General features: G+C 36.7%; 7 protein-coding genes and 1 long non-coding RNA gene across 11 annotated transcripts; 4 read left to right on the top strand and 4 right to left on the bottom strand.

The window, feature by feature from the left end:
- Positions 1–9,700: 9,700 nt before the first annotated feature.
- LOC147475073 (DEK domain-containing chromatin-associated protein 1-like) lies at positions 9,701–20,222 on the top strand. 3 transcript variants are annotated; one of them, XM_086581664.1, is made up of 12 exons: positions 9,701–9,920; positions 10,093–10,602; positions 10,686–10,719; positions 12,642–12,721; positions 15,274–15,333; positions 15,548–15,658; positions 16,555–16,635; positions 16,745–16,828; positions 17,922–18,351; positions 18,530–18,639; positions 19,289–19,319; positions 19,819–20,222. In XM_086581664.1, exons 2-12 carry the CDS (start codon positions 10,099–10,101, stop codon positions 19,962–19,964), a joined length of 1,671 nt encoding a protein of 556 aa, XP_086437790.1. In that variant the 5' UTR covers positions 9,701–9,920; positions 10,093–10,098; the 3' UTR covers positions 19,965–20,222. The 3 variants fall into 3 exon arrangements, with proteins under 3 accessions (XP_086437790.1, XP_086437789.1, XP_086437791.1); XM_086581663.1 differs by having other exon boundaries at positions 9,791–9,926; XM_086581665.1 differs by lacking the exon at positions 15,274–15,333 and having other exon boundaries at positions 9,791–9,926.
- Positions 20,223–34,214: 13,992 nt separating this feature from the next.
- LOC147475072 (FBD-associated F-box protein At1g66310-like) lies at positions 34,215–37,676 on the top strand. Its single transcript, XM_086582002.1, has 3 exons — positions 34,215–35,498; positions 36,584–36,736; positions 37,181–37,676. Exons 1-3 carry the CDS (start codon positions 35,091–35,093, stop codon positions 37,388–37,390), a joined length of 771 nt encoding a protein of 256 aa, XP_086438128.1. The 5' UTR covers positions 34,215–35,090; the 3' UTR covers positions 37,391–37,676.
- Positions 37,677–38,180: 504 nt separating this feature from the next.
- Positions 38,181–42,264, top strand: ADG1 (ADP glucose pyrophosphorylase 1). The gene is made up of 9 exons (XM_086582001.1): positions 38,181–38,668; positions 38,750–39,046; positions 39,298–39,567; positions 39,714–39,893; positions 40,565–40,668; positions 40,747–40,858; positions 40,998–41,096; positions 41,243–41,362; positions 41,726–42,264. The coding sequence occupies exons 1-9, from the start codon at positions 38,456–38,458 to the stop codon at positions 41,840–41,842; spliced, it is 1,512 nt and encodes a 503-aa protein (XP_086438127.1). The 5' UTR covers positions 38,181–38,455; the 3' UTR covers positions 41,843–42,264.
- A 455-nt stretch (positions 42,265–42,719) lies between these two features.
- LOC147475069 (DUF2996 family protein) lies at positions 42,720–45,711 on the top strand. Its single transcript, XM_086582003.1, has 4 exons — positions 42,720–43,108; positions 43,268–43,455; positions 45,106–45,178; positions 45,457–45,711. Exons 1-4 carry the CDS (start codon positions 42,946–42,948, stop codon positions 45,609–45,611), a joined length of 579 nt encoding a protein of 192 aa, XP_086438129.1. The 5' UTR covers positions 42,720–42,945; the 3' UTR covers positions 45,612–45,711.
- LOC147475070 (uncharacterized) lies at positions 44,073–45,099 on the bottom strand. The gene is made up of 2 exons (XR_015207399.1): positions 44,513–45,099; positions 44,073–44,446 (listed from the first exon to the last, which is right to left on the bottom strand). It is a non-coding gene; the product is annotated as an uncharacterized LOC147475070 (long non-coding RNA).
- A 436-nt stretch (positions 45,712–46,147) lies between the features above and the next one.
- Positions 46,148–51,133, bottom strand: INT4 (inositol transporter 4). Of its 2 annotated transcripts, none has more exons than XM_086582000.1 (7): positions 51,054–51,133; positions 49,716–49,912; positions 49,278–49,348; positions 48,828–49,163; positions 48,607–48,714; positions 47,779–48,387; positions 46,148–46,740 (listed from the first exon to the last, which is right to left on the bottom strand). In XM_086582000.1, exons 2-7 carry the CDS (start codon positions 49,852–49,854, stop codon positions 46,282–46,284), a joined length of 1,722 nt encoding a protein of 573 aa, XP_086438126.1. In that variant the 5' UTR covers positions 49,855–49,912; positions 51,054–51,133; the 3' UTR covers positions 46,148–46,281. The 2 variants fall into 2 exon arrangements, with proteins under 2 accessions (XP_086438126.1, XP_086438125.1); XM_086581999.1 differs by lacking the exon at positions 51,054–51,133 and adding an exon at positions 50,834–50,998.
- A 613-nt stretch (positions 51,134–51,746) lies between these two features.
- Positions 51,747–53,019, bottom strand: LOC147475067 (cleavage stimulating factor 64-like). Its single transcript, XM_086583666.1, has one exon. It carries the CDS (start codon positions 52,889–52,891, stop codon positions 51,968–51,970), a length of 924 nt encoding a protein of 307 aa, XP_086439792.1. The 5' UTR covers positions 52,892–53,019; the 3' UTR covers positions 51,747–51,967.
- A 6,937-nt stretch (positions 53,020–59,956) lies between these two features.
- Positions 59,957–65,141, bottom strand: GAUT4 (galacturonosyltransferase 4). Its single transcript, XM_086582077.1, has 9 exons — positions 64,740–65,141; positions 64,617–64,651; positions 64,494–64,535; positions 64,352–64,424; positions 64,042–64,280; positions 62,573–62,844; positions 62,029–62,386; positions 61,366–61,941; positions 59,957–60,598 (listed from the first exon to the last, which is right to left on the bottom strand). The coding sequence occupies exons 1-9, from the start codon at positions 64,846–64,848 to the stop codon at positions 60,323–60,325; spliced, it is 1,980 nt and encodes a 659-aa protein (XP_086438203.1). The 5' UTR covers positions 64,849–65,141; the 3' UTR covers positions 59,957–60,322.
- Between the last annotated feature and the right edge of the window lie 4,967 nt (positions 65,142–70,108).

The following is a 70,108-nucleotide window of genomic DNA, read 5'->3' as shown; positions in this document are numbered from 1 at the left end:
ATCGTGGGTGTTTTAGTAAATAAGTGTGGAAAAGTGAATGGTTGTGGAGGATATGGTGGATATGGATAAGTTTTAGAAAAACAACTGTACCAATGATGGGATGTGGTTTTAGCATCGAACTCATTCATTTGTGTGTAGGGACTGTCTCAATTCTGAAAATGAAGGTGTCAAATAGTTTGTCCTTACGAAGTATCACATTTGCTAGGAGGATTTAAAAATTATGAAGCCGGAAGAAACAACGGGATCGAGTGCAAACTCGAGATTCCTTTGAAAGGGTGGAAGGAGGAATCGAGGTGGATCTTGTGCAAGTTAGTTCTTGATAGGGTGAATTGTATCCTACTCGAAGAAACTCATCAAATTCCTCATCAAGATTGGTCATATCCACATTACTATGGTAGTCCTCTACATCTTTGAGAAAGTTATCTATCCGGGTCTCATCATCAATAATATGTGTATCGACTAGTGTAGGAATGAAAATGTTGGAGTCGACTTTCCAAAGGAAAAAAATTTTGGGCATATGATCATCATGGAGCGTGTTGTTGAAATAATCTCGAGCAAAGCTCTCGATCATGCTAACCTCTCCATCCATAGAGGCGAATCGAGATGGCGTGTCCTTGTTTTAAAACATTGACTTCAATGACAAGATGGCCAAAAGACATGGACATTGAACCATCCGCGACAATTAATGGCGCATTGGCGGTTGCCAAGAAAGGGCCCTAAAATAAAATGGGAGAGTCGTTAGCGACTACGTATCGAGGACTACAAAATCAGCCGGATAGTAGAAATCCTGCACTTTTACAAGCACATTTTCGACTACACCCTTAGGGTACTTAATAGACCCGATCGACTAATTGCAAGCGTCATTTTAGTGGGTTGCATTTTGTCTAGACCTATTTGTCTATACAAATAAAATGGGAGTAAGTTAACACTAGCCCCCGTGTCTAATAACGCGATCGTCGTATAGGAATCTCCTAAGGTGCATTCATGAGGGGACGACGGGGTCCTTGTACTTAACAATTCCATTATGTTGGATAAGGTTGGGAATTGTTATTACGTTAAAAAGCGTCTTTTGGTATATTTGTCTTACGCCTAGTAGTACACAATTCCTTAAGAAACTTAGCATGATGTGGTAGCTTTTAATAGCCGAGGAAGGGAAGGTTTATAGTTAGATTCTTAAAACATCCCTAATCTCCTCATAATTTGTATCCTTAGTTAACATGGCTAATTTTTGTGGAAGCGGTGGTTTCGTCTATATTTAGCAATGGTATCACTGGATGTTTTACCGTGGCTTTTCTGTTTCTTTGGTTGTGTTTATGGCGGTACCTCTACGATTGGTAGGCTCTTGAGTTTCTATTTGATTATCTAGTAATATAGCAGGTGTAGGGAGACTCTTGGTGGGGTAACTATAGGCATAGTTACTTTGTTATCAACCACTCTGCCCGAGCGGAGAGTGGTGATGGCATTTATCTCACCTACATTTTCAAATTCATTACTAGTATTATCCGTTACCTCAAAGGCGTGTTTGTTGTTTTAGGATTAGGTATTGCGTTACACGAAAAACACACCTTTGGGTTGGGCTTTATCTTGAGCCAATTTGTTGGGTTAAATTATTTACGGATTGTAGAAGCTGTTGGTTAGATTGAGCCATGGTTTGAAAAAGTTTTTGGCTCACTTGTATAAAGGTGTCAAGACGATCCGGTTGTGTGGGTGTAGTAGTCACGGGTGGTGTTACTGGAACTATTTCCCGTGAATTATTTATTGGTGGATTTTGATAGTTATTATTTACCGGAACGATACCTCTATTAGCATTATAATTATTATAATTACCTTGACCTTGTGCTTGACCTTGTCGAGGTTGCACTTGGTTGTTATAATTATTAAAATTACCCTGATTTAGTCCTTGTCGTAGTGGGGCTTGGTTAAAGCTTTGCGTAGGCCTAACATATTGATTATTGTACCCTTGAGGTGTGACGTGTTGGTTATTCCTCCAACCGAAGTTGGGATTTTGTCTCCAAGGGGCGTTAGGTTCACTATTAATGGAACAAACGTTCATAGGCTATAGGGACAGTGGGATTCGGGATCTTTCGGGACTCAGCCGAAACTACATGGATTTGAATTTACATTCATAGCGGGGATTGGCTTTTGTTGTACAGAAATGGCATCTACCTTTTTAGTGAGGGATTCAATTAGAGTTTTAAGCTCGGGATCGATTTAACCTCAAACATCTTGGTAGCCTTAAGCGTGGAAGAAGAACTAGCGGAGCCGGGGATATCATCGCTACCCCCGATTATTATTAAAGCTTAGTTTGGTCTTCTAAAAAATTTATAAGCCTCGAGGCTCCTTTACTTAAGAAACTACCCCATTCATAATGTCAAGGACTTCTTTATGGTGATGTTGAAGTCCTTTGAAAAAGGCACGAACTAACGTGTCTTTTGCTAGGTTATGGTGTGGACACTCTATAAGCAGATCGGTGAAGCGATTCCAAGCCTCAGAAAATGATTCATGAGGGTTCTGTCGAAAGAAATGAATCTTGGAAAGCATCTCATCCGTCTTTAGGGGTGGGTAAAAATGTTCCATAAACAATTTGAACAAGTTTAGCCCACGAGTCCCTGAGAATTAAGCTTTGGGCGGAGTTAACCAAGCAGCCGCTTTATCGGCTAAGGTGAAAGGGAATACCCTTAATTTAATTTGTTCGAACCAACCGTAGGATGGTGGAATGTTGTTAGGACTTGTTCAATCCCACGCATGTCTTTGGTAAGGTTTTCATGGTCTAAACCATGAAAAGCGGGTAACAAATTAAAAATATTTGGAGGGATTCTGAAATCCCATTTGGGTTTGCTAGAACGATGCAAGATTTGGGGCTATCGCTCAAGGCTTTGTAGAAGTCCGAGAGAGGAGTCTCTCTTTCTTCCCCATTATATCGGTGGTGTGTGTGGAATAGTAGCTAGAGGTGTAGTGTGTGGTATACTAGATAGACTTGATTGTTGATGTTGTTGTGTATTTACGTTCGGTGTTTTATGCGACCGGACCTTAATCTCATGCAAGACTAAGTCGAGCTTAACTACACATGCAACACTCCAAACAATTACGATATACTAGTATAAACCTCTAACGAGGAGATCGCGAGGTGTGGAAGAAAGGAATACCGATTGCGTCCTTGCCCGGCTTATGAATAGCGTCTTGTTCTGGCGTGTTCGGTGTATATAAGAGAATAGAACGAAAAACTTGACCTTTCGAAGTTCAAATCAAAGCGTGGAAATCACGGAATTTCGGAGGAGGCGGGCGGCGAGCTCTTTATTAGGCGCAGGCTCTCGCCAAGGCAAAGTCGAGCTCGGTAAGATAAGCGGGGTCGCGCTCTCTTTGAAGCGTGGCCTTCGATGTATAAGCGAAGTCCGAGTAAGATAGGGTCGGTCAGCTCTGAAGCGTGGCTGGCTTCGATCGTTTTCTCGAAATTTTTCCAAAACTGAAAGCGGCAAACCACGGTATGAATCAAACAAGGGTGGGTGGGTGAAATGGGACTTAAAATTACTAATTCTATTATGAAAACAATGCTAAAGTGCAACTAAGATGGCGGCATGCCATTTGATAAAAGTAAAATGACTACTTTACCAAAATACTGAGATAGATGAGCGATGAATTCCTGTACTAAAGTAAAACTAAACTTAATCTAATATTTGGTTTATCAAAGATTATTCTACTCTCAATTCTATGAGATATAGGGGAGTAGATAGATTCGTTCCACTCCTAGTGCTCTAGCATGGATGTTTTCTAATCTAACTAGTCGTTTTTAAGTCTATGAGAGTTTTACGAAGGGAATTATACTACGATGCAACTACCCACAAGATGCAACTAGTGGGTTATCGAATCTTAAGGGAATGCTACGTTGATTCTATGATAAGGAGTTAGAGGGGATTGATTCCACCTTAACTCAACTTAATCCACTAACGACGAATAAATCGTAATCCAAATGAATCGCTGCCAACAATTGGTTATTCCTAATCCCTAATTATACATGGCATTTCTACCAATTCATAACTAGCATGTGAACAATTAAACCCATTCTCATGGTGAACTAATCATTTCTAGAGTGGAATAGAAAATACGGCGATTCTACGATGTCGGAATCAAGCTTTCATCAAGGCTTCACAACCCCCTCTAATGGAGGTTTAGCCTTGAATCATTCATAATCATTTCCATTTATATTAAAACTAAACATAATATAAAGCATTGAAATTTATTTAATTAAACAATAATGAAATCTAATTTAATGACTAAATTGAACTAAGGACATGAATTGAAATTAGATCTAGAATTGGAATTGACAAAATCGAAATGGATAAAGAATACTACTTTATTGATCTAATCAAATGAAGAACAAGATTCAAAGGTTTAATCTAATAAAGGGATTTGAAACTAATTCAAGAAAACAATTAAATCTAGATCTAGAAGCTATTTTAATGGCTACTTTATATTCTAAGCTATGAACCCTAATTCTCCACTAATTAATCTCCCATTAACAAAGACTTAAGCTTTTGTTCTTATACATTCAGATCCAAAAATCGTGCATGGGCTTGGAGCCATGGTTTGGGCAGAGAATCGGGCCCAAAACCCATTCTTCGATCCAAAAGGCCTCTTCAGCTGCAGTTGACTTCCACAGACTTTTCGTCCACTTTTGCTCCTCTGATTGGGTCAAGGCTTGGACCATTACAAAACTCTTTCCGAGCCGGTCGTTTTGACATAAGGTATGCCCAATTCCAGGTCCGAGTCCAAAGATACGGCTTCCGGAAGTTCTCACGACTTTTGCTCTGTATCTCGCTAAAAGTGGTACATTTCGCACATAATGGACTTTGAAGCCTGAAATGCATAAAAAGCAGCGTAAGAGTGTTAACTCTTACTTATTATTCACATAATTGGTCTAACAGTATGATTATTAAGGGGTTAAAACTACAGTTTTGGGCTCTTATCAGTTTGCTTAGCTTGCGGACATACATGGCACGTAACATTATTGGAGCTAGAAATAAAAAGAAACTGCTTAGCTAAAATCTGCAAAGAAGTGGAAGAGAGATGTCCTAAGCGATATTGTCATAAATTATTGGTGGTGGAGTTATGGGACGAGCAAATAGAAGCTAGTTGAAAATGGTAGAGTCCCCCATTAAGCCGTCCTAATCCAATCTTCTTCTTCGATAACTGGTCCTGAAAAAGGCAATAATTATTAGTGAACGCGACAAAGATAGGGTGAGACTTGACTAGTTCACTAATGGAAAGCAAGTTAAAATGAAAAGTGGGAACAAACAAAATATTATCAAGACGCAATAAATGAGAGAGAATAACACTGCCAACATGAGTGATTAAATGGTCTGTGCCATCTGGAAGTTTAAGAGTGGAATGAATGTGTTAAACAAGTATGATAATGAGAAAACATATTTAACGATGAACATACATGATTGGTAGCACCAGAGTCGATGATCCATATGGATTTTGAGAAACACGAGAGAGAAATACCTGTCAGGTTTGCTTGTGAAGTGGTGCTATTTGAATAAAGCAAACTGAGAAATTGGTTCTATTATTTTGTGGAGAAAACAAGAGGATTGGAGTCCGTAGCAACCGAATTGGCAGGCTTGGGGGGATAACCGTGCAGTTTATAACATGTACCAATATGATGTCCAACTCTGTTACACTGATTGCAAAACGGACGCGAAGAGAAGGGGCATGCGCCCTCTGTTTGCCCCCTGGATCTGACGGCGTGCGGCCTCTAAGCTGTTGTGAACCACTGTTACTCTGCTGACTTTTGAACGGGCCTGGTTTCGAAGAAGAAGCCCAATTGGGATTTTTAAAGTGGGTACTCAGGGGCAGCAGCGTCTAAAGCAGAAGGAAGAGATAGTGCATGAATCTCTTGTTGCTTCTCTTCCTGTCGGATTAAAAAATAAATCTTGGACATACGAGAAAAAAGATCCATTAAGAGAATTTGACTGCGAATGGATGTAAAACGATTATCGAGGCCTTGCATGAATTTCATAGAATAACTATCTTTAATCTCTTTGGTAAAAATAGATGCATGACCACAAATACAAGCAGTCATAGTAGACAAATAACTTAATTCATCCCATAAAATTTAAGCAAAGTGAAGTAAATAGATACAGGACAGTTGTCTTATTTGAGAAGAGTGACAAAATCCTTCAGTTGAAAGACCTTGGGTGCGTTAGTTTGTGAAAAATGGGCACCTAGATCTTTCTAGATTTAAGATGTAGATTCGACATAGAGGATGCTTCCATGGATATTTGGAGTAACAGAATTAATAATCCATGAAGTAACGAGATCATCACATCGCAACCACTTGACTTTTTCTTTGGGAGTAGTGTGTGTGTGTGTGTGTGTGTGTGTGTGGGGGGGGAGCCATTGACAAAACCAAACTTATTCTTTGCTCGAAGTGCTCTAGAGATAGACCGTAACCATGTCGGATAATTGTCACCGGATAACAAAGGAGATACGAGAACAGCCGTGGGGCTATCTGAGTGATGTACAAAGAAAGGATCATTGGAGACTGGAGGAGAGTCATTAGTGGTGTTTGAGTTGCTAGCCATTGAGAATTGAGAGGAGGCAGAAGCTTAGAGTGGCTAGGGTTAGGGTTTGGATCGAAATTAGGCTGATACCATGATGAATTAGAGAGAGAGATTTGAAAGAATAGTTACTTGATTGATTATTAGATCTCATACAATAGTTCATATAGAGATTACAAGTTCCTAAATCTAAGGGAATGATGTCAATCCTTACTATACACGTGAACGTGAAAATAGAAACAAATAACAAAGATATGTACAAACGGTGTGAGTACAGTTTAGAGTTGTCTATTAGAATGGGAGGCGCGGACGCGCTCTAGTGGTACTTGAACAAAGCGTGCCCATGCCCTCTGACTTCTATTAAATATCGGCTTTAAAGCTTGTAATAGATCTCTTGTAGACGGGAACTCCTTTTTTATTTTTCAGTATGTCACTTTATCTAGTTACAGGTATTGAGAAACATGTTTTTGTTTGGGTCACCATGTAACCTTGAGAAACAAGTTTTTGTTTGGGTCACCATGTTCAACAAAGACAAATCACTGACAACATTGTCATAGCTCATGAGATTCTCCACTCTATTCAGACCAAAAAACGTAAGCATGGCTTAATGGCTATCAAGCTTGACATGTCTAAAGCTTTTGATAGAGTGAACTGGGGTACGGTCATTTCTATGCTTGGCCTTCTTGGCTTTAATGACCATTGGTGCACCATGATATACCAGTGTATCTCGTCTGTTAACTTTTCCATCCTCCTCAATGGTTTACCTGAAGGTTTCTTCAAATCCAAACGTGGTCTAAGGCAGGGAGAACCTTTATCACCCATGTTATTTATCATTTGTATGGAGATTTTATCTCGGCTTCTGCAACATAAAGAAACAAATGGTAAAATACATGAGGCTTAAGATCTCGGGGGGCCCGTCATCGACCACCGCTTTTTGCGAATGATGTTTTCTTGTTCTGTAGAGCCACAATTTCGGATGCCCTAGAGATTGTGGACACTTTAAAGCTTTTTTCTTCCATCACTAGAAAGACTATCAATTATGATAAATTTGGAGTTCTGTTCAGTAAACATCTCCCTTACAAATTCAAAAAGATCATTCGCAACATTCTGAAGATCAAGGGCATTGGGATTAAAGACTCGTACCTAGGAGCACCCCTTTTTCTTGGCCAACCTAAAACTCAGTTGTTCGATCATCTCATTAACCGTTTGACCTCGCGGGTTAACGGTTGGAAGAATAAACTCCTTAGCCAAGCAGGGCGCACTGTCCTTATTAAATCTGTCACGTCGGCGATCCCTGTTTACCAGATGTCTTGTTTCAAATTGCCTAAAAAAATTACCAACAAGATGAATGCAATCCAACGCGATTTCTGGTGGGGGAAAAAAGATAATGGAAAGAAGATCCTTTATCTCAAATCTTGGGATTCTATCTGTTTACCTAAAAGAATTGGAGGGCTAGGCATAAGAGATTTTAGTACTGCTAATGAGGCCTGCTCGGGTAAACTAGCGTGGAGACTGTTGAGTAACCCCCCTGAGCTGTGGGGACAAGTTCTTAAAAATAAGTATTTTCCTCACTCTAAAGGCTCACAACCACCGCTCTTGAAAAAAGGCTCATCCTGGCTTTGGAAAAGTTGTCATGCTAGTATCTCTTCTATCATGAATAATGCCGTTTGGGATATCGGTGATGGGTCGAACATTAACATTTGGACGGAACCTTGGGTTCCTAAAGATGGAGGGGTAATACACATTTTTGGCCCTAGGCCTAGGATGGCGCCTGAGAGGGTCTCTGAACTCTTTCTGCCAAACACAAAGTCCTGGAACATCGTCCATATGCTTGAAACTCTTTTCCCTGCCTTTATCGTCCAGTATATCATGAATGTTTATGTCAAAGACGATGCTACTAATGCATCTTTGTTTTGGGGAGTACAAAAAATGGGTCTTTTAGTATTAAATCCTTCTACGAGCACCTCAGTCTTGCCAAGCTGAGCAAACCCATTGTGGATATGCCAAGTTTTTTTCTCCAAATATGGAAATCAAATGGGAATCCGAGGGATGAGCTTTTCGCTTGGAAAAGCATCCATGATATTGTCCCAACTAGAGAGCGTCTCAATCGCATCTTTCCGATCAAAGATCAGCGATGTGTTTTCTGTAGAACTCCGGTCGAAACTTTACACCATCTGCTCATAGAATGCCCTTTCACTAGGGCAGTCTGGTTTGCAACTATATGGCGTTTCAGGCTTGATTCTTACAAATGTTTAGCTGCTAAAGATTTTGTTGGCCTCTGGTTTAAACCACCCCCTGGTTGACCGGTGGAGGTGGAGGAGTGGAAATTAACATGCCTGTATACCTACTGGACCATTTGGAAAGAAAGATGTGCCCACATTTTCACGGGAAAAACTATTTATTTACCTATTGATATAGCCAAGACATCAAACCACCTCACTTCTCAACACCTAGGTAAACATCATAAAAAGCCAACACAACCAGCACAACCGTCCACCGATTTACCTATAACCAAAACTTGGCTTGCTCCACCATCATCCTTTGTCAAGATTAATATGGATATAGCTTTTTATTCGGAAATTAAACCTGTTGGTATTGGTTATGTTATGCGAGATGACAATGGAATTTTCTTAGCAGCAGGTACCAGCAGAGCATGTGGAAGAAACGCCGAGGGCTCAAATGCGCCATCCAATGGGCGTATGTCTTAGGCTACAACAAGATTATCATTGAAACGGATTACAAAACAGTAGCTGACTTTTGGAATCACCAAGCTACTAACATCGGGAGGATAGCCGCTAATATAATTATAGATGCACAGTACTACATCTCCTCTTTTGATTCCCTAAGGGTAACTCATGTAGATAGATCGTGTAATAAGGTCACCCATCTGTTAGCGACCAGTACTCATCATCTCAGAGACTGTTTTTGGGAGATGGAAGCACCCACTTGGTTACTAGGACTATTGCAGGAGGAACTTATAACATGTAATATTCAGGTGCCTGACGCACTTTAGTGCATATTTATATATATATAAAGTGGTTTTACCAAAAAAAAAATGTAACCTTGAGTATGTAAACTCTATATTTTGTTTTATCAAAAAAAAAAAAAAAAATAATAATAATAATAATAACCTCACAAATTTCGAAGCGCAGATTGTAAAATACTGCTAAATATCGGAAAAGTGGAAATTTCAGAAAAAGTGGGACACTACTCGCACAGTGTGTGATATTTTTCCCATTTGAAATCCGCAGTTGAAATCCGGTTCATAAAACCCAACTAAAGAAAGGATTCACCCTTTTTCAGCTTCGAGAGGGAAAAAAAATAGAAACACACTCTGCAGTTATTCAGCTCCAATTGTTCTCCGTATAAGTAGCCTCTCTTCTCTTTTTTTACTTAACCGTTTAACTTTCCCGTGCCGTCTTTTACTATTTCAATTCTTATTACTAGTTTTTCAATCAAGGGTTTCCAATTTTGCCCTAAATTCTATCGATTTGACGTTTTTGACCTTCAATTATGTTTGATTATTTATAAACAGGTAGGTATGGTGGAAGCTGACGTGGCAAGTGATATTCCTGGAGAAGGAAATGGAATTGTTAAAGAAAATAAAAAAATGGAAGAAGATGTTAAGGAAGTTGTGGAGGATGTAACTGAAAATGAAAAACAAGTCAAGGACGTGGGAGAAGAAGATGTTAAAGTAGTTGTGGAGGATGTAGTTGAAAAAGAAAAACAAGTCAAGGACGAGGGAGGAAATATGGAAGAAGAAAACGAGACGGAAACTAACAAGGCTGAAGAGAATAAGGAGGAGGTTGACGAGAAAATCGAGGCGGAAGCTGGGAAGAAGGATAAAAAGTCAAAGAAGCGTAGGAGGACAGAAGTGAAAGAAGAAAAGGAGGGGGAGAAGAAAAAAGAGCAGCATGTGAAGAAGGCTAAAGAACCAGTTACGCCCGTTGTTCCTCTTAATCGTCCGGTGCGCGAGCGCAAGTCTGTTGAGAGGTTGGTGGCATCTATTGAGAAAGAGCCATCCAAGGAGTTACTCATAAGAAAGGTTGGTGGAGATTCTCTATTTTATATGACTGTTGTTTGTATATATTTGTAAATGACATACTGTTGGATACATTGATATTGCAGGGTCGTGGTACTGCACTAAAGGATATTCCTAATGGTATGTTTTACCAATTGAATCTTTTCTTTCAGTATTATGCATTATTAAGGCATACAGACTGTTTGAAACTTAGTACCTTCACTATAGTTCTAATGATTCCAGAGGAGCAAAGAAAGTCGACCTTGATTGTCTCCTTTATTATAATTTATTACACTTTCTTCCCCCTTTTGTTATAGATATAAAGCTTACAGAATATGGTGCACTGTCTGGAGTTACTTGTGTATAGAGAGAGAAATTTGGAGGTTTAAATTTGCTCCCCTATGGAGTACTGTTAACATTAAGTACAATTAATATGAGATCAATATGTCTATTGACATAATCGATCCGTGCTGTTTGTGGCAAAGTGGAAATTTCTAGTATTTTCTTGGCTGTGAAGTAGTTTGTAGTGGAAATGGAATTCTTAAGGAAAATCGACATACGAAAGCGCATATGCATGCATGTAATCAAGGTGTTATAATAGGTAGATAGAAACTTATTATGGAACACAAAATAGTACAATCTCGTGCTGGTGTTCTAAGTACATTAAAACTCTCTTTAAAAGCTAAAATAGGCAGTGATTTTAAGTTAAGAGCATAAGTGGAGAACATTATTTCCTTTCTTTCATATTTGTGCATGTAAGTGTGGTGTTATGTTAGTTGATAGTAGTTGACAATGGAACAAAAATACTAATACATCCTTGCCTTGGAGGCTAATGAAGACTTTGCAACAAGTACTTCAAAACTAAAATAGATAGCGATTTAGTCAAGCATAATCGAAGACAACTAAATTCTCTTTTTCCATTTATTTATTTTTTTATTTTGCACCATTCTTTTATATGTGCGTTATATCTGTTTAAACCTAAGTCACATTGACACGGATACGCGTGTCAGTGTCGAACACTGATACATAGTGTCCAACACGGCGACCTATATGAAGTAGGAACTGGGGCACCATCTAATTAAAAAGAAAACAATTACTATATTTTAGATACACAACTAATTGTTAAGACCCTTACAAATCACCTCCTTACAAATAAATAACAATGAAAGTGGTATATAATTGAGTTGTAACTATGTTACTAGTTCTTAGTATTATAGGGTATAGAAGAAACCTTAGTTTTAAATTGTATGCCCAATGTGTCCCCGTGTCAAGCTTCCGGCCCCAGCCCTTGGTGTGGCAAGGGCCTGTAAGCAACCTTTGTTGTCTTTTCAATTTTAAACTGTAGGCATGAAGTACGGTACCTGTTTGCCTAATGTTGCATCTCATGACTGTATCAACAAATTAAGAAATTCCAAAATGCCCATAGTTTTCTGCCTGCCTGTTGGATTGGTTAAAGTTTGTTATAGTCAGAAAAGTCTTGCACTGATCAATGTATAGTGTGCATAAAATGTCTTATTTCAGCTAAAATCGTGCATGCCTATGTGCACACCCACCATTGACAGAAATGTTGTTTAGGGAAAAAATCTTACAAAACCTTGAAAGACAGAAATGTCTGACAGATGGTTGGGTTGCAGTAGTGGTATCTTGCGAAATTTTGTGAGTTTTCAGATATTGGTTACCTGAAATTACAGTAGATATCATGAAATTTCAAGGCATTTTGTTTTAAGAAGCCCACATCGTGTAGAAGCAGTGTTTCCATTTGTGCATATCCGTCCTCTTTCCAGTCACTGAAGCTCTTTCCCTTGGACATTTAAGTTGGTACCATCTTGTTTCGAGAAGCATGAACTCTTGAACTATTAATATCAAATTACGTTGTTCCAGTATTATCTTGTTTTCTTTTATGGATTCAATGTTGGCTGAGATTTCCTTTAGAAGAGTTGGTGATATTTTCAGAAAAGATTTTGGCGTTTTAGTTTCTATGTATGGTTATAACTTATATACTTGTATGCAGTATCAAAATTCAGTTTCACATTTCTAAACCATTCTTTGTGATTATATTTCAGTTGCATATAAGCTTTCGAGAAAGAGGACGGACGAGACTTTTAAACTGCTTCATGTGATTCTTTTTGGGAGGAGAGGAAAGGTAAGCTACAATAATATGGACAAAAGTTTTTCTTTGTGTTGTAGTATTGTTTACGTTATCTTTCATTCCTGTAGCGTTTTGTTATTTGAGGCTTTCTTTATCAGCTATGGTTTGTACTCGATCAGGGCGAAAAGTTGCTATAGTTTCTACTCCAGAACTGAGTTGGTCTTTTGTCTTGAGAAAATTTATTTTTCTTTTTTCTTCATTATTCTGCAATTGAGCTCCATCTGTTTGTAATGGTGTTTCCAATAGCCCTGGGGAAAATTAGGCCGTCTGACGGTCTCCCTTGATCTTTTGTATATTATATTGAATTTTTTTTTGTGCCTCCGTATTGCCTGGGTGGCTCCCAAAACATCGTTAAAACTTAATGTAGTCCAATTGATTCACTTTCCCCCTTTTTTTGAGTCGGGGGAGAGGTTGAAATGAGTGTCTTTCAATGTTGGAGGTTGGGATCTTTATTTGTTGACTGCTTGTAGTTTTGGGCTTTTTAGGTCTTGGTCCTACTAGTAGTGTGGTAATTAGGCTTTGGTCCACAATTGCTTGAATATTAGACTTTAGTCCAACTTATGTTACTTGACCGTGAGTCCACCAAGTTGACCTTGGTCAAACTGTTTACTTTTTGTATATGGCCAGAATACCCCTAAGCGTGCCAGTCACATGTTTTAAAATTGAAGTGTTTGGTTTGCCACATGTTGGTCCGTGAGTGGGTTACTCCAATCTAACATCATATGGCCATTGATTTCATTTTGCTCATCTCAAGTTTGACCCAATAACATATCAAGGCCCAATAACTGCAACTGGGTTGAAACAAACCCAATGTAATCCCCTCTCCCACCCATTTCCAATAACTCATCATCATCACTTCAACAACAACAGCAACCAATCTCTGAATCTATCGCCGATATCGATCATAATCTCAATCTCCTAAAACCCGAACCATCGAATACTAACCCAATTTAGATGCTTAATTCCCTAATCTCCATTATCGAACAAGAAAAAGATGACCCAGAAGCTTCAAATCAGTCTCAAGCAAGTCAAATCATTGCCTTCGAGAAAATCTTTCACTCTGGAAGTAATAGCTTGCTCATTCCACACTTTATTGAATGCTTCACCACTACCAAACACCCAACAACCATCAACCCCAAATGCAATTCCATCATGGTAAACTAGCTTGAAAATGATGAAAATTGATTAGTGAAAAAACTTATTTTCTAGCAAAGCTAATTCCGTGGGATAAGAAAATGGCCATGACTACAATGTTGAGTGGCATGCAACAACATGTGAAGGTTTTTTTCAAGCTCAACCTGGTGTTCTTCACTCCATGCCTTATTTGTCAAGTTTTAGACCATTAATGGGGAATAATAATGGTTAAAACTTAAAACAGTTTGAGTTTTGGGGGCATTAGAAAATCTGAATAGACAACAACTTTTACAGGTTCTAGTGAACTCTTCAGTTGCTCAGACGATAATTTCGCCTAAGAATGGTGTATGTTTTCAGCACTAGTTGAGAAAGATTGGTTGCGTTTTGATTTGAATTTGGGAGTTGATCATTCATTTGAATTTGGAGAGTTGATTTTTTTTATTTTTGAGATTGGGTCTGGTTTCTTGTTTGTTTTTAGTTGGATAAGAGTGTATTTTGGTCTTTTTTGTGTGTTTTTTTTGTGTTGATTTAGGATGTCATGAAATGGGTGGAAGAGAGTATATAATGTTAAATGGTTTATTTATTTATTTCAACTATTGGGCTTTTGTCTGTTAATGGGCCAAACTTGAGATGTGCAAAATGAAAGATAGTCAATGGCCGGATGTTGTTAGATCGCAGTGACCCAATCACGCACCAACACGTCGTGAACCAAACACTATAGTTTTCCTACGTTCTCACTTCATCCTCAAGATTCTAATTATAAAAGATCAACGGATAGAACTTGTTTAGGGGTATTTTTGCCATATATATGAAGCAAGTAGATTGACCAAGGTCAACTTGGTGGACTCACGGTCAAGTAACAGAAGTTGGACTAAAGTCTAGTATTTAAGAAATTGTGGACCAAAGCCTAAAAAACCCTCCAATTTTTTACCATCTCTGTTCATATTAATCAAATTCTAGTCCTGGTAAAGCCTTTACTTTGGAGGTGTATGTTTTAAGGACAGTATTCATCAGTGGGCACTGGTGGATGGCTGTTCCACCTTGCTGACTGCTTCTACCATCTCTTTGCATACTGGTCAACTTTGTTTAAAGACAATTTTTGGAGGTGTATGCTCCAAGAATTGTTAATCACAGTTTGCTTTTCTGTTCTTTTTGGATTTTTCTGGCCATGAGATAAGATGCGATTATAAATTTATGGGCATTGAGATGCATATGGATAGGGTTTTGAGATGTTGGCTCTTCATGATTTTTTTCGTTTGTGCTTGTTTTGATATCTTATTTCCATGGTTAGGTGTGTTGGTTGTTTCTTTCCATCTGAAATGTTTAACTTTCTATACTTCTAAACTATTCTATTGTTGTGATTTGTAAATCAATTGAATATTGCTCCTTTGTGACACGACATCTTTTTGTAGGCATTTAATATCAAGAACAATCTTTCCCAGTTTTCTGGCTTTGTGTGGCATGAGAATGAGGTACTAAAATTTGATATCTATAAATAGTTTTGATTGTTTAGTTGTTTCTCTTCTTTCTTAGTTTCTTTTGTTTTTCATATATATTTTTTATTTGAGTTAAGGAGCATGATTTTCAAATGATCTCCTGTCTAATTACGATGAAAATTTGAAACATTGGGAGTTGACTGAGATTGATGGATACAAAGCATATTCACAGTTTCAAACTTTATTTCAGGAAAAGCAAAGACTGAAAGTAAAGGAGAAATTCGATAAGTATGTTAAGGAGAAATTGTTGGAATTCTGTGATGTGCTTGACATACACGTCACCAGAGCGACATCTAGAAAGGTTTGTTGCATTATTATTCAGCACTGGAAAGTGTTCTTGCAACATACTATTTGTTTATCTTTTTGTTGTTTTAGATGTGCTACTTCTGTGAGGTCCATGTTCATCACAGGCGTCCCAATTGCTGTTTATCACGAGACATCCCAATTGCACTCGTTTTTAACAAGTTATTGCCAATTAATCTCTTATTTAGGAACTTTTAATTAGGAAGCCTATCTTCCTTGTCAAATCATGAATTGGATTGCTGGACTAGGAAGAATTTCCTTTTGGACAAGGCCATTGTCCATCATTTGGTATTGGTACTAAATCTGTTCGAATTACTGGAATGAAGATTCGCTTTAGTGTGTTCTTTTGATAGAATTATGGTAATTTAGTTGTGTATAGACACTCAGAATTTTTACGTTATTCGTCCAAGGCTCATTTATCGAATTTAGGGTTTTAGGGTTCATTCTTTAATTGGTGTTTAGTTGTAGTTGTCCCTGCTTTCAGTATACCTTTTAGGCTTATGTAATGTACGATATCTCATCCTATTGTATCTTTCTGTAGGTATATTAATAAAATTATACTTTACTTATCAAAAACAAAATAAAAAAAAAATCTTGAACTAATGAGATCCATTCATCAGGTTCTCTTTCAAGATTATGTAATGCTCTTTTCCTCATACCCATCCATTTCTTTTTTTTTTTTTTTTTTCAATAACAGTTATGATGCATGTTTGTAAAAATTTTAATGAATTTGAAGACTGAGGTGATGCCTCGGATACATTTCCCTTAAATGAGCGTTTTTGGAGAGAAAACATTATAACATTGTTACATATGATATTTTAAATTCTTTTAACATTCTTAATGGGTATTGTGTCTTTTGACTTTACAAGCTTGGGTTGATATTGTAACTCGCAGGAAGATATTGTAACCAAACTACTAGATTTTTTGGAAGCTCCTTGTGCAACCACAGATATCTTACTTGCCGAGAAGGAACTGGTTTGTTTCTATCGTTATTCTCTTATAATTTTGTATGAAGGACCTTTTTGTTTATTTCTTTTATTTTTTTATTCTTTTAATTTTCTTATACTGGTATGTGTTCTATCAGTTGAGTAAGGGTACAAAAAGGAAGAAGGCAATCCAGAAAACTGTCCCAAAGGTGGGAGATGCTACTGGAAAGCGCTCAGCGAAGGTATCTACATTCTGACAACTCCTTAACTTGGATTGATACACTTTTATTCTATGTAACATGGACACGCCGTATTTCAAAAATAATCCATGTTGGATATGTATCCACGTATTTTGAGTGATATACCTCAATTTTTGAAATTTCGTATCCGTGTTGGATATGGACATGCCTATCCGTGTCAATGTAACTTAGAAGTATGTTTTTAATATTTGACAAATATTATAGGTAAAGTTAAAAACCATATAAGTTTAATATTTCTTATTTGGTCAGATTTCGTGCAATGTTTTGTTTGTTTGTTTGTTTGTTTGTTCTGAATTGCGATTGTTCATCTACTTATTTCGGTCACGGATATAAACATTTTTGTTGTTATTACTTATTACTAATAATCTAGTGTAGTGCCTCTAAGTCAGATTAACACGAATACGCGTACCGGTGTTCATTTGTTTTGTTTGTTTGTTCTGCCTCTAAGTCAGGTTAACGGATATGCGTATTGGTGTTCGACACGACGACCTATATGAAGTAGGACACAGGGACACAACCGATTAAAAGAAAACTCTTTAGTTACACCACTAATTCTTCGGCTCAAGACCTTAGAAATTACCTCCTTACAAATAATTAACTATGAAAGTGGCATATCATGGAGCTGTAGCTATGTTAATGGATTATTTTCTTAGTCTTTTAGGTTATAAAAGTGACCCTAGCTTGAAATCGTATTTACGTACAACGTGTGTCTGACACGAGTGTTCGTGTGTCCGAGATGATTTTTTTTTTTAAGAATGTGAAGTGTCCATGCTACTTAGCTTGGCCTCATCCATTGGTGGGATTTCTGGATAGGCCTTGACATAAGTGTGTTATAGATTATTGCGTTTTCCACAGTCCTGGTCATACTTTCTATCTGATGTGAGACTAAACCCCCATGGGCGATGGGGTATGAAAAATACCCTTTCCGGGCTTGCCGAAAAACTTGTTCCCGTCCCTATAAGTATGCTATCTTATGTACACAATTTATAGGTTCTTGTAATTCTGTGTAGAAGATTTTGCTATTATTTTAATTGAGTTTTGGATTTTCCATGGGACTTATTATTGTCTTACTCAGAAACGAAGAAAGGTGGCTGATGACACACCTATCACAGAGAAGAATGTCCCTGAAACTGAGGAGTCTGAAGATAAGGACGGTGAAGAGAACACTAATGGAATTCCAGGTGGATCTGAAGATGTGGCTGAGAAGTCTGACCCTGAAGAAAAGGAAGGCGAATCTGAAGAAGAAACAGTGAAACAAAAGCAGGATTTAAAGGAGACCCCATTAAAGGAACCCTCTAAGAAAACCAAATCCAAGAAAATAGCAACCCCCAAGAAAGCCACTCCTATTGTGTCTCCTGAAAAATCCTCACTCAAATCAACAGTAAAGCGCCATAAGGATGCTGATGGAGTTGACAAGAAAAAAGATGGAGAAACTTCTAAGACAGCTAAGAAGAAATCTACAACTCCAGAAACTACCACGAAAAAAGACAGAAAGGAGAAAACGGGTAATACTTATTTCTTTCCTTTGTATTTGTGAGATACTGCATAAGTTTTTTAGTATAATGAGAACTGCAAAAAGTTTGCTCTACTTTTTTTCTTCTTTTACTGTGACGTGATTAAATACATTGATTACTGAATTATTTTTACTTTGGTTCTATTTTAAACTGTGTTTGGCTTTTGAAGGTAAAAAAGTGACGAAAGAGAAGAGTAAACTCAAAGAGAAATCTGGCCCAACTGAGGTTCAAATAAGGGATGTTGTCTGTAATATTCTGAAAGAAGTTGATTTTAATACGGTAAGCTGTTTTAGAATATCGTGTCTTGTGTTACATTTGAATGGATTTCCTAGGTCAGCACATCTTACTTCGCTGTAGCATGTGCCTAACTCGCGAGTGGGGGTTGGGACTTTTTTTTTTTATCGGTAAAGTATATATATATATATATATATATATATATATATATATATATATATATATATATATATATATATATATATCGAAAAGAAAAAAGGATGAGATATCCTTTCGTACAAGCTACAAAATACTAAGAAAAAAAGGTTAGGACTTCTAGTCCATTGGTTAGATTCTGCCATACGTGTCCTGCATGTAATCATCTAATACTTCTATTGAGTGAATGTTCAAGGTTTGAACTGCAATGATATTTTGATTTCGGTCCGATATTGTTTGGATCATAAGATTTGCAAATTCAAGTGAGGTGATTTTATGGCGTAGGAATCTACTATGTATGTCCATGTCCGCATACTATAGAGTGCTGCCTCTCCTGACATCCTACCTGATGTGGATCATTATTTCAATTTGATTTACTTTTTGAAGTCTTCTCTTTTGTTTTTTGTTTTCTTTTTTGGTTGTGTTGCATAGCTACTCACCTGTAGTTATTTATTATCGTACACATCATGATGCTATTTTCTGTCACTTTGTTTTGCAGGCAACATTCACTGACATTCTCAAGAAACTTGGTATATTTTTTTACTTTATTCTATCTATACCTGCGTCTTGATCCATACATCTGAATATGTGGTAATTTGGATAATTTAATAATGGAATAGTGAAGCAAAGATTTTCTATCCTCCTTTTGATGAAAGACTTAGCAAAATTGTAATGGGGGATGGACTAGGCTCTGTGTATCATAGATTTATTAATGAAAGCTAGGGATGTTGTAATCCCACTTAATCGTCAAAAAAAAGATTTACTGAAAGTGACAGTTTCACAGTTAGAGGTTTTTATCACCTTTTCGGGGGTGTATATTTCACAAGTGCTATAGATGGCAGCAGTGTTGTCTTTGAAGCTCAATTTGTTTGCTTTGAGGTATTAATAGGTTTCAACAGCTTCTAGGCGAATTCTTGTAAATTAACTGGGCCCCTTGCTTGGAGGGTTGTATTTGCTTGGATCTGTGATAAGTTATGTTTCTGTTACCTGAATATTAATTTCTGGCTGACAATTTTATTCCCTTTTCAGCCGGGCATTTTGGTGTTGATCTCACACCGAAAAAGGCAGATATAAAACTCATAATCCAGGAAGAGCTGACCAAACATGCAGGCGAGGAGGAAGATGAGGACGATGAAGAGGATCCGGATTCTGCTGCTGAAGAAGCGGATGCGTGACTGCTATAGCATGAATAGGGATACACTGTATCTTTGTTGTTCAACGTATTTATACAGCTTCAATGTATGCTGAGTGGCCAGTAGGAGCTGCTATGCATAATTAAATGATAGATTAGGTTTACAGCAGGTGTGACATAAACCTAGGGCGCAATGAGCAATTGTAGTGCTCAAGCATGCACAGCTGATGTTAATTATTGTATGTTTACAGGTGTAGCCTTTTGTTAATTTATGCCATCTTCAATAGATATTCCCTTGATATATGGACTGACGAAGTGGTAGTCTTCAAGCACACGTCCAGTATAGCTCATCTATCAAGCAAACTGGAGAGGCAAGACACTTTTAACCATAATTTTTTATATTGAACATTGTAATTGATGAGGATCTTTCCAGTTTTGTGGAGGCCATTTTGTTTGATTGCGTACATGCATGCTCGTCTGTTCTGCGGGAAATTAAAGGGTCTCCTTATTGTCCGTAAATGTACAAAATTGCTTGCCTCTGAATAACAGGTACCACTGTTTATAAGGCCATGACAAGGGAGGTGCTTGTAGGTTTTCTCAGCGAGTAAAAAACTCAGAGCTTCCAGCCAGCTTATGCTGGAAAATTAACTTATGTGAACCTCTTTATTGATAGGGTCTGATGGCATTATGGCGGTGAAAGTTGAGGGAATGGCGGTAGTAGCGATCAGACAAGTATTTGGGTAACGCGGAGAGTGATAGCGGTTCTGGTCTTTTTCACATGCCAGTCGAAGTGGCAGTTGAATTTGTATATTTTCCTACATGCCATTTATAGTGCAGACCAAAGCTGTCTCTATTGGTTGCCTTAATCTGGTTCCCTCCTGTTGTGTTATACTGTTGAAGCGTACAAAAACTACTAGAGTTAGTCTTAGATAATAGCGTATATTAGTATTGGTTAACTGCACATATTGTTGCTGCACTAATAATTGCTTATCCTACGGTCCTACCTCAAATAAGCCATTAGTCCATTACCGAACCCCCACCATTAGCCATGCATTATGGACGCATTCAGACTTACCTGCCTTCAGAGTTCTGATTTCACCTGACTGCAACTTTTCTCCAAACATTATTTATATCTCTACACTATATGATAGCCCGGTCTTTAGGAGGCACATTTCTCAACCAATCAGTATATTTCTAATCTCTCTATTTTAATATTTTAGAACCACCTCTCTTAATTACTCTAATCAGCTCTCTCTTTTTCAAACAATTTACAAAAAACTCCCTCACTTTATTGAAATTTGAAATAGCTTCATATTATTTAAAATAATTTAGAAAACTTCATTCACGTTACTAAATTAAATTATATTCAACCCTTCTTAATGTTTTTAGATTATTTTTTAGATTAGAACTAGAATTCAAAAAATCATACTATCCGAGAGATGTTAGAGCGATAGGTTTAAAGACTTGAAAAAACACCAATGCGTAGCACAGTTCGCATACTTGTATATATTTCAAAAACGTTTCCCAACAAGGGGGTCGTTATTCGTGGTGGTACAAAACCGTGACAACGGCATTTAATCAGTGAATATTATATGTCGAGGGTCGGACTATACCCGAATGCCATCCGGAGTTTTGAAATCTTAAACTATGAGTATCATAGTACAAAATATCGTGATATATTGCGATAAACATTGAGATTTCAAGAAAAAATACATAAATATCACGATATATTTAGAGATATATAAGACTGCAAATATCGATGATATTTTGACGATATTTACGATATTTGTGATATTTAGAGATATTTAGCAATATTTGGAGATATTTTGTATAGGTAACAAATTTATTTAATATTTAATATTATATTTCAAATAAATATAAATAATATATATATATAGTAATTCTCTAAAAAGTTACTTAAGTTAACTTAAAATAAATACGCAAGTAAAACTTCACATACAAAATGAATTCAAACCTAATTTTTTGTGGTTACGAAGCACTCACCATAATGATTATCTTCCCAAAATTTTAGCTCATTTGGAAACCTCTACATAGATAAAAATTGTTGTCATTTTTAAAAAGAAATCTAACGGTCCAAAAATGTTGAATTTTTGTAATCGTTTTTTGTCAATGTTATAGGTTTCCAAAAGAGCTGAAATTTTTTGTAGACGATCTTAATATTGAGTATATTATATTCACAAAAAAAAATTGATTTAAATTCATTTTGTAGGTGAAGTTTTACTTACGTACTTATTTTAAAGTTAACTTAAGTAGCTACTTTTTAGAGATGGACTATATAATATACGATTAGGCTATAGTGACACTCTTATCTCACACCTCTCCTGGTCCCTCAGATCTCAGGATGAGATGATCAGATCTAAAATTTTGAAAACCAAAAAATGAAAAATGCAAAAATTTTTATCTTCTTCTTCTCCACTCCAGAAATTTTCGAATCTAGATCTGGTGAAGCATTAAGAACTTGTGTTTGGTACACTTCCAAAAATCCCACTTCTTCTCACTTTCAATTTTCGAATATAGATATGGTGAAGCATTGAACAGTTCTGGTGAAGCATTAAGAACTTGTGTTTGGTACACTTCCAAAAATCCCACTTCTTCTCACTTTCAATTTTCGAATATAGATATTGATAAGAGCCCAAAACTGTAGTTTTAACCCCTTAGCAGTCATACTTTTAGACCAATTATGTGAGTAATAAGTAAGAGTTAATACCGACGTGTTTTATGTATTTCGGGCTTCAAAGTCAATTATAATGCGAGGAATGTGCCACTTTGATGAGATAAAGGAGCAATGGTTGGTTCTTAAGGAGTTCGGTGATTAAAGGCCAAGATTCAAAGACAAAGCCTTTGTAAAGCACTGGTCAAAAGATGAAAAGTCAAAGTCCACGCAGCTTAAAGCAAACAAGCACAAAGAGAACTTCCGAAGACCATATCTTTGGACTCAGACCTTGGAATTGGGCCTACCTTATGTCAAAATGACCGGCTCGGAAAGAGCTTTCCAATGGACCAAGCTTTGACCCAATCAGAGGAGTAGAAGTTGACGAAAAGTCTGCTGAAGCCAACTGCACTGAAGAGGCCTTTTGATTTGAAGAATTGAGTTTTGGGCCCGATCCTCCGGCCCAAAACATGACTCCAAGCCCATGCACGATTTTTGGATCGGAACATATAAAACCAAAGCTTAGCTCTTTGTTAATGGTAGCTAGTTAGACCTAAAATAATATAGATAAATCTAGATCTGTTTTCATTAATGAATTTAAGTTTTAGTTCCATTTTAGGTTCTTGTTTTAGATTAAGTCTTTGAATCATTATTCTTGATTGATTAGATAAATAAAAAATAGTTATTTTAGCAAGTTGAATTGTGGTATTTCAATTTATAGATCTAGTTTTAATTATTGTTGGTTACCATTTCTTAGTTGTTAATTAGAATTTAATCATTGTTTAGTTTAGATTAAGTAGATTTGAATCTTGATATTATGTTTAGTTATAATAATATGGGAAATGATGTTTTGATGACTCAAGGCTAAAACATCCATTAGAGGGTTGATGAAGCCTTGATGAAAACTTAGTTGTTTAGTATAGAATCGTTGTAGAATCTATTCCACTCTAGAAGGAAGGTGGTGTTTAGCCATGAGAATGGGGTGGGCGACCTCACATGCTAGTTAGTACTTGGTAGAAATGCCATGAACACTAGGGATTAGACTCGAAATTCTTGCCGGAAAAGCGTAAGAATCGAGATCGACAATCTATACTAGGTTATTAAGTTGGATTCGAGGTGGATTTAATTCCCCTCTATTTCTTTATCTAGATTCAACAATCGTATTTCCGTAGCTTTCGTAGATTAACTTTAGTTTATATTTTATCTTGTTATTTATTATATCTTGTTATTTAAATTAACGCGTCTTGTTAGCATAACATTTCGTAAAGCTCTCATTAGACTTAAGACTGATTTCTTAGACTTAGAAAACAATTCATGCTAGGAAACTAGGAGTGGAACGAACTTCCTACTCCACTTAGTGCAATTCGCATCGAGAGTAGAAGCTTTGATAATTGAGATTAAAAGATCAGTTTTAGTTTACTTACGTTTTGAATTCATCGTTCATTTCGTAGGTAAACTATTCATTTTATATTTATCAGATATGGTGAAGCATTGAACAGTTCTGGTGAAGCATTAAGAACTTGTGTTTGGTACCCAAATGCACGCACTTTATCAGTCTAGATGCTTTCATTTACATAACATCTAAATTCTTCATCTATTTAGCTTACATGAGTAACAACTTTTGGCACTCGGCAGTGTTGATGCTCACCATATGCTCGTAGGTCTGTAACATCAAATGTTATACTTCGAATCCGTAGAAAAGCATGGTCACAATGTATGCTCCTGTACAATGCCCCAGGACTACTTCTTGAGATTCAGATTATTATTATTTTGTAATGTTCAAAAATGGAAGTGGAATAGATTCAATAGAAGCAAATGCATTATAAAGAAGAACAATGTAGTATCATTTGTATGTTGTATTTCTGAATGCAAATAAAGTCAGACGTATTGTACATCCCGATTATCAATTTGTAGTTGCATCATTTTTGTTCTATATGTGTTTATCAGAGAGATGTTCCATTGTTCTTCACGATTCACACAAAATCTCATTCAGCGATTCATAGATTCAAGTTCTTAATACCCAAAAATCCCACTTCTTCTCCACTTCCAAAAATCCCACATACCCAAATGGTCCTTGTGTTTGGTATATCACGAAGCAAGGAACTTAACAGATAGGTAAACTCTGCCAGAGTTTTAACTAGCATTTTTAGTGAACTATGTCAGAATTTTGCCTTGTTTCAGTTTAGAATTTTGGCTGTCAGAATTTTGGCTTGAGTTTATACAATTTTTCCTTGTTTCAGTTCTGAATTTTGGCTGTCAGAGTTTTATATGGCTATCAGAGTTCACGAAAAAATAAAGGTGTAGTAGTGCACTTGACTATCAATTTCATCTCACATGAATCTAGGAGAAACAAACGGAAGAGGGAAAATGAATAAGTCTCAAATCACCAACAACGGGATATGAATAAGTCTCAAATCACATGTCCTAAGCAAGACTAGCGTCAATCCTACATATAGTTCACATCCAAATCCACAACAAAAAATCTACCTATTCTAAACTGGAATCTTCTAAAGTTGGAGATCGTTTAACCCCAATAGTCTAATACAATAAATAAACTACAGAGAAAGATAAAACCAAAGAACACAGAAGAAAAGAATTAAAGCACCAAATCTTGAATCATTATTAGAAGTGATATATGAACACAAACTACATCCAATGAACATGTAAGATGACACGATCCACAACTCTTGATTTACAAGTAGGCTATAGCCAAATCCCTTGCCATACTACTATGTGATCAAAATCTTCAATGAGTTGAATTACATGACAATATGACCAGAACATACGAAAACAAACTACATCCCAAATGTAGATTTTTTATGAACTCTTCTCACTACAGAACACAGAAGGAAGCCTGTTAGTAGAGGTGAAAGTGCGCGCGCGCTTAGTTTACCCTTCTTACAGGCGCACATGCACTCAGAGCTTTTGTTTGGGCTCTTCTGACATGAGCGCGGGCGCACCCTTATCAAGGCAAAATCAAGCGCGCGCACCCTATGATTTTTCCTCGAACCAAAAATCCAGTAACATGAGGGCGGGCTTCTTTATCTTGGATGAATCTACCCAAGTAATGAAGTTTTCCATGTTTCTTGTCACTAGATAGGCACAATCAGTAACTATGTTTGGACCCACCCTAACGCAGCCCTGCTCAATGTAGATCACAGCTTCTTTCAATTGCTCTGCAAACTTTCTCCTCATCCGAACAGTTGATAGTCTTCACCTGCGTATACAATACCGTGCACATGTTACATTAAATCATATTCTTCAACTATAACATCAAACTTCAACTCATGCGTGTTAGCACTTCAAGAACAGCGGTGAACATCAAACTTCAAATCTTTATTTCTTGGCTTTGACAATTTTTAACTTAATTCATTTGTGTAAAGAAGCGACATCGATTAATAGCGAAAAATATACAAGTAGAAAATCAAGGAATCAGACAATAGACCTACTAGCTAGGGAAAGTATAGTAAAACAAATCCAACCCATTCCAATAAAGGAATATATCAAACAAATCCAACCCATTGCAAAACCTACCGAATGAATGTCTCGGATGCTAAGATACTATGCAATAACATATACAACGAAAAGTACCTTACAAAAGAAGACACTGACAATTTATCACACACAAAGGCAAGCTCTTCATTTGTTGGATTACACCCATGCATGTTATACCTGTCATTGTCATAGAAAGGTTACTGAAGGATACCAATTAACTCTCACCCTTCGTCCCTCTGACTCTCTGAGAACATCTAGCAATAGAATAAATTTGTCATTCGTCGTTACTCATTAGGCATGTACAAAATGTCAATATCTTTCTCTCCCTAGAAAGTACTTCACATTCTATGTCAAATGTACTACAAGATAGTTATTTTGTTTGAGATAATGTCTTAGATTGTTAACCATGTCTACATATTAAGAGCTATAACCAAAACAACAAAAGAATTAAAACAAAAATCACATATTACGAATTGAATTCATATTCCAACAAGGATCACCAAAGGGAAATAATAAACACCTTGAAATGAATGAGCTCGTCCGAGTTCTTGAACCAAGATGCTTGATAGTATTGACAACCCAAATGTATGCATTTAACGGGTCAGAGTACAAAGAATGATCATGAGCTTAAACCTGCAATGAACAACTATGGGGCCGAGGTTGGGTGGAACATGATAAATCATCTCTAAGATTTCACGAACAACAATTGTGTCCCCAGGCACTCCATGATCAGGCCATTCAGGGTATTATATATGGATGACAGAGTGGGATGTTTCATCTGACTGTTCAAACATTTAAAAAATAAATAATCAAATAAAAAACAAAATCAAATAATTAAATACCTAAAACATTAGTTCTTAAAGGATGATCATTTCTCAAAAAAGCAAAACCCCCAAGTTGTTTGATAACGAGTGATATACAATAAGAAATACCTTAATTAGCAAAACCCCTAAAAAAAATACCTTAATTGCTTGATAATCAGAAAGAAAATCGAGTTGGAGTAGTTGGAGTTCAGATATGTTTTTCAACAAGTTGGAGTAGAAAAATTCAGGTTTTTTCTTTGGTGGGCTGATTTTGATGAAGAATGTATGAAAAATTGACATTTTATTGCGAATTTGGAGGAGTACAAGCTCAAATTCTTTGGTGGGCTAAGTGAAAAGGTTGGTCGGAGGCGTTGAGATTTGTTAATGAGAGAAATTCGATTTGTTTGGGAGAGAAAAAAATGAAAACTTCCAATCTTCCCTTCTCTCATTTGCCAAACCGATATACGAGGGTTTGTAAGGGTTCAATTTGTCGGAATATTTGTTTCTAGAGTGGAGAAGAAGAAGACCATGAGAGACGAGAAAAAATTTCGTATTTTTTCATTTTTTGGTTTTTGAAATTTCAAAATTTCGAGTTTTTATCAGAATTAGATCTGATCATCTCATCCTGAGATCTGAGGGACCAGGAGAGGTGTGAGATAAGAGTGTCACTATACCTAGTTTTTTTTTTTTTTTTTTTGGTTGGTAAGCGAGGTTGTTTTAGAGGTCCACTACCCCTTTTCATTAAACAAAAAAAGCTTTCAGTTACATCTCTCATACTCTCTTCCTATGGCATCATCAAAGGCTATTTTTCTTACATCCTCTACAAAAAAACTAGGTACAAGTTCTATAAATATTACATTTGGGCAGTTCGCAGTGAGTGCGTCTGCAAGTTTGTTTGTCTCTCGATATATATGGTTTATGGAGAAAAAAGTGAGACGACTTTGCATTGCTTCTATGTTTTTTTATCATTTTTCTCGCCTGCCAGGGGTATCTCTTCATTTTTAGAAATGCTTCCACGTTGGAGGAATCTGTCTGCGCTTCTACCCTTCTAACATTGTGTGCTAAGGCTAGAACGAGCCTTTGCTCTACGCCTTGCAATTCCACCATTGCTATGTTGTTGTATGTTGAATGCCCATGGGCTGCTGCCACTACAAGCCCATTGCTATCTTGTATTACTGCTGCCCACAGTCCCTGTGTTCCTTTCACACTCCCATCAGAGTTTAGAGTGTGATTGCCTTCCCTCGCCTTCTACCACTTGCATCTGATTTTTTTATGCTGAGTCCCCTCTATTTGCTTTTGCCACAATTGTTCGAACCTCTCCTTTTTAGGCCCCTCATCCATTTTAACCTCCATTGCTTGGACCTTAATCTTAACTTCATTTATGATCAGTTGCGTTACTGTTGCTGTAGTCGCAAACTTGTGTTCGAAGCATATGTTGTTCCTCTCTTTCCAGGTCCAATAAATGTATCCTGTTCATAGCAGCCTCAACACCAACACATCTTGGTAGCCTCCTTTCCCTATAGTTTTCTGTGCTATCCAGTCTTGTTCACGCTCAGGGCCGGGACTAGGCCTATGCTATCTAATGCTTTGCATAGGGCCCCCAATATAAACAAAAGAAAAAGGCCTCGTGAAGCTCTTAAAATCCCACTATAGTGTTAGAAACCCAGACAAAAGCCCAATTTTTTAGACTTTGCATTGGGCCCTTTGAAACAAAGAGCCGACCCTGTTCACGCTCCCAAGTGGTTTCTATCTCTCTTCGACACCCAGCTCTTGCTATTAACCTTTCCCATATCTCTCGGCCATAGCTGCAAGTAAAGAACAAGTGTTTTGGATATCCACGATATTTGCATGTGAAACAATATCAAATATCCATGATACATGTCAAGTTTCAATTCAAAACAACTGTAGAGGATAGTATTTTCTGCTAATGACTCACAAAACCATTTTCATCAATGAAATAACTCACGGACCCAATTTCTTGATTTTAATAACCCTCAAGGAAAAAATAAGTTGGCCCGATTTATTTTATATTTCTTAAATACCACTTTTACCCTTTTCTGTTAATAAACAAAACTACGAGTGAGAGAACTCAAAGCCCCTTTCTTCTCCAACTGACCTGACTTTTTGATTCATGACACACTTCATCAAACTACAAATCATATCCCTTCCCTGTTTTAATCAAACAAAATTATGAGAGAGAAAACCCAAAACCCCTTCCTTGTTTTAATCAAACGAAATTACGAGAGAAAAAACCTAAAACCAAAGTCGAGAAATAGACGAAGTTGTGCGAAGCTTCAGTTATTTTAAAGAAGTTAAACAAAGATGGTAACCATTATCTAAAAAATCAAAGACATTGAAGATGAAGTATCACACCATTATCATTTATTTTTTTTAATTAAACCCTGGTGGATCTTTAGCCCAAATGGGCGAGCACTTTGGAGATATCCAAAGGTGATGGTGGTTCGATTCCATCAAGATCCTCTAAAATTTTAATGTTAATCAAACAATGATTGTTCATTTTTTACTTGTTGAACGTATTGTTGTTCATACTACTTTAAGTATGAACACGTATTGTTCATATCTGTTTTGGGTATAAACATTTATTGTTCATATCTGCTTTGGGTTCATGTTTTTTTGTTAGTATGAACATGTATTTTTCATATCTGTTTTGGATATGAACAATTAATGTTCATATATGTTTTGGGTATGAACATTTATTGTTCAAATATGTTTTGAGTATGAACAATCAATGTTCATCTCTATTTTTGGTTCATGTTTTTTTTAAGTAGGTATGAACAATCAATGTTCATATATGTTTTGGGTATGAACATTTATTGTTCATATATGTTTTGGGTATAAACAATTAATGTTCATGTCTATTTTGGGTATAAACATTTATTGTTTATATATGTTTTGGGGTATGAACATCAATGTTCATATCTATTTTGGGTGTGAACATTTATTGTTCATATCTGTTTTGTTCTTACCTATTGTTCATAACTAATGTTCATAATTTGGGGTATGAACAATTATTGTTCACATCTGTTTTGGGTTTATGTTTTCATAGCCACAATCAATGTTCATAGCTGATGTTCAGCATGGGTAGGTATGAACAATCAATGTTCATACCTATTGTGGGTATGAACAATGTTCATAACTGGATCAATGTTCATACATAGATAGGTATGAACAATGCTTGTTCATAGCTCAAATAGGTATGAACACTCATTGTTCATAGCTAATGTTCATAATTGGGGGTATGAACAATCAATGTTCATAACCGGGTTGTTTCAGTTGGGTCGGGCCATTTATTTATTTTTCTTCAGGGGTATATTTGACCTTTCATCTACCCGAGTCGTTCTTATTTCGCGTCAAGGGTAAACTTGAACTTTCATCCACTCGGTCCTTGTGAGTGATTACAAAAATAACATGTCCTCTAGAGTTCCTCTTTCAGGCGATTTGTTCTCTAGAGTCGCTCCTTGTATTGAGAAATTAAGTATCGATAAATACTCATATCTTGATATTTTGTAGTACCAGGGATACTACTAGCCATGCAGCCCGACCTGTGGCCGGGCCTGTTATTCTTAAACCCATCATGTCTGGGCCTATATTTAAGGGAAGCACTTGGAAGTTTAACATATCCATATCCAATAAGTAATCCATATCCATATCTATTAACTAATACATATCCATATCTATTAACTAATACATATCCATATCCATATCCAATAACTAATACATATCAATTAACTAATCCATTGTTTTTTAGAATTTGTTTTTTTTATCCCATGCGTACATTTGAAATAATGAAATAATCGTAGTTTTGTTTTTGTTTTAGCATAACACATGAAAGGACAATTTTAATTTATATTAAATTAGAGAGCAGGCCAAATTCAGGGTTAGTTTGGTAAGAAAGCAAGTAATTATTTTTCAAATAGGGACTATTTTAAAAATTTTGCTGATGTGGCTCACTATGAGCAGTTAATAGATATGGATATGTATTAGTTAATAGATATGGATATGGATTACTTATTGGATATGGATATGTTAAACTTCCAAGTGCTTCCCTTAAATAAATATAGGCCCAGACATGATGGGTTTAAGAATAACAGGCCCGGCCACAAATCGGGCTGCATGGCTAGTAGATATATCATGGCAATATAAGGTTGCACTGGTTGGGCAGATGTGACTTGTGAGACTCCTAGGAATTTAATTTAAGGAGATATCTTGGATTGGGCTGGTAACTAGGATTCTCATTTTTTGATAATTGCCAGACGCACAAGTATGGTCGAGGACCGAAGCCCATGAGAACAAAATTGGTTGAACTGTAAAACTGATGTGGTGGTATGTGGTCTGAAGAGAATGCAATGTGGCAAACCGTTACACAACATTGAAAATTCCTCCATTGTCGAAACGGTATCAATTGATTTCATCTGCCAGGGATTCTATTGAAGTTTGATGGGCTTAAAAGAAAACTGCTAGGTTGTGGGCTTCCAATCTTACTCGTTTGGGCCTTACTATTTCCAGAAAGGCTAATGAGAGCCCAGTTCAACGAACATACCTTTGTAACTTCGAATTTTGTTCTTTTGCGCCCAAAGAAGTACAAGGCCCTAAGTCCTAAACGCACAACCTTTTTTTGTTTCATTTCCCTAAAACCCTACCTACCCCTCCGTCCAAAAATGAAACAAGTAATTGGGCAAGGAGACCAATTTTCCCAAATGGCCTGCCCTAAGTCCACTTCAATTTTAATTTTGTCCTAAATCCTATGTAAATTTAAATTTGCATATGAAAATATAAATTTACACATGAATTTATATAAATTTATGTTTTCATATATAAATTTACTAGTTAATTCCCGTGCTTTCGGCACGGATTTTATAAAGAGATATTTTACCGAGTGTGATTTAAAATTTCACATGCATTTATTGTAATAATGGAAAAGAAAATTTGATAAATTAATGTATTCGTGAAGTCTAATGACCGTCTAAACTATCTGTGATAACTGATATTGAAGAGGAGTCTCCACCAAATAAACAGACCAACGCATTGAACACAGTTGCTTGCTGCTAAAGTCAATTAGTGTGCAAAGCTATATGAGAAACAAAAGAAAAAGGCCTCGTGAAGCTCTTAAAATCCCACTATAGTGTTAGAAACCCAGACAAAAGCCCAATTTTTCAGACTTTGCATTGGGCCCTTTGAAACAAAGAGCCGACCCTGTTCACGCTCCCAAGTGGTTTCTATCTCTCTTCGACACCCAGCTCTTGCTATTAACCTTTCCCATATCTCTCGGCCATAGCTGCAAGTAAAGAACAAGTGTTTTGGATATCCACGATATTTGCATGTGAAACAATATCAAATATCCATGATACATGTCAAGTTTCAATTCAAAACAACTGTAGAGGATAGTATTTTCTGCTAATGACTCACAAAACCATTTTCATCAATGAAATAACTCACGGACCCAATTTCTTGATTTTAATAACCCTCAAGGACAAAATAAGTTGGCCCGATTTATTTTATATTTCTTAAATACCACTTTTACCCTTTTCTGTTAATAAACAAAATTACGAGTGAGAGAACTCAAAGCCCCTTTCTTCTCCAACTGACCTGACTTTTTGATTCATGACACACTTCATCAAACTACAAATCATATCCCTTCCCTGTTTTAATCAAACAAAATTATGAGAGAGAAAACCCAAAACCCCTTCCTTGTTTTAATCAAACGAAATTACGAGAGAAAAAACCTAAAACCAAAGTCGAGAAATAGACGAAGTTGTGCGAAGCTTCAGTTATTTTAAAGAAGTTAAACAAAGATGGTAACCATTATCTAAAAAATCAAAGACATTGAAGATGAAGTATCACACCATTATCATTTATTTTTTTTAATTAAACCCTGGTGGATCTTTAGCCCAAATGGGCGAGCACTTTGGAGATATCCAAAGGTGATGGTGGTTCGATTCCATCAAGATCCTCTAAAATTTTAATGTTAATCAAACAATGATTGTTCATTTTTTACTGTTGAACACGTATTGTTCATACCTACTTTAAGTATGAACACGTATTGTTCATATCTGTTTTGGGTATAAACATTTATTGTTCATATCTGCTTTGGGTTCATGTTTTTTTGTTAGTATGAACATGTATTTTTCATATCTGTTTTGGATATGAACAATTAATGTTCATATATGTTTTGGGTATGAACATTTATTGTTCAAATATGTTTTGAGTATGAACAATCAATGTTCATATCTATTTTTGGTTCATGTTTTTTTTAAGTAGGTATGAACAATCAATGTTCATATATGTTTTGGGTATGAACATTTATTGTTCATATATGTTTTGGGTATAAACAATTAATGTTCATGTCTATTTTGAGTATAAACATTTATTGTTTATATATGTTTTGGGGTATGAACATCAATGTTCATATCTATTTTGGGTGTGAACATTTATTGTTCATATCTGTTTTGTTCTTACCTATTGTTCATAACTAATGTTCATAATTTGGGGTATGAACAATTATTGTTCACATCTGTTTTGGGTTTATGTTTTCATAGCCACAATCAATGTTCATAGGCGATGTTCAAGATGGGTAGGTATGAACAATCAATGTTCATACCTATTGTGGGTATGAACAATGTTCATAACTGGATCAATGTTCATACATAGATAGGTATGAACAATGCTTGTTCATAGCTCAAATAGGTATGAACACTCATTGTTCATAGCTAATGTTCATAATTTGGGGGTATGAACAATCAATGTTCATAACCGGGTTGTTTCGGTTAGGTCGGGCCATTTATTTATTTTTTCTTGGGGTATATTTGACCTTTCATCTACCCGAGTCGTTCTTATTTCGCGTCAAGGGTAAACTTGAACTTTCATCCACTCGGTCCTTGTGAGTGATTACAAAAATAACATGTCCTCTAGAGTTCCTCTTTCAGGCGATTTGTTCTCTAGAGTCGCTCCTTGTATTGAGAAATTAAGTATCGATAAATACTCATATCTTGATATTTTGTAGTACCAGGGATACTACTATTAGCCATGCTGACCGACACTGACGTGGCGGGGCACATATTCTTAAACCCATCATGTGCGGGCCTATATTTAAGGGAAGCACTTGGAAGTTTAACATATCCATATCCAATAAGTAATCCATATCCATATCTATTAACTAATACATATCCATATCTATTAACTAATACATATCCATATCCATATCCAATAACTAATACATATCAATTAATTAATCCATTGTTTTTTAGAATTTGTTTTTTTTTATCCCATGCGTACATTTGAAATAATGAAATAATGCATAGTTTTGTTTTTTGTTTTAGCATAACACATGAAAGGACAATTTTAATTTATATTAAATTAGAGAGCAGGCCAAATTCAGGGTTAGTTTGGTAAGAAAGCAAGTAATTATTTTTCAAATAGGGACTATTTTAAAAACTTTGCTGATGTGGCTCACTATGAGCATCTTGGGAGAAACGGATATTAATATAGGTAGGAAATAATGCGTAGCTTTGTTTTTTGTTTTAGCATAACACATGAAAGGACAATTTTAATTTATATTAAATTAGAGAGCAGGCCAAATTCAGGATTAGTTTGGTAAGAAGGCAAGTAATTATTTTTCAAATAGGGACTATTTTAAAAACTTTGCTGATGTGGCTCACTCTTGGGAGAAACGGATATTAATATAGGTAGGAAATAATGCGTAGCTTTGTTTTTTGTTTTAGTATAACACATGAAAGGACAATTTTAATTTATATTAAATTAGAGAGCAGGCCAAATTCAGGGTTAGTTTGGTAAGAAGGCAAGTAATTATTTTTTAAATAGGGACTATTTTAAAAACTTTGCTGATGTGGCTCACTATGAGCATCTTGGAAGAAACGGATATTAATATATGTAGGATGGTATTGTAGTTAATGGTTTTCCCGAGATAACTAAGGGCAAATCTGGGTTTTCATAAAAGTGGACTCAAGAAAAGTACATCCTTGAGTTGTAGTCTTCTAGGGCAAGAAACCAAGAAAAAAAAATTGGAAAAAGGCTCCACAATCTCAACAGCATTAATAAAGAAAAAGAACAAGGCAGTTAAAAAAGAAGATAGGTTGAGCACACTCCCAGAAGCACTTATCCATCACATACTCTCTTTTCTTGAAATGAGGTATGTAGTTCAAACATGCATTTTATCTAAAAGATGGACCAAACTTTGGTCCACACTCAAAACTATCATCAAACTTATAACAAAACTATCCCATTCAAAACTGAAGAAGAGTTCATAGATTTTGTACACAAAGTTTTACTTACCCGCCACCAGTTTTCCAGTATACATACTTTGAGGCTTGGTATTGCTGTGCAGCAGAATGTTCAACAACTCGATCTTTTTATCGAGTTTGATTATCGTAATGAGTACTTGCTCGAGGATCTATTGTCTATAGACAAGGCAGATATTCATATGGAAGTAAGGAAAAGTTTGTTTGATGAGCTGGAAGAGGATATGGTGATTCCTTTACGACGGAAGAGAACGTTTGGTGTGAATATGGTGAACTTTCTGGATGGGCTTTCTAGTGCTAAGTCATTGACATTATCGGCTTGGGTAATAGAGGTATTGATTTGTTTTCTTCAATGATTGAATAATTTGTTTACTGTTTCCTAAATGTGATCGTTGAACCTATTTGATAACGTGTCGCTTAATCTTGTCGACTAGCTTCGACTTGAAACAGACCAACTACAAAGTAAAGGGCATTATCTCCAACTCAGAGCTTTAACTTTGAGAACCTGAATTTTGTATGTTATCATTTCATTTTGTGGTATTTCCTGCAAGGGGTTGCTCTTGTTTTGCTCATCTTTTTCTTGAATTTATAGGAAATCTCAGCCTACTTTGATTTTGTTAATGAAATTTCACATTACAAAGTGAATAGGAAATCTTAGTTTCCTTGTATAATTTCTCGTCAATTTAAAGCCGGAATGCAACAGGTCAGGCCATTTAGAGTAGTAGAGACCCAAGCGTAGTCCAAGTCACCCCTACTTGAAAGGTGTGGTGATGGTTGTCGATTGATCTTAGTTTAAACAGATCACCAGAGTTCCTCCTAATCTACTTTAAATTCAGTTTGTTCTGAGCCATATTCTTTTCATGTTTACTGCAATCAATATATTTACACAAACGTCTGACATTTGAGAAAAAGGATTATAATTAGAAGAAATGAAAATAAAAGAAGTTAAAGTTAGTTTCAACGTTAAAGATACCATAGGTTGATTGCGCCTACCCTAGTTTGGATAGCCATCGCTTCGTGAAACTAGAAATATGTGTTGCTTTGTCTATTATTGTGGGATAAAAACTGGATTTGGACTGATCAAATTCGAAATGGCTGAGTTGTCTTACAGAAGGACAGCTTCAGTGATGCGGACAAGCCAAATGTTCTTCTGTTGTAAACCCTTTAACACACATGGTCGTTTATAGCGCTTACGGTCAATGTAGTTCTATTGCTTCTGTCCTAATTGAACTGGTGAGGTTGCAACCCAATTGGAAATGCACGTCATCCATCAAATCGTATCCCCAGAATGACTGCATAACACAAACCTGGGAGTGCTTTGAACTGGCTCACTCTGTTTCTAATTGTTGATCTGAATATCTGAATCCACAGTACTTCATAGTTTGAATGTTTTTCCTTTTGTCTTTGACTTTGCAAGGTTCTGCCACGTGCTGCTGAAGTCATTCCAACCTCATTTTCCACAAGGCATGTAAAGGTGAAAACATGGCTCTCCAAATATAGCATCCAGGGCCTAAAATATATTTTGGAGAATTCGGAGAACTTGGAAAGTCTTATCGTTGAAATAACCAAGGTAATTAAGAATGATGCATTGTGCATTTTAGGTAAGTCATGAGTCACAATTTCACATTTCAACTAGGACGACAAATTTCAACTAGGTCAACGTAATTTTAATATTAGCAATTGAACTGGTTTTTCTGTCTAGTAGTAACAAAGGTGGTGTAGAAATACGTGTTTTTATCTTAATTTGGTACTTTGTAACGTTTGTACTTTGTAACTTCATGAGTCGTAGATGAATATTTGTATTTTTGTGGTATATCGCCACCATTTCTAGAATCCTATAAATAATATCCAATAAGCATTGCTCAGAACATTCAGTTGACCAATGGCATAAAGGGCCATCTGCAAGCACTTAATTGTTCATTTAGTGCAACTTCTCCTTCTTTTCATACATTTCACAGTGCATACATAGATCCACAGGTTATACTTCTATAGCTAATGGTTTGTGTTTGTTTAGCCGAAGGTGAAAACTGCTGGAATATGGGAGTCTCAGGAGGCAGCAGAAGTTGTATCAGCCTGTCGGTTTAATAAGCTTAGGTTTGTTGAGATACGCAACTTTCAAGGATATGTGAATGAACTTGAACTCCTCAAATCAATGCTGAAGAATGCAGGTGCCTTGGAAAAGTTGACCGTGCTCACCTCCAAAAACAATTTACCTGACAACTAAGATGCTACTAATTATCCATAGAGCTTCATGATCTCATCGACTGGCACAATATTACGATTTTGAGTTTTTGTGGACATCTTTTTGTATAAGCTTGTAATGAATACATGTATATGGTAATTTTGAGTTTTACATGTTACCAATAGATGGATATGGTAAAGTCTTAAACTTGTATATCATAATTTTGAACCCTAGATATGCCAATCTTTGTCCTAGCTAGTAGGATATTAATGATATATTATCTGAATAGTAATGACAACATTATGTTACGGTGTTGTTTCCTCTGAAACTTTTGTGCAATGTTAAATTTTTATTTTTATTTTTGAGTATTTTGTCTAAACTTAAAAAGTCCTGAAGAACAGCTCTCTCTGGTCAGTAGATGATGAATCCACCATATCCCTTTTCTCTGATCCAACACACTGCAACAAACATATTCTTCTCATGCAAGGACTTTCTTAACACTTATCACTACCCCCTTCAACTCAAAGTACACCTCTTGTCCATTCTGGTTCTAATAGTTGGGATTTATACAGTAGGACATATGTTTCCTAAATTGCTCCTGTCATTAGTCTTATCAGCATTAGACCGAATGATACTCTTGTTTGGTTGGGCAGCTAGAAAAATCTGCACATTTCTGCATGTGCAAAGCTGGTCATATTGCACATCTAATAGTGTATCAAACAACTTGACAGCAAGTGGTAATCAATTTTTTTCTACAAAAAAGTTGTCACGTGATTTGACAACGAAACACAAACTTAATCGATCACTGGAGGCCATTACGATGTAATGTATTTTAATTTGTCTGTTTTACGGCTGGAACAACTAACAAGTGCCACCCAGGCATCCGTAGGAGGAGCATATATTTAGGTATCAACTGTCCCTTCATATATTTTGATGGGACACTCTTTTTTGGAAATTAATGTATATAGACCGATAGTGTCATTTTCGTTATAATGTAGTAAATTGAGTTGCAATTATGATGAAAAGTAGTATATAACGAGGCTTTCCATATAAATAAATAAAAAAAAAAAAAAAAAAAAGAGCTCACTCCTTCCACCTGATTCAATTATGGCCATGGCAGCAATTGGAATCTCAGGCATTACTTGTTCAAAACCAAATAAACTCTCTTCCTCTTCAAACATTTCCACCCAAACAATCCCCCCTTGTTTCATGAGCACAAGAAAACCATCTTCTTCTAGTAGGGTCCCAATCTTGGTCTCACCCAAAGCTGTGTCCGACTCAAAGAACTCCCAGACTTGTCTCGACCCCGACGCAAGCCGGGTAAATAAATGACTCAATCCAATAAGTTATTATTATATATATTATTGTTGTAGATCTGATATTTTGATGCATCTTTGGCAGAGTGTACTTGGAATAATATTAGGAGGTGGAGCTGGGACAAGATTATATCCACTTACAAAAAAGAGAGCAAAGCCAGCTGTTCCATTAGGAGCAAATTATAGATTGATTGATATCCCTGTTAGTAATTGCTTAAACAGTAATATATCAAAGATTTATGTACTAACTCAGTTTAATTCCGCGTCTCTTAATCGTCATTTATCAAGAGCCTATGCTAGTAATATGGGTGGTTATAAGAATGAAGGATTTGTTGAAGTTCTTGCTGCTCAACAAAGTCCTGAGAATCCTAATTGGTTTCAGGTATGCTTTCCTACTTAAATTGGTCTACGCCTACGTGTATTAAATGTGATATTGGTTTTCCTTTCCTAATTTTGCATAAAAGTGATACATAGTTTAATAATTAGCCATGGTTGTGTTTCCATCATGCTTAGAGTCTGGTTTAACCTGAAATGGTAATGTCTTAAAACTACAAAAAGGTTATTATTGTTATAGGTGAAGTGGGATAATTCGTGACTCTTGCATTTTTTTTTCTTCTCATTAAACAATTGTAGGGTACAGCTGATGCTGTAAGGCAGTACTTATGGTTATTTGAGGAACACAATGTCATGGAATTCTTGGTTCTTGCTGGAGATCATTTATATCGTATGGACTATGAGAGGTTCATTCAAGCTCACAGGGAAACTGATGCTGATATCACTGTGGCGGCATTGCCAATGGATGAAAAACGTGCCACTGCTTTTGGACTAATGAAGATTGATGAAGAAGGGCGCATTATTGAGTTTGCTGAGAAACCCAAAGGGGAGCAATTGAAAGCCATGAAGGTATTCATTTTGCTGAGTTCATACATAGATTCCCGCCTTTTTGTGCCTTGGTATCTTATCCCTTTTTTTTTAATCAATGGGATTGTGCTTATACACATAGTAGTTTCCTCACTTTTTCTCATTTACATAGCATATCATAATTTCAGGTGGACACAACCATTTTGGGCCTTGATGATGAAAGAGCTAAAGAAATGCCTTATATTGCAAGTATGGGCATATATGTTGTCAGCAAAGACGTGATGTTGAGCTTACTTCGTGACAAATTCCCTGGGGCCAATGATTTTGGAAGTGAAGTTATTCCAGGTGCAACATCGATTGGAATGAGGGTAGGTTGTTTTATTAAGGTCATTTTTTTTAATGATGAATCCTGTAACAGTATAGTTATTGGGCTGTTTTCTTATGATGTATGTATGGTGAGGGTACTTGCATTACAACTGGGATTAAGGAGGAGCTGCAGTTAAGATAATAAGTTGATATGATGTGATGGAACCTTAGCCTGTGGATCTCCTAGGCTAGGCTAGGTAGGACTGACTGCATCACTGTATGGTGGGTCTCAAGCCTTTTGCCTTTGCTCCTGACATGTGGCAATCTAGGCAGGATCCTTTGTAAATATCTTTAATCTATCTTTTTAAGGGCACACTTAATTACTCACTAGTATACTGCAAAGGCGGTGGGGAGTGAGCGGAGCTGGCGGCGTGAGAGAGAGAGAGAGGAGTTATCAAGGGGAGAAGGAGAAAGAGTGGCGAGGGCGAAAGAAAGAGAGTTGTGGAGAGAAGAAACAACGAGACAAACGGATGAGCGGGAGTAAAGTGACATTCTGGACCACCCCCTAGGCCCAAGAATCGTTCGCTCCACTCACTCGACTAGTAACTTACATCACTAAGATGCTTTTGCGAAACATCTAAATTACTACCTTTGATGTGATAGACTCGTTAGTTATATGTTCTTCTGCATTCACATGTTAAGTGGTCTTCATTTACAACATCAATTGCTACAGGTGCAAGCTTACTTGTATGATGGTTATTGGGAAGACATTGGTACCATTGAGGCATTCTATAATGCAAATTTGGGGATCACCAAGAAGCCAATTCCGGATTTCAGGTCTTCTAGTTTGACTACAGTAAGAATGTCAGTTCCGAATTGTACAGTCTTTCTAATCTACATGAACTATTAATGCAGTTTTTATGATCGTTCTTCTCCAATCTATACCCAACCTCGGTATTTGCCACCTTCCAAGATGCTTGATGCTGATGTAACAGACAGTGTTATCGGTGAGGGTTGTGTTATAAAGGTAAGATCCAAATATGTGTCTGCAAGCCTTTTGCAAGTTCACCTCTTGTGTTAAATCATTTTGTTGTGTTCTCCCGAGATCTGTATTCTATTGCGAATGAAAATATTAGATTCCTCACACGAACTGTGTATTCTGTCAGAACTGCAAGATTCACCATTCTGTTGTTGGGCTTCGATCTTGCATATCAGAGGGTGCTATAATAGAAGACACATTACTGATGGGAGCAGACTACTATGAGGTGATGTCTCTAATTTTTACCCATGTCATTCAAGCTTGGTAGGACCAGTTTTTTTACTTTTACAGATTGGATGGTTGGTAAAGATTGCTATTTTTCATTTGTAAGTCGAAATGCTAATTAATTGTTTATCATTCTGTTTGCCCCAGACTGATGCAGACAGAAGGTTTCTTGCTGCCAAAGGGAGTGTACCAATTGGAATTGGAAAGAACTCTCACATCAAGAGAGCAATTATTGACAAAAATGCTCGAATAGGAGCTGATGTGAAGGTGGTGCCCTTTTATACTTTCTTAACTACTGTATCACATATATAAATCAGGGGTCCCATAAATCAATAAGGTGGTTTCTTTTAACAAATCTTGCACTTTCATATAGTTAGTATATTGGAACATTGACATATCATCTCAGTGCATGAACACAAGAATATATATATTATATATACACTAGGGGTTGCCCATGCCTACGGCCTCCGATAGCCTAACCATCACACTACTTGAGCTCACTTGAAAGTGAAAGTGCCATGTCACAACTTGCTGAAATGATATATGACCCCTTGGATGCCACCAACCTGTATTATTAGGTAAATTTATAATGAGGTTGTACGAGTTCTAAATTTAAAGTTTCTGGCTCAGATTGTCAACAGCGACAATGTTCAAGAGGCAGCCCGCGAAACAGATGGGTACTTCATCAAGAGCGGGATCGTCACAATAATCAAAGATGCTTTGATACCAAGTGGAACTGTCATCTGAACTCAGAATGGATCCCATCTCTTGTAGATGTTTTGTAATAAGAGGATTACGTTCCCTTTTCCTAGTTTCTGAGCCTGACAATGGTTTTATAATAAGAAATCTATCTTGGCTGCATCAATTTCCGAAGGTCTGAGAATCAGATGTAAATATCGAAGTTTAAGATGCCTAACAGATGGGATGACTCGAGGGATTGCTATGTACAGTTTCTTGAAAGCAACATCTTATCTACATCAAGGATGTGTTTGATTCCAAGAACCAAGATGCGCGTGAAGTTGATTGGTAATTTTGTAATTACGAACTAAAGGTAAATTGTGGGTAAATTTTAAACAGAAGAACGCCAAATTGAAAGATGGAAAACAACCCTTTCCAAGTAAAGAGTGTTTATCTCTTTATCGAAAATAAAAACGAAGTGTTTATATTTCTTTGAATGGATCGGAGAGTGTGGGAAGCTTCTCCGCTTCCCTCTTCTTCCCTCGTTCCTTCTCATTTTCCAGGGATTTTATAGCCCATTTAAGTGACAAATATTATATCACAACAAAATTAGAAAATCAAACTTAAAGTTTTCAAATATTGGTGTAAGTGTACATAAAACCGCCAACGTAATGCTTGAGATTGTTGAAAAACCACAGCAGTGCTTTTAACAGATATGCAAGTCGCCTTTCCTAGTGTAGAAGGCATTAGTGGTATATATCACCTGGCAAATTTACCAGAAAATATGATGTAGAATGGCAGGTGAAAATGTGAGATAGCACATATTTTTGTACATTTTTGGCCTTAGAGGTGAAAATGCCTGTGTTTAGCAATTAGCAGCATTGGATTTGGACTTGCTCTAAGGAGTGACTGGGATAGGAGTAGGGACCCCATCCAAAGGTATAACGACACTAGAGGATGGCATTTTCCCTTCGACTAAATTCATTTCTGTTTTCCACCACATCTTCAAGCAGAGGAAAAACAATTATATATATCCATCCATATCTGCCTCTCTTTGCTTGTAAACGTTGAACAACCAAGGAAGCGGACTCCGGCCATTCACAATCAGTTGAAATAGAGATGCTATATTTTTGTCTAACAATATACTAAACTTTGGGCCTTGCACCATAAACATGGCTTGTCGTTCCATCAACTTAACATGCCCTCTAGAAACATCAATCCAAGTTTGCAGCTTCACAAAATCGTTCTCTCATGGTTTTCCCGCAAATGACAAGGGAAAGATGCCGCGGATTTGTGTCAAGTGCTCTGCAGTGCAAGAATCATCCCCTTCCATAGGTGAATATCAGTTTTCTTAATCATGTAGCTAGCTGGTATAAACAGCTCATGAAAATGCTGTTCATGTGCACAGACTACTAATAAGGAGTAGGACAAGTTAGTAAGTTGTTAATAGAGGTGGAATATAACCTGCTTTTAAATTCTATCTTGGCTGTCTAGCTACTGCTGAGACAAAAGAGACCAAGGCAGCGACGAAAGCAGCACCAACGAAGCCAACGCCTCCAGCAAAAGTTCCAGCGAAAACTTTGACTCAGCTGATGGAAGAGGATGTGATTCCTTCACTCAGTACTACTTTTGAAGCCCAGAATGATCTTTCAGAAATAGAGCTATCCTTCGGAGATAATAGGGTAAGTAAATTGCAGGCCGCCACATATCTACGCAGTCAGTTCAATTCAGGTTCCATTTTGAATTATGTGCCTGATTATATATTTATATTGATACATAATCTTCACATGCATTACAGATAATCATATATTCGCTCAAGATGATGTATTCGTGATTATATGGATACATAATCTTTACGCATTTTACAGATAATCACATATTCCCTGAAGATGATACATTCATAATTCCCCTGCTTTTTACCAAGGAAAACAAAGTAAAACAAATCTGTTTATAGGTGATTTTCCTAAGTCCCAAACACATATTACATTATATTATTGTAGTTAAGATAACTTATTGTTGGGGAAAACGATACCAATCGATCCCCACTAAAATAGTTTGAATATGAACACTCTAAACTCCAATCGAAAAATCTAAGTTTTCACTATCACCCAACAATTATATTACTATTACATCCAATTGTCCAATACACGCCAATTATTGTGAAATCTGCCCTTGATATTTTAGCAAATAGATATGTAACACGTGGCAGTATCTTCTTAAGGCTTGGATATAGTCTTGGTGTGGGTAGAAAGTACCAGAACATACCTCAAGTCCAAAGTCCAAATCCTCTTACTTCCTAGGTTCGGAAGTAAGACACTTCTTAGGTTCGGAAGTGAGACAAGAAGAGGAGGTTCATGGGCTTTGGAACTAGTTGGAGTAGTAGGTTCGTATAACCAACTCCTAACTATGAACTCCAAATCCGGAACTTAACTACTAAGTACGGAGCAAGTTCGTAGGCTTTAGAACTAGTTGGAGTAGTAGGTTCGTATAGCCAACTCCTAACTATGAAATCCAAATCCGGAGCTTTAACTACTACTCCGAACCTAAACATGTTTTTCTGTTGTTTAAGTCAATAAAGGAGACCTATTTGACTTGGGAAATATGGGGCTTCTAGAAGAGTCAAGATGAGACTTAATAAGAGACGGTCTCCTAGTTAAACACTAATTGGGAAACCTCATCTAATCATCAAGATGATACTTAACAAGAGACGGTCTCCTAGTTAAACACTAATTGGGAAACCTCATCTATTCTTATAAATAGAATAGTTGAACTACACTTTGAGTTTGATTCCTATACACAGGATACGTAGGCAGCCATTAAAGAACGTAGTTCAACTCATCATCTTCTACATCTCTTCTTTTTCTTGATCCAATACTTCTCATTGTTTTTTTATCATCAACAAAATATTTGTATTTCTAGATTAGGAAAAATCATCACACAAATATATTTAGTCCTTAGTGAGTAATAGAACTGACAGTCAACATTTCTTTACCTGTAAATCTTTCCATGTAAGTTTGAGTTAGAATTGGGCTGTTTGTAGGTAGTGATAGGTGTTTCTACCTCCGAATTCCTTCCCAAAAGATGCAAATCCAGATAAAAGTTTACTCTGTTTTAGACTTCTAGCTTATGTTTCCATGGAAAACTTCGATTGCAAGCAGACAACACACCCTAGTTGCAAAAGTAACTTATTATCAAGCTCTCCTTGTATGTGCTTTACCAAAAGGTTTGTTTATAATGCCATGCATGCATATAAGCAAATAAGCAATCTTTGCCTTCTATTGACCACATTCTATTGTTTTACGTGTTTCTATTTTCTGAAAAAAAAATTACAGTTGGAAGGCTCCTTTGTAAAGAACGCCACTCGCTATTCATTCTGGGTCTTCTTCCCAGATGGAGTTCTCACAGGTGAGTTTCATAACTTTACTGGTTATGTTTAATTGAAGTTAAGTATGGATCAAGAGTCATAAGAGCATCTCCAAGGGTACCTTGTTCCCTCTCAAGTAACGGTTCAAACTAAGCTTGCTCCATGTAGTTGGGTCAGCGTAGCTTTTTATTCCATAATTTACTTCTTCCAGTTCATGCTTTTATTCCATTGGTTATGTCTTTGAAGAAATTCCCGCGCGTCAATAGATCTACTTGGATTATGTTGGAACATTTTTCAGGGCGATTATTTTCTTATGTAGGGCCAAAGGGATTTTCTTTGTCCTCGTACGGTTCAGAAGTGAGCACGGTTGAACCATTTCTTATTGATGAGAAGAAAATTACGGGGAAGCATGTGGTATTCTGGGTTGAGAAGCGTTTGGCAGCTCAAGGGATTCTTCCTGTGTGGAAAGAGTAATCTGTTCCCAGTGTTATTAGATTCAACTAAACATTCATAAACCAATGCTAGTTGTCCCCACTCATGTTTATTGAAAATACCACATCACATTCTTCTTAAACTTATAGCAGGAAACAAGATTCATGCCACATTTTCTTTGGCATAACGACGACCAAAAACGATGGAGGATAGCTTTACTCTCGGAGAGTACTAGAAATGGAGGTGAAAACATCCTATGAACACCTAATCACCTATACTATCAAGTGTCAACACGCGACGACTGGTGATCAGCTTAGATTTATCACCTGAAGAATCAGGTGCTAATAAAGATAAAAAAATCAGATCTTTCAAGTTTGATCTGAGTAAAAATCAAACGGACCTAAAGGCCAAAGCTCTATAAGATTCAACAATATGGTTGCTGAGCGTGGACGGTTAACACATCGTTAACAATTCAGCTGAAAATTGAATTTGGCAGTACACTGGCCACTGTATTCTATGTGCAATACATGTAGTGGTAGGTACGTATTAGTGTACTCGGATATACAAACACTAACATCTTAAACTAAATGCAGCGAGTTCATGTTTCTTTTTTCCTTTTTCTTTTCTTTTTCCGAAGGATCATATCCAAATAGCAAACATTGATTAAAAAACAATGAAGTCAACAAAAAATGAAGTCAACAATTATCGAGCTCTAATGAGTTTGGTCTTTACTTTCAGAAGACTTCCCTTTGCCCTCCAACATCTTCTCGACCTCTTCAAACGATAAACCTTTTGTTTCTGGTACAACCAATATGATGTAGATCAAACTCAGGGTGGAAATACCACCAAAAAGGAGGAAAGTGTAAGCAGAACCGAGAGCTGTGGTTAAAGTCAAAAATGTCTGGCTGACAATCAGGTTGGAGATCCAATTAGACATGGCTGCCATCCCTCCACAGATACCTCTGTGTCGTAGAGGGTATATCTCTGAATTTACTATCCATGGGGCAGTTCCCATTCCAGGTGAATAGAACATAATGTAGAGAGCAAGGAATAGGATTGACACCATTCCTGCCTTGCTTGGGCATCCTTGGGTGAAAAATTCGCTCTTTCCCTGAGCATTGCATGTAGCTTTTGTATTTGGATTTATAACCAGACATGTACCAGGTTTATACTGCACACATACACAAAGTGAACGTTATGTATAGTACAAAATTACAAAATATCAAAATAAAAAGGAAATTATTATTGAATCACATCAAATCATTAATTTCCTATCTATCTAAATCTAACATCCGATGATACGACACCCTTGAATGATATTTCTAGTAGTGCTAATTCCTGAATGTAATTGTGTAATGAGATGGCCTAGGCTAGATTTAAAGTCATAGCAGATGTAACAATCCGTCTCATCCTACCAAGTTGACCACACTCAGAATCACTAGCACGTGGAGAGAAGTGAATTTCTCAGCAGACAAGGCAGTGAATTTCGGTGTGGATCTACCAGTTAACAAGAGCTTCTTGTGTGAAGGTAAACCCCAACATGGATTTATAAATGAGAGGTCCCTGATAGATTTGACTAAGCTCGAACACAGAAGTTGGGGTCTTGAACTCTACACTTCTGTATACAGTGTAACATCCTTTTTACATCAATACAATTCAAACCTGCTTGGCAAAAAAAAAAACGATGGTCTAGGGTACAACATGCAATTTGGCAAATGATAAAATAAAAATTCTTTATACTGTCGTCCCATCTCTCAGCAGCACCTCTTGTATAAGACCTATACTAGAGGTGCTTTGTGGTCTCCTCTCTCTTTTGAGTTTTAATCCTCATTAAACTATTTCTATGGGAGATTCTGAGTCTAGGTTAGATTGCTCTTTGGGAACTTCAATGTTGTATTAAGTATTTAGGTATAATAGTATATCTTCTAACCATTTTTCGAGTACTGATTGGTACTTAAGATTAAGATTGAGTTTATGATCTTTGGTATTTCAAAACCAGCTACGGAGTCAGGGAGACACACAGCGACACAGGGCAGCTGGTCACACCTAGCATGCTCGAAGGTTTTCCCAGGATGTTGTCACTTTCTAGCTATGAGAAAACAATAGAACTGCTTGCTTTCATCATTAATAATAATATTATTACTAACAATATTAATATATAATCACGTAAAGAGACTGTATACAGAATAGGGAAATTGATAATACGCACCGCGTCTCCTGAATTAGAACAGAATGCACAGGACTTCGATGCATCCAAGCATGACCTGCAACTCCATGATGCGCTATTTGGTGCTGTCAGGAAAGCGGGACAGGTACTGTTACCAGAACGGGCAGTGACAAATCTGTCAACCTTGGGAGCATTAGCATCAGATATTTTAAACATGATGGCCAAACCACCAAGACAAAGGATAATTCCAATCATGCTGGCTACCATCAACTTCTTCCTCCCATACTTATCAACACTACCCATGCTAACAATGGAACCAAGTGCATTGAGGCCAGAAGTAATGAGAGAAAGTGCCAACGCAGTGCTGTTTGAAGCAATTCCAGCAAACTGAACAATAGTAGGACTGTAATACATTACTGTGTTAATACCAACGAATTGTTGAGCAACTTGGCAACCTATTCCTGCAGCTAGACCTCTACGGACTATGGGGGTACTCCACGCGTCTTTTACTTTCTTAAATACACTCTCATCAACAGAACCTCCCTCAGCTATTTCAGCTTCAACTGATGTCCTTAAGCCTTCAATTTCTTCCTCAACTTCGTCAGCTGGGTATAATCTCTTCAAAATATTGGTCGCCTCTTCTTTCTTACCCTGTTTACAGAAAAAATAGAATTGTGTGAGAGAGAGATAGAGAGATAGAAAAAAATCTATTGAAGTTCATGATAATATTTTCTTTTTTTCAAATATCAACCAAATTTCAAACACAGGATCAAGTTACACGTCTACTTGATTTGTTAAGTCACAATTTTTAGTAGATAAAATATACAAATATATATCATAAGTCTTATGTAAACCACAGTCAACAGTCACCTTTCTATATAACCATCTGGGAGACTCGGGGAGCCGAAGCATCAAAACAAATTGAATAAATGCTGGGAGCGCAGCTACTCCAAGCATCCAACGCCAGGTTCCAGGTACCTGCAGAAGAAATGCTCATATAAAATATTAACGAAACCCACTATTATATCATCTAATTCATTGGGGGAACAACATATACAGGTTTTGGTACAAAAAGGATGCATAAGAGTTACCTTGGTAAAGCCAAGATTTATCAAATAGGCTAAAAATTGGCCTCCAGTGATAAGCAACCCATTGAAGCTAACAAGGGCTCCTCTAATTCTAGCTGGAGAACCTTCTGATATATAAAGAGGCGCAGTCATGGAAGCCATTCCGACTCCCAAACCAACAAGTACTCTTCCAACAATAATCACTGAAGGCTTCGGAGCAGCCCCCATGACTATTGCTCCGACAAAGAACAAGAAATCAGCAACCAGTATTGAAGGTTTCCTCCCAAACCTGTCATTCATCCATCCTCCAATTGCAGCACCAAAGATAGCTCCTGCTACTGCCATGCTGACAATTGTTTCCTGCGAATACACATAAGGTTTAGAAAGTATGATGAACGACTTAACTGATCAGTGTTGTATGCAGAATATCCGGGAAAGGAAATTAAGCTGGTCAGATGTATCTGAAAAGCTAACCTGCAAGCTTGTGCTCTTCTGAACCTCTGGATATTCATCTCGTATGTAAAGAAGGGCGCCCGAGATAACTCCTGCAAAGATATGAAGATATTTCAGCTCAAAGTTGCATTCATAGAGTTATTATTTTTCTCATTCATCTAAAGCCAAGTAATAAAAATAGAGAACCATAAAAATTATACAACTAAAAAAGATATCAGTATCTTCAACCTAAAAATCGATACTACGTTTTTGCGAAGCAGACAACAATAGTTTTGGAAACGAAATAGCCTTAAAAGTTAAACAGTGTTAGAACAGCGGTCTCTTAGATATTAACAAAAGATTTATCAATTTTCAAAACATGATTCAAGCTTGTTCATAATCTAGGGAGAGCTTAAACAATTTGATTGGAATGACAAATAAGTAAGAAGAACATATAGATAACTCAGCCAATCAGGTCACCTGTGTCGTAGCCAAAAAGAAGGCCTCCAATACCAGCTGATACAGCAAGACGTAAAATGTAAGGCCTTGTCTTTGCCAAACGAAAGACCTCGTAAAAATCTTGTTTGCTTGCTTTTTGGATGTGACCTTCAGCCACCATATTGGATACTGATATAAGTGATTGACGCCGGTGAGGAATGCAGACGGGTCTGAGTTACCTGCATGTTCAAAAAGTAATGGTATGAAAAAGAAAATTAATTATAAGAGTGTACACTGATTATTGCATCCAAAACTATGAGACTGAAACTTCATTCCTTTATAAAAATCCATGGAGTAAGCAGTATATGAATAGTATCAAGCAGTTTGCTTGAATTTTGTATTTGAATCCATATACACTTTTCTAATCCACCTTAATGTATAAGGAGGAGAACAGAGACTACTTTGACCTAGCGAGATAAATCGATGCATAATCTCTCCTCGTAACTACACTACTTTCTGTCTTTCTGCTCGGTCATAGTATTATCAATTGAAAACACATCCAACATTTTCCAGCTATATATATATATATTTGTACTCAAACGTCCATGGAAAACAGGAAGATGGTAGCTAGGAAATCAGCCTATTATATATGAAAGAAGACCTCTGCCGAATAATTTGGAGAAACAGAATTACTACGTACATTAATCGATAAAATTTTGACAGGCCACACAAACACATTACCTATATCTTATAGTAAGAATAACATCTCAGAAGGTACACAAAATTTAACGAAGACAACAAGAAAAAGAAAAGCTTTTATTAATTTTTGTGCATTCCATACGAAAATGAGATAAACAGAAAGAGATCAATATGGAGTGAAAGGTAAAAAACATATAACAGGATCAGTCTTTAGGTGAAGTCGTCCCCAATGCATTGATCTACAAAGTTTCTCTGTTTCTCATCGCTAACAGAAGCTAACAAATATAAAAAGATTTGACAAAATTAATTACCAAAGTCAAAATAAAAGGACAAACAAATGAGATAGATAGAAATTGTACAAAGACAATATTTCTACTCAAGGTTGATTAGCAATACATAACAGACCAACTGAACAAAGATCATAAAAAAAAAAAAAACATATATATATTACAGTTACTCACATATGATCCCCTTCTTCGACCTCTTTGTTTCCCTCTTATATATATCCACCCTACACAATTTGGTTGGATAACAAGATGACCCTATATAGAGAGTTTGAACTGTTCTTATCCAAAATAATCCAAATATAGAGTCCGCTCTAAATTGCCAACATAAGAATGATGTAAAACTTGATATAAGCCAGTTGTTATAAGAGAATCCCAACTAAACTAACATACTTACCGTTTCACACTTATAATATCTCAACTTTTTATCTCTATCTCAACGTCCGTACTCAATGCTTAGCCATTCCCTCCAACTGGCTTTATTAACAGAAACCCGTTTATCTAGGCTGAAATCACAACAACATTTGTTGTGCCCAATGCAAGGTCCTATTAACTACATTGTCTGTGAAATGTTCACAACTGTTCCTAGACAAAAATGACGTTTTTTTACTGCTACACAAGACAAATTTACTTCATGCAAAACGGACCTATAAAGAATCTTCCATTTACTTTTACTGAAAAACCAGTGTCTGGAGTCTGGACTACATAACCTGTCTCCTAACACCAAAGCCTCTCCCTGCTTGTTAGATTCTCCATGCCCTTTATTGTTGAGAAATCGGTAATCATCTTAAATCAGGTTTATAAGTACACTTTTTGTTCCACTTCACAAGACAGTAAATAAGGTACGGTGGTCCACTGCATCACCACAGAAAGAGCTCTCTCCCAATTGCAAGTAGATTATTAACACTGAACTTGAAATGTAGTACAGGAGAGAAACGCTTCTGGTCAAAATTCAAGTTGTAAAGACGATGAGTTTTTGTTTGCATTTAAAATTAGTTTGCTCGTTTTCCAGGTCTTGGTTTCAGATCATTTTATGAGTAAAGAACATGTAAAAGTTACATAGAGGTAAAAAGTATAGAAGGGAAACATATTAGCACAAACTAATTTATTAGCATGATTGAAAGTTACAATATCTGAAGCATTTGAAAAGTTACACTAGTTCATATTGGATGTTGTTAACACTACCGTTTGACTATGCTATACAGTATAAATATTAGTTGTCCAGTATGCCGGCTTGGCTGGGATCACTATACTCGAGTTGATAATTAACCAATCAATTGGTTACATCAGAAAACCTATCTGGGACTGAAGTTATCTGAGCATCTTCTGCAGATCAATCACTTGTTGCCGCTCCTCTGGTGGTAATGAAATTAACTGCTCTGGTGTCAGACTCTTCACTTGTTCCAGTAGGGCTGACCGGACATCAGGTGCGAGTTGCAACGTTTGTTCATCAGAGTTCTGCACAACTTCAGGACTGGGAACTTTGTTGGTAAGCACTGAACTGGTTCCAAGAATGGGGGTTGGGCCTGCTCCGCTCGCACTAGTAGTGTTCTGACTCACCATGGTAGGTATGGCACTCCTTCCATCTTCTAACTTCACTCGTTTTGATGGATGATGAGTCGGTTCAACATTATTTTGAGTCATGAATGTTTTCCCTGGTATCCCCAAATGCAAGTTTGAATTACGAGTCACACCTGTCAAAATTCCAGGTTGGGATAGCATTGTCTGTTTGAAAGGTTGATTTTGTGTTTGCTGGGGATGCTGAATCCGAGGTTGTGTAGGAGATTGCTGAAAGGGAAGGACCGGATGCTGATTATTCATCAAACCATTTTGAGGTCCATGTCCACTTGGCATCACCCCTAGTTGTAGTTGCGTCTTATCCTGTGCTAGAGAAAAATTTACAGAAATAGGTGGAAGCCCTGTTAGCTTATGATACTGTACACCATCCTGTGCTGGGAGCTGCAGGACTGAACTAGGCGACTGTTGAATATTGGATTCCGTAGGAACCATCCCAAGCATTATCTGTGCCTGGAAAAGAGCTTTTGGTAGCAATGGACACAATGAAAATAGTTGATTCACCAGCTCGGCATTTTGCGAAGTCATTCCCTTCATCTCAGACATAATGTCATACAATTGTTTTATTGACATACTAGCGAGATGACGCTTCAATGGATCATTAGCCAAATCAAACTGACTTTGCATTGAACGCATACTATCAGTCTGCACACCACCCATATCTCCTGACACCACAGATGTACCAGTGGAAGATACTGGCAGACCAAGGGTAGCAGGGCCACCTAATGATTTCTGAGCGTTAGTATTTAAAGTCGATCCTGGGCCTCCATGACTCTTTTCACGGTTTCTATCAAAATTAACTCGTAACTGACGTCCTTCGATCTCATAACCTTGAAGGTTACGACGGGCACTTAAAGCTGTCTCTTCATCCCTGTATTCACAAAATAAGAAAGAAAAAAAAAAGTTCGCTGCTACTGTTCGTGTTCTTCGTCAATTAATTAGGAGGAGAATTATTTTTGTTAGTGGCGTACACTATTTTATGTCTCAATTGTGCACTTGATAATTCGTAACCCTCAAGTCTGGACGTTTAAGAACAAATTAGAAATTATCGGTTTCTAAAAGCAGGACTTATATTGGTTTCCTAAATCAAGGAAACTCATATACACGTGGCGGAGCCAGGGTACACCCGGGCTCCCCCTCAACTTCTTAAGAAAAAGTTTTTTTTTTTTTTTTTGATAATACTCAAAAAAAATAACTACCATATATATGAATACGGTTTTGTTACTAAAACCTCACCGTAACTGATCAAAATAAAAATATATTTCCCCTAACTAACTTGAGAAAGCTCATGATCTCTAATTTTATGTATTTTGAGAAACAACACTTTTGGCAAGTGTTTTTCTTTGTTTGGAAAAACAAAAGAGATGAAAGAGAAAAAAACGAGTAATAACACTCTCAATTCTCAAGTCTCCGTCCCAATAACTCATATGTATATTTATTGGTATATTTTCTAAACTTTAATTCTCCAATCTCTTATTTTTTTAGTTTTTTGTTAATGAATTTTATTAATTATAATTCAATTTTGTATGTAATGAATTCGATCTATCGAGCGGTTACTCGAGTCCATTACAATTTTAATTTGTTGCATAAATTTTTTTGATTGTCAATTGTAGTGAATTTATTACTTTTGAATCTACTTAAGGCAGTGATTAGAATTTCGGGATTGAATGAAAATGAAACAATTAAAATAAACGCTAAAGTGACGACAAAAAAAATGTACTAGCAGTGTCTAAACATGTACAGTTTAAAACAATGGTGGGATCATAAACCATGTTGGCGCAACAAGCTAGCTTGAAAATCCAAATTTTGCTTACCCACTATAGATTTTTGACAAAGCGGAAACATGGGAATTATATTCCCAATCTAGAATTTGTAAACGCTTTGTAAGTATGTAACACCATTTTTTGCTATTAATATTAATTACTTTTTAGCCAAAAAAAATGTCTAAACATTGTACAATATTCTTTATTGTGCCCTAAGTGCTTATGTTTTTTCATAATGCCTTTTGGACTATTTTCCTTACAATTCCAAAGAATTCATTGCTTTTTTTCATTTGTGGAATTTTAAAGTGGTTTCCATAAGCATATATATTTGTAAGAAGCATATATTTGTAGGCACTTTTTTCCCAAGTTCTTAATTTTCCAAAGCTAAATGTCCGTGTATTTATTTATTTTCTCCTAAATCATTTCATTAAGCAATCTAGTCTTTTGTAATTCCAAAATTTATATGTCTTTTGTGATGGGATTCGAATTGTGTTTTTTTTTTTTACTTTTAAAAAATATGCAAGGGAAAACAAAAATTCTACAAATTGGGTGTTATCTTATTTTAGTTTTTTTTTTATAGTGACTAGTTGTGGCTCACCCTCACCCAATTTTCTGGCTCTGCCACGTGCTGGACAAGGATAGTTGGGCGCTGCTTCATTGTTTCCAATTTCGAATTGGAAACTTCCCAAAGTATCCAATACTCCCATACTTAATATCAGGCCCATTTCTCACCCTAAGACCAAGCCCAAGCCCAAATCAGTTCAGGACTTGAGAAAAACCGTTTGGGCTTGGTTTAGAATATGGAAGCACAAAAATGGGCCCACAAAAAGTTGCACCTTCAAATATGTGCAAGATTTTATTATTTATATTCTTTCTCGTGAGAGAACAGAAAGAATCGTCGGTTGGTTGGGGACGATTGTTATAAGTGTAGTCTATTATCATGTGGACGATGTTGATAGGGTCCTTGTTGATAACGCCAACAAGGCTAGACTGTCGGACAGTTGGTCTACTAATGCGTAGGGACTACAAGTAAAAGCCACAACAAGATAATACAGTATTAACATCAAAATCAAATGTACCGAGGGCTTGCATAATTGGATGAAAATTTCGTAGATTCGTGAATGCAACAACAAATTTTAGATTTTCAAGTTCAACTAACATCATAGTACTAACATCATAGCATCATCAAAGCGTTGTTATTTTGCGTTGTGACACATTATCATTTTTGGGAGCGAAAAATTTCTAAAAGGAAAGGATGAAACAGCGCGGTTTGGGTAAATTTTGCTAAAAAAATTTGAAGGGATCATCAAATTGTCCCGTGCGAATCCAATTTTTTTTAAAACGGGAGTAGTTGTCCCGTCCACCCTATTGACCCATTTTATTTAAAAACGGACGGACAATGTTCCAGTAACATTTGCCCTGCAAGAACTCAGCAACATAAAACTCAAAATCTAAACCTTCAATCACCCAATAAAAATTCGATTTTCAACTAAATTTGTTTATGTTTTTTGCAATGGATCAACGTCATCGAGCTGGACGTAAGAAGACTATTATGCGTGGCTCGGGGAGTTTAAATCCTCGGGAAAATGAGAGTGAACTCGTACCGGAAAATGATTTCAATTTTTCATGGAGATTGAGTATTGTTGATCATCCAACGTTGGCTCCCGATCCAGACAAGCATGTTCCGTGTTTATATAATACTGACGGAGTAAGTATGAGTTTATGAACGTTATTCAATTGATTTTGATTGAAAATTGTGTTTAGAATTTAACGTATATTAACTGTTTGATTAAATGTCTCAACGTGTAGAAAATGAATTCGACGAGATGGAGATGCGCAATGCCGATTATTAAAGACTTCTGGAGTCATCTAGTGGAAAGAGGGGAGGAAATGGAGCACGTAAGAGCTCGAATTTTGGAAACACCTTTTGGTCCATTGATATCGTGTACGAGCATTCAGACTGATCGTCCACTGATATTTGCATTGGCGGAACGATGGTGACACACCACGCACACTTTTCACCTTCCATGTAGTGAGATTGGTATCACACCACTTGACTTTACAATGCTAACGGGTTTAAGTGTGGGTGAGAAGAAGCCAGTTTTGTTTGATTCAAGTATCGAAGATGATTTTGAAAGGTTGAAGACTCTCGCCGCCGTTGTTTGATTTTGAAGGTAGACTTGTTTCGGGGAATATGGATCTTGAGATACATTTTGAACCTACACATCAGAGAAAAATTCATGCACCGATTGGATATTGAATATTGTTTAGAACCTGAAGTTGACGCCCTATATTTGGACCCAAACTCTGCGGAGGAGGATGAGTTTATCATGATTTTTTTGTTATATTTTTTGGGCCAAGTTGGTTTTACAACAGGAAAATCTGGGGTTTGGACTGGTTGGTTAGCGTATTTGGTAGACCTTGATAGCTTGGAAGATTTTGATTGGGGAGGTGCTTTCATGACACATTTATATACAGGGCTTGATCAAATGGGGAAGCAATGCAACGGAATTACTTGGATACTACAGGTAATTCAATAGGATTTAACTTTTAAGATATAAGATTTTATTTTGTTAGTTAAATATTATATAATTTAAATTAATTAGATACACTTTCATTTGATTATTTCAGTACTAGTGGTATGAGTATTTGGCTTGCTTAAATCCTATACTGAAAGAGGATTGGGATAAGGACTTATGGCCTCGCCCACAGGGATGGGCTGTTTTTGGTCATGCTAGATTAAAGGATGAGGTCCATAATGATCTTCAAGCTGCTAGGATCCAAATAGAGATGAAAAGTATGAAATCTATTGTTTGGAGTCCGTGGCAAGGTTCTCAATTTGAGAATATGCATATCTGTCAGCATAATACTCTAATGTCGTTAAAAAGATTCATATTACAAGCCCCTGATATACGTGCTTGGTTCCTTGGAGATAGGGTGACTATGCAAACCATTAGATATACATATATTCCTGCTCCCCCACCCATAGATATGCGTGCCATGGATGTTTCAGAGAATTTGATTGAACGGTATCGCGTTGAGAGTGCGTGGCCGTGTTTTACAGATTATGTTGATGTGAACTCCAGTCTTGATTATGAGACTTATTGGCGGAAAGTTTCTAGGGGAAGCTTATCTGCGGGTCCATTGTATAGAGGTGCAAACATGGATGTCGCAACTAGTCAGAGTTTCAGGCGAGACGTCCAATTTCTAGAACCTGCAAGTTCCACAAGAACATCTGGAGTATATCATGGTTATACACCCCCACCTAGTGATCCATATGACCCATGGTCATACCACGTTGTTAGTTCTTAGGGAATGAAGACCACATTTCACTTGGAGCGTTCGGTGCTTGTACCTGAGCTACAACAGTTTAATGAGGTATATTTATATTTCATTATGTTAATTTAAACACACTATGTATATTTAAATTATATACAATATTGACACAATGCAGGAAACAGTGCATGCTCGATTATCAGATGAAAGGCAAATCAACCACGCAAATCAACAGTATTATGGCTATTTAGATGAAGAACGAACGCAAAGAGCAAAACGCTGAGCGTAGGATGGCTGAGATGACAAACGAATTGGAAGCCTTGGTAATTTTATTATATGTTTTATATTTTCATTTTTTTATATATATATTCAATTTTAGATTTTAATTGCATTGTGTTAATGTTTCAGAGAATTGCTACTGATATCATGCAACAAAACAGTGCTCCTAATAAGAGAGGGCTTAAAACGGAGGAGTGGAGGAGAAGCGTCGGGCAGTGCTCCATAGTGTTATATTGCACTATTTTGTAATAATTTAGTGATGTCATTGTTGTTGTTGTTGGTGGTTGTTGGTTGTTGTTGTTTTTTAGGGTTTGAACAGGTTTTTGAGAATCTTAACAGGTTTAGGTATATGAATTATGTTGATTAAACAAAGGAGGTTATGTCCAATTTTTTTTATGCATTAAATTAATTATTACATTACGTTAATTTAAATTCAAGACATTACGTTAATTATTACTTAGAATATATACATGATTTTTATTATGTAGACAAAGAAATTCTCATGTGAACAATCAAGCCCATATGAATGTGACTAATAAGCCCATGGGCCTCAATTTTTTATTCCTCCAATCAATTTATATCCGTTGGTATTATTTCCAAGGGGGATCAATTTATATCCGTTGGCATTATTTCCAAGGGGAATCAATTTATATCTGTTGGCATTATTCCCAAGGGGGATCAATTTATATCCGTTGACATTTATTCCCAACAGATATATTTCTATCCGTTGAAATTTATTTATAACGGATATATTTCTATCCATTGGGCCTTTGCATATATATTTAAAGTCATTTTCATTCCTCACTTCAGCTTCTCATTTTCATTCTCTAATTTTTCTCAACTTCAACTACTAATATGGGCGGATCAAATATTGTCCACATTTCTACACCTGATTTGTCAATGGTGTAAGGAAATTGGTCATTACGGTACTTCATGTCCATACATTAACATCAAATGCCCAAACCCTGAATGCAACGACATGATGATAGTGGTCATAGCTATCAATGATGATGGAACATTGGAAGACAAACTTCTAAAGTGTGATGTTGATGATTGTCCCTCAAATATCAACATCTATCATTCAAAAAAGGTTGACATACCTGTATGTCATTTTTGCAAGGAAGCAATAGATTTCTGCCCTAGGTGTGGCTTGTGCGATCAATGCAATCCTTCAATGTGTGGTGGAGAAACAAGTCGTACCTCTTAGAATTTAAGTGTAGGATATGTAATATTTGTATTTTGTTTAATTCCCTAGTGTATTGTCTTTAATTGTTTTTACATGTGTTTTTAATTAGTAGTAGAATTTTATAAGATGTTTTGTATTTTTATTTCAAATTAAGTTGTAATGTTTTTTGATTTAGTTGAGTTGATTTGTTTTAATTTCAACTTATAAACAAACACATTTTTCAAGAAAATATCTTTCATTAAAACAAAATACAATTTTATTTAAAAGAAAAACATCTGGCGTAAACAATAAAAGCAGATTACAATATAAAATTTAAATAAATTAGTACGCTAAAACATAATCTAATACCACTCAAGTACATGTTCAGGCCTAACGGTACAATTTTTGTAAATATTTTAAAATCGTTCAGGCCCAACAGCACAAAAGCCCAATGGTACTAAAGCCCAACGGTACAAAATCGAACCGTTTGAATTTTTTAAAAAAAAAACAAAACAATTCTGGACGGCTAAAGTAGTCCTGTCCCACTCTTGAACGAGTCAAGTTGTCCCGTGCACACCATTTCTATTTTCTTAACCAATTTGGCTCCAGTTTTGACAATTCTTATAATATAAACGATCATTTGAAAATGCGTTGGTGACGAAAATTGCTATAAACATTGTCAACTGTCACATTGAAAATAAAAAATAACAACGCGTTGATGATGCTCTAAGACCGCTTTTTTGGTTTCTTCGGACCAACTAGAGAGTATAGACTCATTGCGTTTGGTTGCTAGCAACACGTGGAATCATACACGTAAAATAGCCGTTAGAGCTGAAGTTTTGAACTTGTCAAAATTCGGATCAGCTGAAAAAAACGGAGTTTTTAGTTGAACTTTCCGGTAAACAAAGTGTCACAATTTTCTGGGCATTGCAGGAAAACATAAAACTGCCGGTATTTTTCTAATTGCTAAATCTCCTCCCTAGGAGAATAGATGTCAGATAGCCTCTAATCACACATATTATAAGAATTATAGGGAATTCTTTGCTTATTAACATTGCTCTAAGCACTAGAGATTCAAATATATAACTAAGCATGTTTTGTATACAGAAAATGAAAGAAAACGCCTACCTTGTTAAAAGTACTCTACATTCCTTTTTAAGAAAAGACTATGAAACTCACAAGGTAGTAATATAGATTTTCCAAGGATGGCCCTGCAAATATTAAATGACAACAAACATGAGCTTATGGGAACGACGAAGACCTTGCTGGTAGACTGGTTCTTCATATGACACTTCTTTAAGTTCTCTCAAAACAAATAGTCTGTAACCACAGCTGGATTATACTCTAAACCTTATTGCAAATGTGAGTCCCTAAAACCATGTACAAACTCCACAGCAAGGAGGATATAGAGACGCCAATTCTCAAAGATATCTTAAATTAAAACTATCTAGCTATTATGTACCTAGCATAGCGTGGCTGGAAAGAATTATACTAACAAGGGCTTTTGGTACAATAAAGAACCTACACAGAAAATGAGAATGGACCAGAGAAAAGATATGATACATTGCCTGCAGAAAGAAATCAACACATTTGAGGGTACCATTGCATTTACGGGTTGATATTGCAGTCCCGCAAATAAACTTGATCATAGTCCACAAATTTAGCCCAGTAGCCTCTGTACTTGGGGATACCTATTTCAAGCCACGGTTTCATATTTCCGTTGTAATGTATGACAGCTGCTCGTTCGATTTCCTTTTGGCTAACACTTGGATTGTAGCCAAGGCCCAAGACATGCCATGACCGATCCAGGGGAAAGGTTTGCTTCCAAAATGTTATCAGACCAGGTGGTAAGGTTCCCAACTTCCATAGTTGTCTGTCTTGATTCTGCAAATAACAACCACTCCTCAGTATTCAAATACATAAAGACTTTTCTTTTTCACAGTATATGACATAATTCAATTAAGGAAAGGAGGGCATAAGTTTGCAATGCATGGAAATTTTAGCATACTAAATGCTTGTATTTTGTTTCGAGATTCAAAATCATATTTCAGCAAGGGACTCAGAATTCATCTATGCATTACAAAAAACCAAATCTTCATGTGTAACTTCATCAGGAAAACTTCTGTTACAAAGGGTCACCTTAGATATCAAGTTATACTGGAAATTAGCAGTATCGACAGACTTTATTTCCACCATATGCACCAGCAAAGTAATATAATTTCCTAGGCTGAAGTTAAGTGCTCTTTAAAATGCTCCTTCAGCGTCATTTGCAACTCCTTTTACCAAGGGAGAAGTAGGTTTAATAAAGGTTTGGTATCCAGTGAAGTCAGAATCGTTACTTCCAGTTTTAGCCAATTAGGTTCTATCGGGGAATAAGTCCATGTGGTGCTTAACATTACAGTGGGGAGTTTGGACTTTGAAGCCTGCAAACGAGGGCACTCGATTTTCTAAGAAATCAAAATGGTAAGGTGCAGGTCTTTGCGAATATCAGCATGCCCGGGATAGCATGCTACACATGTGAGGCACATGCAGACATGCTGCAATTGGTTTTGCAGTTTAGGGTGATATATTTATGAAGATTCCAGTTATTCAGATGAAAAGAAAACTCAAAAAGGCTCGTATAAATAACAGCAGAAAATAAAAGTACGTACCAGTTTCTGCCATGAGTGGTATACTTCTGTAATGTTTTGCTTCTTCCATTCGTCCAAATCGAAGATGTTCATCCCATATGCCCATCCACAAGCATGAGGGTCAAAGTTCTTTGAAATCAGAGGATGAGAGAAGTTCAGATAACGGTCAAATCTATGGAAGTTTTCTCGACAAGTCTCAACTGCACCATTAACCTTCCCTTTGAGATTGAGGGTCCAAAGGCTAGAGAGGTCCTTCTGAACCACTATATCATCGTCTAAGAAGAGCACTTTGTTGAGCTTTGGGAATATCTCTGCTAAGTAAAACCGGAGATGGTTCAAGATGGAAAGGTACTTCGGGTTCCGAAACTTCATGTTGGAATCAGAGTTTGCACGGTGAGCCTTAAAATAATAATCAATCATGGACGGCGAACCAAGCTGCTTGAGAACTGGACTATAACTGGAGTTCAGCCATGTGAATTCCTCAGTGTTTTGAACCTGGATCGCAGCTTTGCCTGGTGGATTAGCAAGAAACCACATCCGCATAGCGGCATAATTAAGTCTATCGGTAACAATGTGGAATACATGCTTTTCTGGTTCCTGCACAACAAAGTATGCAGTATTAAATTCAGTGCTTCACATATATCAAATGAACCAATAAACACAAATCACTCTTAAGAAACTTGCCTGCGCATGAGAAACAGTCGAATTTACAACTGCTGCAGCTGCCAATATATTATCTGAGAACAGTGCATAGTGGTGTAGCTTGGGGTCTTCTAGAGTCTCTTGATTCGGAAACTGCTGCTGGCTAAAATTCAAGGAGAAGTACTCTGTTGAAAGACGTAATGGAAGGCAGTGAAGCCCTTTTGGAAGTGTTTTTGCTGCGAGTTGTGTTAAGAACATGGTTTGCTTCTTGTGCACTCTAAGCTGCTCCTCGGTTGAATGAAGAAAAGCACGAAGTTTCTTTACCACAGCAGTGCAGTCATCCTGAATTTGCTTTCCCTTGGCCAAAGTTTGTTCCATAACTTTCAGTTTGTCATAGGCACTGGATTTAGACCACACAAATCACACATTTTAGAAATGTTTGCATAGTGAAAATGGACGAACATTGACCTAGACTTGGTAAGAAACCACTAGACAATACTTCAAGACAAACTTAAAGGCAAAACGGAAAAGAAATAACAGCAAATCAAGCAAACAACACACAATACAAACATAAAAGAGGACATACTTCCTTGATAGATCTGAATCCTTGGTTGCATCTCCCAGCGCTCTCTGAACTTCCTTCATGCGCAACCGGAGCTCTTTAATGAAGTGGGGGTTGTTACGAGTGGCTCCAAGGCTGAGGTAGACCCTTGCCCTAATAAGCTGGTCTTTAAGATGACGAACTCGAGAATCTTGCATGACCATTTGATCCCTTGGCTTCTCGACGTTGTTCTTTCTAGCTTCATCCAGACCAACTTTTCCAGAGATTTGTGCAGATTGACTACTGATTACAGTTCCCTATATATATTCAAGAAAATAGCAAATAAACAAATTAGAATTGCTAATGAGGTGTCAGTGACTCGCTGCTGCAAATCTTTCTTAAGTTTTCCATCTCATGTGATAATGGTCATCATCTACCTTGCAGTATTTGACAATCATATAACGCCAACAGAAACAATCAAGAAAAAGATGGGTCCACGAAAAATTGTAAAGTATCCCATCTCATGCAACATAATAAGATGAACATGAGTAAGTTGTTTGGCACTATGAAGCTGCGAGACGGCTCAAATTCTCTACCGGACTTGTGTCAGAACGCAGATGCAGCTTTGTACATGATCCTGATGCCGCACTCCAATGTGACTTTTGAGTGTGGATGTGGATCTTGACATGGAAAGACACAGCCCTTATAAGAGCTCGACATAGACATTTTTTTCTTTTCCGATAATTATAAGCTTTTATTCCCTAAACCCCTTAGATCCCCTTTCCCTGGTGAAGGTGGGAATCGAACCTAGACCTTGGGCCCAACCTCCCAAGTTCTATCTAATTGTCTAATCACATCTTCTCATTGTCTACAAGGGAAACGTATCTCATTGTCTAATCACAATTTTGTTCACAGTTAGAGTAGGGGCAGTGTCCGACATTTCTCCATACCTCCAAAAGAACACACAAATTTTTTAGTAATGATCAGCCTCATTAAAATGTCATCATTCCTATATTGATTTACTTGTTCAGAACGGAATGTACCGAATACTAACTTTTTCAAAACCATAATTCGGAGCATCTCCTAGTAGTGCTTCCCATGCATCAAAATGGTTCTAATTTCAATTTTGTAACAATCTAGAGAATGTGAGAGTAGGAAGTAGTATAACATGTTATTAAGGCTACAAGACATCTAACTGTCTTCGCAAGTTTCATGCCTTGGTACTGTTCACAACGTTCCTTAGAAGAATCAGGGCTGTTAACTTCAACAAAATTGGTCCAAAGAAAATATCATTTTGATTTCTTAGCATGACAGAGGGTAAAACTTACATTCCTATATATTACAGAAATATCGTAGACTTGTAGTTAGTTTGAATGGACAAATCTTTAAAAAGATCTATAAAATGATGTTATACATGGGCAGTAACTAGTATCTAGTAGTTAGTCACTAACATAGTAAAACACCCAACGCAAACTTCAACTATAAATTTGGCATATTTATAAAAGAAAACTAACCAATTTCCCATCAACATTTCTGATTGTATTCTCGGATAAATTTGGTTTCTCTTTAACAACATCTCCACTCCCATTCTTGTTCTCCTCAACAAATATGGATTTCAAAAAGCCATCATTTTCTTTTCCTTCAACTCCATTAGTAACCTGCTTAATGGGATTTTCCAATTCCGTCTCACTACCATCACCTGTAGTAGATAATACTCTAGCTATGTGCTCCGTTGGCTCCGGCAATGGAAATTCTACACAATAAAACCAAACACATGACTAAAATAATTAAAACACCACCAAATCTGTTAAATAATTTACTTACCTTGAGTAACAGAATCAATTGAACTGTCTGAATAAATGATTCCAATAGGTTCTTTCAGTGTATTTACCGCTTCCTATCAATAAAAAAAGTAAATCAAAACCAGATCTGACTTTTATAGTAGCAATGATGAATCATAAGGTACCTGATTAAGCAATTTCAATTGCCTAGTCTCACTTCCAAAACTCTGTAATTAAAAAAACAAGCCCCAATCAACAATCAAATATATTAAAATAATATATACATATATAAAATAAAATGAGCTTACTAGAGATGAACCATCTTCAACGAATTCGCTTCCAGCTGGCCACCCAAGAAAAATGTAGTTAGTTAGTTAGTCCCAATTAATAAATTAATATTATTTTCTTTTCTTTTTAAAAGAAGAACTTACATGACGACGAGGAAGACGTGGTGAAGCTTCCGAGTTTATCGGTGTAAAGAACAATTGGAGAAACAACTGTGAAGAAAAGTAACAATCCTACCGCTTTTCTCATTGTCATTTTGGCCTCCTCTCCAAATTTACAGTTTATCTTTTTTTCAGTTTAGACAAGCCCTCATTTCGACAAAAAAGAAAAGAAGACACGAGAGAAAGAGAGAAAAGAGGAGTCACTTTTTTTTTTTAGCAAATTCTCGAAACAGGTTTTTGTTATTAGAAGAGTGTGTGAGAGTGTGTGAGAATAGAGAGGTGGGAAGTAAACACACTCAATCTAACTAACACCTTTTTTTTTCGGTTCATTTATGTTAACTGCTACAGGCTTGCCAATTTTTTTTTAAAACTTTCGCTTTCTTGGTCGACGTGGACATGGGTCCATAACTCCATATATATAGATCGGGATCCAGATGAAGCGGGGATTGCTTGCCGCTTGTTTGTTTTGCCACCACACCTCAACTCGGGCCACACTGAACCCATCCGATTCTTTGTTGATAAAATTCTTTGAAACTAGAATGTGGAGACACTACTAACACTAGAATAACTGCACAGCAGTGGAGAGTGAGCAGAGCCCTGCTTATCTGCTATAAAATTAACAGTTGGCACGAAAATAGAGAGATACCTCGGCAGCAAAATATTCGAGGAGGAAAAAAAAAACAATCAGGAAGAATCAATACCTGGTTCACTCAAAATCAGCTCAACAAGCATTTTCATTAATACTAACTAAAATAAAACAAAAAAATCTGATATGCTCAACTTCCAACTTCTTCAAGTTTGTGGTTCCATAAAAAAAAATTAACATATTATATTCTTAAATTGGGGGTTAATAAAGTTATTTTTCTAACTTCTACTTGGCGTGTTTATACTTAATGAACTACAATGTAACTAAGAAAAAAACTGTGGAATAGGAAAATGGAAAAACTCACCTCACTACGACAATCTGATATCCCAGAAAAAGAATCAATAAAAGCCAAATGAAGAATCAATCCACAAAGCATCAAGTGCAAACAGAACAACTCCTAAAATCTTAGTAAAATAAACCAAAGAAGAAACCTTTTGCTGGAATATATAAAAAACAGTAGCATCTTCACTAACTTGAAATTCATCCACCACAACCGAACTCTTCCATTTTGTTTATTCAAGTGAAGTTCTAGCCCGAATTATACTTAAAACTTGTTGAAATATAAATAGGTTGTTTGAATTTCGATTTAAATGTGTTTTGAAGATGGGTATTTTGAATGGTATATGAAAAGCAAAAAATATTGAATTGAGTAGAACGATGAGTGAGAGATAAGAGTGGATTTGAGCAAAGAGAGATGAGAGAGAAGGATGAAGCGTAGTAGAGTCGAGTGAGAGAGATAGATGGGAGCGAGTGTGGAAAGATTGAGGACAGAGACAGACAGAAACCTACCAAACAACATTTTGGCCACATACCCCCCCCCCCCTCTGCCCAGAACGTTCACTCCGCTCACTTGAAAAATATAAAACAATAATTGTTGGACTAGAAATTTTCAAACACAGTTATGGTTGTGAAGAGTGGATGGATTGATGGAGAAGGTGAGACTGAACCTTTGAAGGTTGTCTACGCACCCAAGTCTGGAAACAAAGGTCAAGTCTCAGCAGTATTGTTTACTAGTTCTAAACTGAGAGCAGACTCTCTTATTGGAAAAGATCTAGATTCAACTCTAACAACCTCATCTTTGAAGATTTGGCTGGATGATTTGTGTATATCTCCCAAAGTGAGATTTATCATCTAATATGCATGTTATGTGTGTGTACCTTGTATCGTATTTCCAGTCCAAAGTATACTTGGATCGGGTGGGGGACCAACGTGGGACCATTCAGGTAGTTAGGCTGATAGACCCTTTTGCCATGGCAAATGATGGAAAATGACACTGTTTACCCGCTACAGTGTTATTTGCCAGTGTTTGATAGTGTTTTTTTTTTCGTGGCGTATTTTGTCCGTATTTGCCATAAGTGGTGATTTGCCATGATTTTTTTTGTAGCAAGATTTTCTTTGGGGGTGGGGGGGGGGGGGTGGGGGTGGGGGTAAAGCGAATTTGTCATGAGAAAATAACACTGATATTTGCCACCAAACCGATTTTTATTTGCCACAGAAAAAGGGAAAAAAAAACCCCCCGAGAGTTCCTCCCAACTTTTCTTCTCGTTCTCTACTGCCAAAAACAAAAGAAGGGTTGAAGAAGAAGACCAACCAAGAGAGTTTGACCTTTTAAATCATAGGTAAATCTCACCATCTCTCTTCTCTTGTTCTCAATCGCTTATCATCTCTTATGCTCTCAATATCTCTACTATTCTTCCCTCATTTTAATTTCATTAGCTTTTGTTCTCTACTCCACTTATATGTTTTTTTATTTGTTCTTCTCTCAATATTTGTTATTAATGTTAATTTAAATAGTTTGTTTAGGGCTAGGGTTTGTCCAATTTGTCGAAATTTGGGTTTAATTTATGTGTGAAATAAATATTATTGATGTTTTGAAACAGGCGTTGTATACTTGTTTGTTAAAATCTTGGTTTATTCATATAATGTTATGTTAAATAGTGGATTTTATTGCGTAAATTGTTGTTTGCAAACATAAGCTAGTGACGGATATCAATTCATGTATGGAGGTTATCAAAACCATGAGTATATGTGTAACGCCCGTATTTAAAATACGTATTTATCTATTTATTAATTAATTAATTAATTTATTTAGAATTTGATTGGATTGGATTTGGGATGTGTGGGCCTGATTTCTGGGCCTGAGTCTGTATTGAGCTTGGGTTTCAAACCCAAGTATATAATCACATTGTTCTAGAGAATAGGGTTTTTAGAGAATAAAAAAATAATAAAAATGGAGGCGTCTTGTTTGCTCGAGCGCTGGAGCACGACGATTCGGACGATGAGGGATTTGTCGAGTTTTAATACAGGTGAGTAGTTATATTTTTACTATTTTCCACAAAAGCTTTACTGTCAGAGTTTTTTGTTCTCGCGTTTTTGTTCTTGCTCAGTTTGTCTGTTTTGCGTTGTTTTTCTCATCATGTGGAATTACTGGACTGGGTGGATGTTGGTATCGTTATTACGTAATCACGGAAATTCTAAAAAAAATTAACTGTTGGAATGGAGGCGCTAGCCCCATTAGAAATCGGTCTTATATAGTTATTCTGAACTGTTATGTGGTTGTGTTGGTATGTTTATTTGAACTGTTGAAGCTCTACAGAGCGTCAATGGCAGCGTCTTGAGTCCAATGAAAGAAGAAATCTTGAGAAAAATTTATGCTTGAACTGTTATTGTGTTATAATTTGTTGAGTGAAGATTGGTGGTTGTAAGGGATTGAAGTTTGGTTATTGTCAATGGAATGGGTGCTGGAAAGGGGCTGCCAAAGCTCGAAGAGGTCGTTAATGGTGGCGACCAGAAATCACCCAATGTTTAATTAAATTTTGTTGTTTGGGTTGTGGTATGTGATTGGTTGATAGGGGATTGGTGGGGGCTGTTGAAAGCTTTGTATTTCTGTCAATGGCGGCGCGATTTGGCTAGAAGTCGCGCTGGTGAGAGGGAGAGGAACTCGACTTTTCCATGTATTAAAGATGTTGGGTTTTTCATTTGGAGTCCAACCGCTGGGTTGAAATGGGCGGACGATCGGAGATGGTGGTGGCTAGAACTTGGTGGTGCGCTGGTGGAGAAGGTGACCGAGGTCACGATCCAGTGCACCCAATTGTTTTTCCAGTTTCTAACTTAGGTGGGCTTGGGCCAAAAACCATAGGTCTGTTTTTGGTTGGGTCGGAAATTAACTTAGAATGCTTGGGCCGAAGTAAATGGGTTTTGTTTTGGGGTCGGTTTCTATATTAGTTAGTTGGGCCTTAGTCGGTTTTCCTTTGGGCCAGTTCTATTTTTGATTGTTGGGCCAGCTCACATTAGCTTTCTTTGGACCGGTTTTTCTGTTTTTGTTTTGGGCTTGGTCCATATGTTTAAAAGTGGGTCAGGTTGATTCACTAGGCCAGTGTAGACTTTTGGGGTCGGGTTCTAAGGTTTGGGCTTGGTCAGTTGGGTCCGAACCGTTTCCTTAGTCATGAGCCCATGAGCCATGCACATTGACCTTAGCCATGAACCATGGCTATGACCATGAACTTGTTGAACATGGAAACGACAGTTTGACTTTGACAATGACGTGTTGACTTTGACTTTGACCGTTGACCAATGACTATGAAATGTTGACTTTTTTCTAGATTTTCACCTATTTAAGAATATGGACAAATGTAGTAATAAAATATTGTCGGAAATTGTATAATTTTGTTTGTCTTTATCTAATTAAGATTTGATGTGAGTAGTGTGTAAAACCTATAATATATTGGCACGTAACAAGCGGGGAATTTTTATAAGACTTAGATATATACGTTTTTATGAGAATTAAATTATATACGGACTTAGATTCATGGACTTTGATTGTGGACTGTTGACTGTTTAATTGTGTTACGTTTTTATATATTAAATTGTATGGACAAATCAAATGCTAAAATGTTGTGGAAGCTGGTATAAATTTGGTTGTCATTATCTAAGAAAGATTTGACGTTGATATTGTGTATATTTTGACACGTGACGAGATAGAAACTTTAGAAGATATAATATTCCTAAAACGCTATAAAAATGTTATGCGATACGTTTGAAGCAATTGTGACGTTATATAATATATTGGGATATATATATTAAATGCAATAGTTCTGGAGAAATAAATGTATAAACGCTCCATTATTTTATCTGTGAGATGCTACTAGGAGGTAGTAGAGTATTTGTGGATATTTTCCACGGGAGTGTGGCATAGTACAATAATATATTGGCACGTGAAAGAATGAAAGTGGTTATGAGATATAATTAAGATATTTCTAAATATTGTGGCTTAGTGCAATAAGGTATTTGACCTGCACGTGATATAGTGGAATGGTTCTTAGATATAAAGGTATGACACCTGAATAAATTACGTAACAAAAATCCTAGAACCTAGCTACCGCAACTCATGTGCTATGATTGGCCCTTCTGGCGTAGCCGAATAGCGGCTTGATTATTCCGTTCGCAAAATTAGAACGAGACGCGCGATATTTTATGCCGTATAGTGGCAGTACTTACATAATGGCTTTTCGTGTGAGGGTTACGGTGTGCGGCATCCCATTTCGGGGGTAGTTACGCCGCGGAGTGGTTCATTATGTAAGGGGAGGCATGTGGATGTACATGTTGGCGTTGGGAAGCGATTGTGGTAGCCGGGGAAACTAGGTAAGACATAGATCTGGACGTGATTTTAGGGACACGCAAAGAAAGCCTTAATTAATATAATTATGGT

This window comes from Coptis chinensis, chromosome 9 (genome assembly GCF_015680905.1).
Source record: "Coptis chinensis isolate HL-2020 chromosome 9, ASM1568090v1, whole genome shotgun sequence".
Lineage (NCBI taxonomy): Eukaryota > Viridiplantae > Streptophyta > Magnoliopsida > Ranunculales > Ranunculaceae > Coptis > Coptis chinensis.
Note: the sequence above shows the minus strand (reverse complement) of the source record. Positions and strands in the feature narration are given on the sequence as shown.

Bases quoted from the DNA above. Each gene is read 5' to 3' on its own strand.
- LOC147475073 (XM_086581664.1), top strand. From the start codon at position 10,099: ATGGTGGAAGCTGACGTGGCAAGTGATATTCCTGGAGAAGGAAATGGA. The intron at 15,334-15,547 runs GTACTAAAATTT...ACTTTATTTCAG, and splicing joins TTGTGTGGCATGAGAATGAG to GAAAAGCAAAGACTGAAAGT. The intron at 15,659-16,554 runs GTTTGTTGCATT...TGTAACTCGCAG, and splicing joins CCAGAGCGACATCTAGAAAG to GAAGATATTGTAACCAAACT.
- LOC147475072 (XM_086582002.1), top strand. From the start codon at position 35,091: ATGGACCAAACTTTGGTCCACACTCAAAACTATCATCAAACTTATAAC. The intron at 35,499-36,583 runs GTATTGATTTGT...TGACTTTGCAAG, and splicing joins TATCGGCTTGGGTAATAGAG to GTTCTGCCACGTGCTGCTGA. The intron at 36,737-37,180 runs GTAATTAAGAAT...GTGTTTGTTTAG, and splicing joins TTATCGTTGAAATAACCAAG to CCGAAGGTGAAAACTGCTGG.
- ADG1 (XM_086582001.1), top strand. From the start codon at position 38,456: ATGGCCATGGCAGCAATTGGAATCTCAGGCATTACTTGTTCAAAACCA. The intron at 38,669-38,749 runs GTAAATAAATGA...CATCTTTGGCAG, and splicing joins TCGACCCCGACGCAAGCCGG to AGTGTACTTGGAATAATATT. The intron at 39,047-39,297 runs GTATGCTTTCCT...AAACAATTGTAG, and splicing joins AGAATCCTAATTGGTTTCAG to GGTACAGCTGATGCTGTAAG.
- LOC147475069 (XM_086582003.1), top strand. From the start codon at position 42,946: ATGGCTTGTCGTTCCATCAACTTAACATGCCCTCTAGAAACATCAATC. The intron at 43,109-43,267 runs GTGAATATCAGT...TTGGCTGTCTAG, and splicing joins AGAATCATCCCCTTCCATAG to CTACTGCTGAGACAAAAGAG. The intron at 43,456-45,105 runs GTAAGTAAATTG...AAAAAATTACAG, and splicing joins TATCCTTCGGAGATAATAGG to TTGGAAGGCTCCTTTGTAAA.
- INT4 (XM_086582000.1), bottom strand. From the start codon at position 49,854: ATGGTGGCTGAAGGTCACATCCAAAAAGCAAGCAAACAAGATTTTTAC. The intron at 49,349-49,715 runs GTGACCTGATTG...ATATCTTTGCAG, and splicing joins TCTTTTTGGCTACGACACAG to GAGTTATCTCGGGCGCCCTT. The intron at 46,741-47,778 runs GTGCGTATTATC...GTATGTGTGCAG, and splicing joins GTTCTAATTCAGGAGACGCG to TATAAACCTGGTACATGTCT.
- LOC147475067 (XM_086583666.1), bottom strand. From the start codon at position 52,891: ATGGGTGGTGTGCAGACTGATAGTATGCGTTCAATGCAAAGTCAGTTT.
- GAUT4 (XM_086582077.1), bottom strand. From the start codon at position 64,848: ATGACAATGAGAAAAGCGGTAGGATTGTTACTTTTCTTCACAGTTGTT. The intron at 64,281-64,351 runs GTAAGTAAATTA...TTTATTGTGTAG, and splicing joins AATTGATTCTGTTACTCAAG to AATTTCCATTGCCGGAGCCA. The intron at 62,387-62,572 runs GTATGTCCTCTT...GTCTAAATCCAG, and splicing joins GATTCAGATCTATCAAGGAA to TGCCTATGACAAACTGAAAG.